Genomic DNA, 72089 nt, shown 5'->3' on the forward strand with positions numbered 1-72089 from the left:
AGGCAAATAGGACTTCATGCAGCTGATTAATAGCATTTCTATAATATACAAAGCCTTTTCAATCTGTTTTTTAAATATTGTATAAAATATTGGGTTATGTATATTAACACATTTGCTAATCTGGAATGAAGATCACCTATTCAGAAAAAAAATCTAACATGCTACGGATAATAATCTTGTATTACAAACTATCACTGGCAGAGTTAATGAGTTAGGGTTTAGTAATTTTTTTTTCTTGCATACTTCAAATTCAATAAAATTGTTTTCTTTTCTTCATAGGAGGACAGACAGCTTTGGCTAATAGCTTCACAGCTCATTATTGTTAAGGAAGATACTGATTGGTTAACTACCTGCCTATTGAACTAAACATGTTTTTTTTAACAATTACAAGTTGATAGGTTAATAATAACAAATCCAGACTTTTGAAACAAATAGAAGCTTGTTCTGTAAAAACAATTAGGCTTTCCAGAAACTGCATTCAAATGCTTTTAAGCATAAGGCTATATTATCAGATACAATGTCTTTCCTTTTAGGATCATAGTGACAATTAGACAGAAAAAAATGAAAGAAAAAGCTAATAGTCCAAGAAAATTTTAAGTCAAGATGTCATGACTGAAATGTTTTATGCCTACATTAGGCAATTAATTAATTAATTTGTTCATTCATTCAGCTTTCCTCTCTCCTTTCCCTTCCCTTGTTACGTATAGGCCATGCTTTGGATTTCAATTATAATGTCTCGTGAAATATGTGCATAAGAGGGGAGAGCCATAAGGGGAAAAGAACAAGCTTCTTACTAAGTTCCCACAAACCACTTGCAGAGTACCTAGTATTTATGATGACATCCTTGCTGGGGGAAAGCTGATGAAATGGCAATCTGGGGACTGTAATCCAAAATATTGCAGGACATCCAACTGAAGAAGGTTGCTAGAGTCAGTTTTCAGTAATATATCCATTTGGTTAATAATCAATGAGACAGTTGCCTCGGTCTACATTTTTGGGATTTGATTATATGCAGCAATGAATGCTGCAATCAGGATTCACTCCTCTATTAATATCTAGGATTCATGGAAAATGGAGGGTGGTGAAATTACTGTCCTGATGTGAGTAAGGCTAGGGACCTTAGGAAATTCTGCTCTTGAAAGTGGTTATATGCCATTTTATGCTTAGTATCCTAACAAATGCTTATGATGCAGCCAATAGAAATAACAAAACCAACATGTTTACATAAATGTGGCAAGCTAATTAAAACCAGGCTACCCCCACTGGGATGACTCAATCATCTCATTTCTATTGGTGCAATATTGCTTTTTGACTTTTTTTCAAAAAAGGAAAGATCAACTTGTGGGCTAGATTTGGAATCAGAGGAGGGGATCAATGATAAGCAGCCAAAGTCAGCTCCAGAAGTGTTGATACATGACAAGCAGTCACATCCGCCACCATTAGATGGACTGCTGTCCGAGCAGACAAAGGTGTTCAGGCAAGAGAGCAAACAGGAGACACAGCTGCCATCAGTCTCTGAAACTGAAGGTGCAGAATTACTGCCCCTTTCTGACTCAAGAGATTGGCAAACTGCAAAGAGAGTAGATCAAAGGATCTCTGTGAGACTCCTTGTGCAGAAAGAGTCTCGCTTGGTTAAATGAGCTACACCAGGGCTGTTTCTATTAAAATGGAACGGCAAGCAGAAATTCTCCATTGGGGACAATTGCCTGTTAACCTACTCTGTGTGCCTTGACTTGTGAACCAAGCAAACCTGACTTTGAACTTCCACCAACTGACAAATCTATTACATCCTCGCTCTCCAACTGACTACTCTCTGTGTACCACTTTGATTTGGAATATTTGTAAACCAAACTTGCTTGCAAGAGTCTCTCCCCCCCCCTCTCTCTCTCTCTGTGTGTGTGTGTTTGCAAACCTCATTTAATAAAGATAGCAAAAACAACCCTTCATGTATTTGTGTGTGCTTGGCCTGAGACAGGACAAATATATTTCAGTTAAATTCTCAATCAGTGGAATTATTTAATTCAGTGGTGGCCAATGGTGTTGTATGACTGTTTTATACTATACAAGATGTTGCTATACAATTGTCACTACAGCACTTTTCAGCCGTTCTAACTTCCCACTCTTCTGTGAAATACCAAGGGAAGACATGAGGTGGGAACCCCTCCCAGTAAACTTTACTAGGGAACCAATCCAGTGAAATCTTCTGCCATTGGACTTTAACAAAAGTAATAAACGGTTATCTTGTTTCTTCTTCTTCTTCTTCTTCTTCTTCTTCTTCTTCTTCTTCTTCTTCTTCTTCTTCTTCTTCTTCTTCTTCTTCTTCTTCTTCTTCTTCTTCTTCTTCTTCTTCTCCTCTTCCTCCTCCTCCTCCTCCTCCTCCTCCTCCTCCAACTCTTACAGAGAAGAAGCAAAGTTCAATGAAATTCTTGTGGGTGGAGCACAGCCTTCCTGAACGTATTTAATCCAGAGTGGATGAAAGATGTCTATGACTGTCTTATATTTCAAGCCTCCCTGACTCATCACTTTTCCACATAATCTCAAAGGGAAACGTCAGCCTTCTGAGGATTTTTTTTTTAGATTAGAAAATGTGGCAAGCCAGAGAAGTTAGCAAGTGATGTTGTGTGGCATGGAGATATCAATATTTCTTTAGGGTGCCTCAAAAGCACTTCTAAAAAGCATTCATATTGCCAAGCAAGCAGTGAGAAAGTATTACTTCATTAATATATTTTGAGAATGATATGGGAAACCGAAAATATATTTCAAATTAGAAAGAAAGAAAGTTTAGGAAACTGGAGAGCAAACCAGTAAAGTATTATGATGGTGAAGATACAGACATCCTCAACATAATTAATATTGACTTTCTCAAAAAAAACACAGTAAGCATTGTTGTGTCTTTAAGATGAAAGAAAATGAAATCCCAAGTTTATCTTGTTTTCTGCCAAAATTTACAGAAGGTTGATATGATGTGAGTCTTGGCAGCAGTCTGGAGAAATCTTGCTGTGAGCTTTCAACTATTTGCTGAATATTTCTTAGAGACATATGCAGAAAAGTCATTCAAGAAGTCACTGAAAAGAAACCAGGAATGTTAATCAGTCATTAGAAAGGGCAAATACAATGCTAACAACATAAACATAGAAACTCAAACCTTGGCAACAACACTGAAAATAAAGAGAACATCAGAAACCAAACCAGGAATTGTAATAAGCACCTAGCTATCAAAGGGAAAAAAAAATGAGACGAGAAGAATGTAGAATAATGTAGTTAATTGTGACAGAATGCTGAAAAAAAGCAAGCTAGAAAAACATTTAAGCATGTGTAAGAATTGAAAATAGGTTTAATCTGTCAAAACAAATAAAAAGCTTACATAAAATCCAAGTTGCTAAAGAAACATTTTATTATACAAGCTAACTTTCCATAAAATTATAAATTATAGGATGCAAAAGTGGAAACAATGTCCCAGTGTAATAAGGTCAGCAACTAACGTTCTATTTTGAAATTCAGAGGAATAATAATAACAGTATAATTTCAATATTTGTGATGAAATTAGCATATTCATTTCACTGCAGCAAAATGGACTTAAAAATAAAACACCCAAAATTCATTCATGTTGTTCAGTAATGATGTGATTTCAATAGTGTCTGATGAGCTTCAGATTCCTTTCTTAAAAACATCATTCAGAGAGGGAAATTATCTATTTATAGACTTTTCACAGAAATTCCAAATCATAGAAAAAATATGTAGAAAACTTCTTTAACTTAAATTCTATGTTATTTAAATTGTAGATTATTTCAAAATAATAATGGATTTAAATTAAGAAAGATTCATTATTGAGAAGAGTAAGGCTGCCTTTTGCAATTGACTAATGGCGAATTTTATTATTATTATTATTATTATTATCATCATCATCATTATTATATCCTACTTATAAAAAATCATCACCCACACATTTTTGTTAACTTATTAAACAATCCCTTCGATCAGCAGCTGATCATTCAAGTAACACAATTCATTGGATTGCTAATTGGAAATCAATATCCAATGGCCAGATAGTGTTGGGCTATATATGATATTACCTGTTCCTGCAATGAAAATATCCTATAAAGATGGCCACTTTCCCCTCTCCCCATGGTTCCAGTTTCTGATATTATTTTGAGAGGCAGTAAAATTATTTCCTGCAATATTTTTCATATTATCTTGAAATGTTGATGTCAGGGGAAGTGGAGTTGAAGAACACAAATTGTCTTTGTTCCCATTCCTTATTAAACTCTTTTCTGAGCCAGAACCCTTCCTTAACTTCCAGGCTGGAAGAGTGGAGCAAAGAAAACTTGTAACGTGCTTGTGAAATGCACACCCTCCTGATAAAATCTCAATGGAATATTCCATGTTTGCCACATTGCAAAGGGACAAGTAGACCTATTATGGTGTAATCTGGAAATTTAGGCCAATTAAGAATTTGATTTGCTAGCCAGAGCACTAAAATTTTCTAAATGAATTATAATCACCTAGTGAAGATGCAATCACAGTTAGCCTTATTGGTGCAGCTTTCTTAATTTCAATAGAATCTAGGTGATTTATCCTAGCTAAGCATCGACTGGCCCCGGAATAGTAGTAAAAGTCAAAGCCTGATTGTAGATTATATAGAGGAACATAAAAATGTTGAAACTGTTTGAGATAAAGCTTAACAGAACTTGATAATGATCATATGCAACACTTCTATGGTAACTTTATTTCTCCACATCATAGGGGGGAAATATTAACTAATTAACTAATAGTTACAACAACCCTGTAAGGCAAGTAATTAAGCATTATTACTCCCATTTTACAGATGGCAAATTGCATTCACCATCTACTTGCAGATCACTCCCAGAGGTTTCTTTATGTGATTGTTAAAAGATGAAATTTGCAAATCCGTTTGCGCTGACTGCTAGGATTTTAATTTTTAGCATAATTTTTAGCACCACAGTTTCTTCTTTATAGATTCTGAGTTCCAGATGACCATCTCATCATACTTTTGGATCATACCAACTGACAGTTCCATATTGACATCTGGGCTGCAAATAATGATTTTAACTGTGTGTGTCAAGTCCTGCCCTTTGACTGTCCTGAAAGAGAAAAAAAATCCCTATGGCATAATTTAGAAGAACTATTGCATTGAAGTTGTAACCAAGAGGGATCAAAAATGATGACCGGTATTGAGCAGGACTGCTCAAACTGTGAAATATTTCTATGTATGAACCATCTGTTTATCCTTGTCTTCCCTTTTATGGCCTGTGCTTGTAAGACTTGCAATAGTTCATACCTGAAAAGATTACCATTCATTTAGAATCAATATAACATTTTGTTCAGGAGGATCCTGCTAAAGAGTAAGTGCAGATAGAAGAGCTGTCTTCTCTTCAAACCAAACACATTCATATTGACCACTGTCAGACAAGAAATGCCAAATTATAGAACTGGAAACTTCTTAATAACTGTATTTTAGCATCAGCCCAAGCAAGCAGAATTGTCAGGGACAATCCCCAAATTTAAGCTTTAGGGCTAAAATGAATATCTAAATGAATCAGTCTGCCTTTCTAATGAATGTAGAACTACATCTAGAAGCAACCTAAAACTAAGGAGAAACTTCCTGACAGTTAGAACAATTAACCAATGGAACAACCTGCCTCCAGAAGCGGTAAATGCTCCAACTCTGGAAGTTTTTAAGAAGAAACTGGACAGCCATTTGTCCGAAATGGTACAGGGTTACCTGCCTGAGCAGGGGATTGGACTTGATGACCTCTAAGGTCCCTTTCAATATCATCATCATCATCATCATCATTATTATTATTAACATCTGGTATAAGAAATTTGTTCCTCTTTCCCCTTTCTTTTCCTCAAATCTATTGGCTAGAGAAGTCTGAGCTTGATCAAATTAAAACCCTGGTACAAATATTATCATTTTTTTCCAAAGCAATAAGAAGAGGAAACAGCAATTATCAGACATCCAATTTCCCTCACATTTAAAAGCAAATATAACATTTAGTTCTGATCAAAAGTGATCTAAATAAAAACTTCACCAGTTCTTCCAGACTGATATACTATTGTTTGTCCCACAAGAGAAAATTAGAAGTTAAAAACTATTGAAGTATGTATACCAATCATTCAATCAACCAATCAACCACAAAATCATTTTGTAATAACTGATTGACCCCCCCCCCACAAGTGTATATGTTCATCTTCTAATACTCAAGAGTAGATTTACCAAGTGATCGTCAAGCAATTAGTGTGGGTATATATGTATATTTGTACACACACATATATGACCCATATTTATTTGTGCTCCAAAGGTGGATTATTTTTGTTTGTATTTTCATTTTAAGAAGTATGTCTCCAAAAAACCATATCTGGGTCACTGAGAGATGTACAAAGTTTATCCAAGGACTTATTATTTCAAAGACTCTCGATAGCTTTCAAGATAATATATCTTTGTAGTTGATCTTGATAGTGCACTAGTATTAATCCCCACAACACCTTCACAAACTGTGAGGTTGTTTCTGCTTGTGCACATTTCCATTTTTAAAAGACAAAGAGAAAGAAACATAGTACAAACAAAAACCATATATAGAGAGTAAGGATTTTTAATAATGAATATTGATTTTAAAAAATGGTCCAGATGCTGAAATGTTTTTGTGGAAATTCACATGAACAGCAATTACTCTGGATTTCAACAATACCTGGGAAGGATAATTCTTCCAAATATGATCTCTTTGTCTGGCCAATTGAATGATATAGACATTCTCAGCTGAATGCTATATATCATTTCAAGGTGAACAATATTACTTTGCTGGGGGCTACATTCAATGACAAATTTCTCTCATGGGATCCAGGGTCTTTTAGTTGCAGTTTATTTTGCTTTACCTGAGCATAAACGTAACATACACCTGACCCTCAAATATTATTATGCCTTAAAATGTTGAATGGAAGTTACGGAGTTGTGGAAAAGTGCCTTACATCCATGATTCTCTATAAAAGAATCTCCAATGCAAAACTAAAAGATCTTCATTATCTTTTCTGACATAAATTGATGACTCGTTATTTCTACTGAATTAAACATACATAAAAGAAGAGATGTAGATAGATAGATAGATAGATAGATAGATAGATAGATAGATAGATAGATAGATAGATAGATGTAGGTCTTTGGTTGTTCGGGTTTTCTCCCGTGTAAAATTGGAAGTGTCTTGGCGACGTTTCGACGAAGTCCCATTCGTCATCTTCAGGCTGGTGTTTTCAGCTTCGTGCTTCGAGGAGCAATGTGTGGTCTTAGCTGTTTCTTCCTTTTAACTGCCAGTGGGGGTATGAACTGATTGGGTGGGAGCTTGGCTGTGTTCTGATTGGGTGGAGGTGTGTTCTGATTGGTTAGGGGCTTGGCTGTGCTCTGATTGGCTGGGGGGTTGGCTGTGCTCTGATTGGCTGGGGGGTTGGCTGTGCTCTGATTGGCTGGGGGAGTGTTCTGTTTGGGTGGGGGCTTTGTTGTGCTCAGGTTAGTCTGAGTTGCAGGGCAGTTTAAGATGGTGGGCTGCCTTGCTATTTTTTGGGTTTGTGTTCGTGGTCGTGCCTCATCTTCATGGAGGGTGTCAGTTTGCTTCATGTATGGATTGGAGGGGTTTAAAGTGGCTAATGATGCAGCTGTGGTCTGGCTTCTGGTTTGTGGTCGTGCCTCATCATCGGTGTGGCTTTGGGTTTGCTTTTTGTGTGGATGTGTGGTGGTGACTGCAAACGATCAAATTGGTCAGTCCTAGAGGAGATCAACCCTGACTGCTCTTTAGAAGGCCAGATCCTGAAGTTGAAACTCAAATACTTTGGCCACCTAATGAGAAGGAAGGACTCACTAGAGAAGAGCCTAATGCTGAGAAAGATTGAGGGTAATAGAAGAAGGGGACAACAGAGAATGAGATGGCTGGATGGACTCACTGAAGCAGCAGGTATAAGCTTAAATGGACTCCAGAAGATGGTAGAGGACAGGAAGGCCTGGAGGAACATTGTCCATGGGGTCGCGATGGGTCGGACATGACTTCACAACTAACGACAACAAAGATGATGTGATGGAGATTGTCTATAGGACCTTTTGTATGAGCTTGCTTCTAGGCCAACTACATCCTTTCATTAACAAGAAAACCAAGATACTTAAATGTGTGTCTGTGTAAATCTCTAGACTATTACCATGGATACTGTACAGGCCAGCCTTAAAGATTTTTAAAAACTTCAAAGTACCTTCAATATGCCAAGATGTTCAAGATATTAACACTTAAGAGTTTTGCAGTGATTTACAATTATTTCTCAGGATGATCTAGTGAATTTAGTTTATATATTAAATTAATTATTTAACCAATGAAATACTGCAATGATTTTTTAATTTTATGACAATTGTAAATTGTTTATTTACTGATATTTTATTTTTCATAAACTATATCTTTTCTCATTTTCTCCTTTTTATGCAGTCATATATTTTATTCTCTAAATTTTGTAAAACAAAATTATTTTTAAAAAGATGCTGAAAATGAAAGTATATTAGCTGGTATATAGCATATAAGGCTAGCATGCTTCCACTGTTATTAATTACTGAATTGTTTTGGCCCAAATCAAATTTTTGTTTTGTTTTCGGAAGCTGTTAAATAGAATGTAAATTCCAAAATATTGTTACCAAAACATCATTAGAGCCCCCTCATGTTGGAGAATTTTACAATGGGGACTGAAATTTTTGAAATTTGCATTGTTTTCCTGCACTGTTCAAATATTATCATTTAAACGCATTTTTTGAAGATAAAACTATGATGATTTAAAATTGTAAAGCTGAAGCCTGCAACAGGATGTCATTTTCTCCTTCCTGCTAGCTTATAAGAAATAAGGAAATCACAAGCAACTGGAAAGGTGCAGAAGTTGAAAGGTAAGCCAAGAAATGATTGATGAAGAATATAGCTCTGTTTAACATTCTTAAAAAATGTTTTATTGGCCTAAGGTAACCTACATGCTGACCATTCTTGAGGTGAGAGCTTCAAGATGGCTATTTTTAGGAGATAACAAGGCAAACAGCCAGCAGGTCAAGGAACCAATCAGAAAAGCCTAGGCAGAAACACTGAGAATGGCATTCTGGAGGGAAAAAAAGAGCCAAATATGGGACAAAAAGTCCAGAGGGTATTCCATTATCACAATTTTCCAGCTCCCTCATTGCACCTACTTGCATAAAGTATCTTTTTGAGGCCCCAGTTGGGATTGGCTTTCTAAATCAAAAATGCATTGGGTTAATCTGCTTGAGCTTCTATTAGAGGAAACCTGTATGTTAAATGTTTCTAACTGGTTTTCTGTACATCCTCTCTTTCCTCCTTCATTCTCCAATATTCCAGACCAAAACTCATATACAGAAGAGTGCCTTATCTCAAAGGATTTCTATCAGTCTTCCATGTCTGATGCACAACACTTAACACTGGGGCTTCATGCATGGAATGAGGTTTTGGTCCATTCTGTTCTTGCCTCACTAAAGCTAAGTCCAATTTTTTGTTTCCCAAAATTAGTGCCCTTCAGTGTCAATTTTTTGTCCTTCTTTACTGTATGGTGCATGCATTTTGTTTCAAATAAGCACTAATAGAAATAAAATCTTTATCTGTGGATGGTTTTTTGAAGCAATTTGAATGTTGAAAGTCCTGAACAGTAAACAATAGACAAATTAAAACACCTCTCTAAAAGCTGTATTGACTTTTCATCAAGATTAACAACTAATGTACATCTGTCTCTTGCTTAAGCAGAAATAGCTTTCCCACATAACAATTGGAGCTGCAAAATTGATTAAATCAGAGACGTTGGTATCCTGCTAAGTATATCTGTATTGCCAGTTTTATGCTTTTTCAAGCAAAGTGCAAACATGTGGGAGGTATTTCCTCAACACAGAAAGATACAAGGGGAGACAACAACATCTGGTATAGGAAAAGAGGAAACTTTCATCTTACAAATGTGTTCACTGGGAAATAATAGGAGCTTTCCTTTTAAAAAGAATATGACCAATTTCTAAGCAACTTGCCTTTTTCATTTTAAAAACAAAGAGTGAAACACTACCCATTGGAAAAATAAATAGTTTACAATGGGAACTACTTGGAGCTCAGATTGCTACCAATGAAATTTAATTTTGTCTGCCCATGGGATTTATTCAGCCTTTTAATGCAAGTGCCCCTTTTTGTTCATGGACTGAATACTAGATTCTTCCTTTTGGTTGGATACTGGCCAAGCTGAACCCATATTCTCTTTTCTGCAGTTGCTCTGCAACCACTTGGTGAAAAAACATCATTAGAGCAATCCATAATAGATGAGAGATGACAGGCACGTAGTATGATCAGACCCATCCTAGATATCTGTACTGGTTCCCCATTTTTTTAAAAAAGGCTGGATTAGTCCATCTGCCTAATACTTCTAAACATGGAGTCACATAGGTTGGGTAACTTCATTGCACATTGTGGGAAACCTCACACTTTGCTGAATAAAGTTTCCTGCATAGGAATACTTTGGCCAACACTATGGGAGATAGTTCTTTCACCTTCTGAAGATTTTTTGGCCCTTTTGTACCATCAGTCATGACCTGATTGTCCTTTCTTTCAAGTTCTGGTTGGTCAGTAGGTCTTTTTATGTATGTAATTTATGTATCTGACTCTTGAGAGGCTGCCCTATTTTCCCTTGTCCTCTTTTTTTTTAAGCAAACCTTTAAGCCTGCAACTAAGATTTGATTTTCTTTCACTTATACGTTTTTAGAACTTTAGAATTTGAATGATGATAAGCATTGTAAATATATCAGGTTATAGTCTTTGCTATATTAAACTTCTATTTATATATCTTCATAGAAACTGCCTTTGAACAATTATGTATGTATGCATGCATACATGTATGCATGTGTCTGCTGTCTGTCTGTCTTTCTATCTATCTATCTATCTATTATCTTTCTATCTATCTATCTATCAAATTTACATAGCAACTTATCTCATAAAAAGTAACTCTGGGAAGTATACAATACATTCACCAGATGCAGAGTGACTTTAAATCTCAGATAATCACAGTATGGAAGACACTGCAGCAATTTCCCCAAAACTGTGTATTTCACACCAAGAAGAATTGAAATCTAGAATATTTCTCTTTATGAATTAGCTATGATCAGCAATTCACGTCTGGTAGTTCATATAGTCAAGTAAGCCAGCTTGTTCTCAGAAGCAGCAGAAATGAGCCAAAATAGATAAATACAGTAGATTATTCCAGACCATTATGCTGAATTATGATGCAAAATAAACACTTATTTTTATTTCTAGTTAATGAAATTCATTTCCACAAACTAAGACAGCTGTGGCTTAACCTAGTGGGCCACTAGAGCTGGCTCATACCAGCTCATAATTTGCTGGATTTTGCAAGTTGGTTAAGAACAGAACTGAGCTCCAACCCCCACCTGATCAGTTGTTTGCTAGCCAGCAGCACTGTGCAGTGGTTTGAATGGAACTGGCAGCATTGGTTGTTAAACACTGACCAGCATTGGCTCAAATTCATCCTGGAACAAGTATCTGACTCTGATAAGGCTGGCCGAACAACATAGTCCTTTATAAAAGAGGTATATATCAACAGTGCACAGTTGTACAGAGAAAGGAGCAATGTCACAATTCCTTTGAATTTTCCACACACACATCCCACCATGCAATACTACTGTGCTAAAGCCTAAATACATTAAAGCTGTAAGCACTGAGATTCTTTCTGCCATCATTTTTGCAGGGGTATATTATTCTCTTAGATGTGCAGAGGCTCTGTTCAAAAGTTCAGATCAACATAAGGAAGTTAATGGGGCATTTGCTTAAAGCTCTCTTGTGACCCATAAAACCCAGAACAATCCCAGGAAGAAGGATAAAATCCCAGGAAGATAATAAAAAACAGCAGATTCACTGTGTTTTCAATGAGCTAATAGCCTGAACTGGTAGTTTGCACTTGGCTCAAGAAAACCCATTTTGCAGGTCTATATTTAATAGATATGCTGGGGCAAAGATGCATAGTCTATGTCTAGAAACACCCACACAAAATCTTTGACTTTTAGCTGCAGGGGTCCCCAACCCCCATGCTGTGGATCAGTACCGGTCCGTGGGCTGTTAGGACCCAGGTTGCACAGCGGCAGGTTAGCAAAGCTTCATCTGTGCATGTGCAGGATCTAGGTTGCATATAAAACTACAAAACCGGTCCCTGGTGCCGGAAAGGTTGGGGGCCACTGTTAGCTGTAGGATCTTTCTGAATTTTATGACCCAATAATATTTAATATTTAACTGTAAACATATGTAAGAAATTTTCCTTCATGTACTATTTTCAAAAATATATTGATAGAAATCCAATCAAGATTCCTTTGATTTGCCCAGCAAATTTTGCAAGATATGTTTATAGATGTACCATTTAAAGGCTTATAGTGTAGCAACTGGCTAGAAAGAAAATAGTGAACACCTGCAGGAAATTGTATCATTTTCAAGAAACCTTCTGAGCATAAATAGCCACTGTAGAAATAAAAAATAAAACCCTGACAAGGTGCAAGCTTTGCCCAAGTGAAACAAAAATATATTTTTATCTGATTCAAACTGAGCTAATGTGCCACCTGTTTAAGCAGGCACTTCTTGAATTGACTGCTTTTCCTCTCAGTGCAAGTCAACATATACAGATAAGATCACAGGCTGTCTATTGCACTTGGTTTTCATGCCATTTCAATAGCATATTAAGCTTCGAGCTGAGCAATTCAAATAGGGGCAGATAGAGGACATATTATACATATACACTTCTACCCCATTTTAAATGAGAAAAACATAAGAATATTGCCAATATGTTGAACTACTGAGGGTATTCAGGTGTCTGACAGTCCATCCCTGTTAGCTGTTTTTTTTTTTTATAGTTCAAATCCTTTGCAGTATCATACATGATTTGATAGCACCTTTCAATGTTTTTAAACCTTCCTTTGACTGCAGGATCAAAAAGGATGGAACTTCTATCATGTAACACAGCCAGCTTTGGCAATACAATGCTCAGCACACCTGGCAATCTCTTATAGATCTAACCTGGATGATGTTGGGTATTATCACTTCCAATTAACTTTAAAGATGTTGGATAGTAGCCTTCAGAGCAATCAGGTCTGGAAAGCCAGCAGGGAATCACTCTTTTGTATCAACTTAAGTCTCTTATCTCCATCAGCTCAGCTTAGGTTTTGAGCTCAGTTTAGCCACATAATTACAACTGACTAGTCAAACAAATACTGCTTCAGAGTTTTGTAGCAAAAAAATCCTCTTTTTTTTAAAAAAAAAAAATCTGATGAACTCCCACTATCAGACTGAAAAATAGAACTTCTCCCTTAGGGCCCATGGATTGAAGAGACCTAATAAGGCCTAGTAATCAGTTAATTAAACTCTATTTCTGAATATTCTGACTACAAAATGAAGATATTCTTTCAAAAAGGAAGCACTAGACACACAATCCATTGCTCAGTTATTAAGAGAATACATTTTACATCTTAGAGCTACTAACTAGAACTTCATTAATTTTAATGGTCTGGCTCCTTAAAGCAGCTGCATGTTTTGTTTTCTAGGTTCATGTAGAATCCCATAAAAAGATAAGCTCCTATAAAACATTTAAAAAGGCATTGTGTTTGTGCTTCCAGTTCATTTTTTAAATACACGCAGCTTTGTTTCCTGCTTTTTCTTCAATATATACACATCTGGCTAGTAAACATAAACAGCACATTCTAATTCCATATCAGGTATATTTTTTTTTACTATTTACAATACTAATCTATTGATGTATTTTTTTTTTCAGATTCTACCAAACTTCGCACTGATGAGGATGGAAGCAGTGATGGATTCCTATTGTCTGAAAATAGAAAATGCTTAACTCAACACTTCTTCAAACCTTTGGCAACAAAAAAAAAAGCACAGATTTCTTGACTGGAAAAAAAAATAAGAAGAAACAGGAGAGAAAAAGATTGTTTTGACAGTTTTAAAAATTATAACAAAAGGGCAAATGCAAATATATTGGAAGCTTTCTGTTAAAGAAAACTTCTTCATGGAATGGATAGAGTTGTAGTTCACCACTAATGAAGGCATCCCATTGAGGGTTATTTATTTGTTTGTTTCTTTACTTAGATATTTATTTATAGAATATATACGGCCATGAATTTCATATAAATGTCCTACGTGGCTCAGTCAATAAAAACAGAGATGAAAACGAAGCCAGTGTCCCTACCACTTGCCAGACTAAACAGAATCTCAGGTCAACCTCCATCCAAGCCCAATGCTTGGGGGAAGAGCCACCCAAAAGGGTAGGGATCCTTCAATCCTCAGGTGGATCTAGAGACACAATCAAAGGGGAGAATTCCTCTTCAGATGAGCATGGATTTCAGGCTGGAATCTATATTCTCCATATTCAGAGAATATCATTCTAATGTTGGGGATAATATTCCACTATCAATATTAAACAGCTCTCTTTGTGACACTACTGACAACCATTTTTATTTATAATCATTTATCTCGCTGGTACTGACCCTTCACAGAAACTAAGGCATACATTTGAACCTGCTTTTCTGATAAATAATGTACCAAAGGAGAGTTGTTATGATATTAAATTGCAGGCATCTTTTCACAGTGTGGGGAAAAGAGTAGGACTATGGAAGAAAATAAAGAAAATAAATATATATTTAATTTATGAAGATTGCTTCTCCCATCAGTTTCATAAAGTTTACCCCCTCCTCATCACTGTAGGAAAACATAACAAAGAAATTTTGGTCATGGAAATGATCGCTGTTTAACAAAGCAGGTATAGATCAACTAAGTTTATGTAAATGTATGGGGATTTTATACTATTTTCTTTCATTCACTCTTATTCAGAAGTAAGGACGTGCAACAGTCATTTAAAACAGTATCACTTATCATAGAAACACACTTAAACATACTTACATAACCAAAAATGAACGAACTTCTCTGAGATCACTGTAGAAAAAAACATGACAACTGACAGTAAAGTGTAGAAGTTGCTATGGAGTTGCAGCCAATGTGTTTTTACAGTGTAGAATAGCTAGAACATCAAGACTGATCACGTGTTGCTAATCAGGATCAAGGATTCTCAGTTTTACAACCTTACTATTTTTTTAATCTTTTATTTATTTAATACATAAAATATAAAATACAAAGAAAAAAGTAGAAATAAGAAGTTAAGAGAGGGAAAGGGATGGGGGAAAAGAAGGTGTGAGATACCAGGGAAAAGAAGAAAAAAAGGTGTTGGCTTCCAACTCTTTTTAACACAGTACAAAATAGAAGCACTCTAGCCTCAACTTTTTGTTTTTGCACATTATTACATAACTAGCCATTTCTATGACAACAAATCTATCTAATCAATCAGACCAAAGTCAAAATTACATTTTTTTTCATCGCAAGCACAAAATCCAGAATGATATCCAGATGGAAAACATACTCAAATATATTCTCCTCTTTAGATAGAATAATCAATTTACTCACTCCTGCTTTACCTCCTTACTATTGTTGAAGGAAAAATCTTCATCAGGGTCCAGTCCAAGCCGGGAATAAACTACTTTAGATGTGGTGACTACTTTAGAAAGAAGGTTGTAGTTAATTGAAGAAGAGAGCTAGAAAGAAAGATGGTTCTGGAAAAAGAGAGAGTGCACATATAGTAGGGAGTGGGTGTTTATACCTTCTTGGACTTTTGTTTGGAGTTGTTTCTGTGTCATGAACTTTGACCTGAGTCTAAATGTGCCTTTCTGGTATTCTGATGGTGGTTGGTTAATCCTATCATGTCCTTTCTTAGAGTTTGGGTGGGGTATGTAGATTTTAAGGGTCCTGATCTTTTCAGCTTCTAGCTGGAGGACTCCAACCTTCCTGAATGGATTATTACATCTGCATTTCTAAAAGCTGGTTTCTGCTGAGTTGTCTGGCTGGTTTCTGCCTTTGTAAAGATCTTCTTCATTATTCCTTTGGGGAAATATATATTGCCTTTTTGATATTCCCAAAAATATTTCTTTTCTCTGGATTGTTCCCACACTATTTTAGCCAAGAAGGAGCCATGTAAGACCAGTTTATCTCCAATCCTTCACTACCACTATAAATAAAAGTTCTCTTTGATTATTAAAGAAACCAGTCCAATAGTAAACATTAAATGTGTTTCAACTAGTAGCTGCCAATAATAATCCTGGTCTACAGTAGGCATTCGCTCTTGTGACACCTGGTTCCATTCTTAAGGCAATATTGGAAACATTTGTAGGAAACCATAGACTAAAATTTAGCAATTTAAATTACACTCTTGCTACTGAGACTATCTGCATGTATTTAGTTTCCTTAGCTATTACCTTTTCTCAGATGATTTTTTTTTAGCTCTCCAATCTGCCCAACAACCCCGACATATCCTTAATATTGTCCCTTAATATATACAGTATGTTCCAAAAAAGTTATTTTTAGAGCAACTTATTATGATACATTTAACGCAGCAATAGAAAGTAACAGTGTGCCAAAATGAACAATACAGCAGAACTATTAATAATATAATTCTTAAATGCAGCAAATTAATCAGACTGTCAGACAATGGTATAGAAGCTTCTGTGCTTCAAATACTCCTTTGGATGTTGGGAAACCATTTTTTTCCTTCCTTCCTTCTTTTAATAGATAAGACTAGAAGAAAATATGGCTAAGCAAAATGTTTACCATTTTTCTTTTTCTTCCTCTTATTTCCCCATCCCCCTAGAGAAAATGTCCAGGAGGCAACAGCTCCTTTTAGTTGCTAGAGCTGAGCTAAAGAGACACTGTGCAATTTCATTTTTAGTACACAGTTACCTTAATATCATTTGGATAACAAATTGACCTAACTCAATTACCCTTAATGTTCTCCTAGTGACTGAAAGTCAGAGTAACAAGGGAAAATATTAAGTGCTACTCAATCAGATTTAATTATTTCTTCCTTCCAGCTGGTCCATTATCATCTTTTCTCCAAACTTGTCACTCTGGTCCAAGGTTGCTATACTGCAGTGTAAGATGCATAGGAAAGGGATCACAGGGTATCAAAATGGAGAACTTCAGGAGGACTGCCAGTGTGGCCTTGAGGAAAGCCATTTATATTTTCCCTTGTTATTTTAATTTGTTTGCTCCAACATAAAGCTATTCATTCAGCAGAAATGCTGGCCATATTTTCAGGCCAAAGATGACTATTTTATCCCAGCCTTCTACAATTAAAATTTAAAATATCTCTCTCCCTTTCTCCCTTCCCACTATTTATTAATTCTATAGGAAAATATATTGGAACAGACATTTTTTGTCATCAGAAGAAAGCATAAAATCTACTTTATGATTTTGGTTATTGTTTTCCTTATGTGGTGAGTATACATGTAGTCTCTGTGTATATTTATTTATTTTAAACATTGAAATAGCCACCCATCTTATATCAAATACTGGGCAGCTCACAGCTACATGTTGTTGTTGTTGTTAATTGCGAAGTCGTGTCCGACCCATCGCGACCCCATGGACAACGTTCCTCCAGGTCTTCCTGTCCTCTACCATCTTCTGGAGTCCATTTAAGTTCACACCTACTGCTTCAGTGACTCCATCCAGCCATCTCATTCTCTGTCGTCCCCTTCTTCTATTGCCCTCAATCTTTCCCAGCATTAGGCCCTTCTCCAGTGAGTCCTTCCTTCTCATTAGGTGGCCAAAGTATTTGAGTTTCAACTTCAGGATCTGGCCTTCTAAAGAGCAGTCAGGGTTGATCTCTTCTAGGACTGACCGGTTTGAATGCCTTGCAGTCCAAGGGACTCGCAGGAGTCTTCTCCAGCACCATAGTTCAAAGGCCTCAATTCTTTGGCGCTCAGCCAGCTACATATGTGTGTATAAATATGTATTCAAATCACTATTGACTCCTGGTGACTATCTGAACAAGTCCCAAAGTTTTCTTGACAAAATTTTCAGATTTAATTAGCCATTGTTTTCTTCCTAAGCCTGACAGAGAGCGACAGAGTCACTCAGCTGGCTTTGTGCTAAAAGTGAGATTAAAATTCATGTTTTCCCAGTTTCTAACTCTGTGCTTTAAGCAAAGTGGCCCTCATATATGATCTACAAATCTTAAAGGGATGCTTCAGTTTGATAGTTCTTTTAAGAACCTGTTTAAAGATTCCCTCCCTCTTAATTTCTGAAACAATTGTATTCCGTAAACTTCCTATTGCTGGGATATTTGTTCTGGAAATACCATTAGCTGGAGGAAAAGGCTTCTTCACTTGCCTTGTGCATACACTGAAACCTCTTTCACTGAGGTACACACAGCACCTCTGAGAGGTTAATAGTGTCACTTCTGTGTCTTGACAAGACAAATAGGATTGTCTAGATGGTGCAAGGCACCTCATCAAGGCAGATGGCAGCCACTTCACACAGGCCTAATATACCTTCTCTTTTTCCTCAGGGGAGAGTTTAAATAGGATTTCCAGCAGTCCCTGTGCCATGCATTACTCAATCTGTACTGACTTAAGTTCAACAATTTTATAGATCAGATGTACAGCCTGAAACACCATTGCTACAGCCCAACCCCCTAGATGCCAGTAGAACAGAGTCTAATTCATTGTGTGCTCACCATAACAGTAGTGTAAAGTAGTGTAGTATAGTTTAACTATTAATGTATTCCTAATCAAAGTTGCTTTTTCTCTCTCTCTTCAGGTATCATGTTCTTCTTTCATGGGACTCTTGCTCTTAAAAATGTGGCTGCCAACTCAAAAAATGTTTTGTACCTCTACTAACATATTCCCTTGATCTATCCAACTAATAGTCTGGATGAGAAATCAACCCAATTCTAAAAGTGCCTGTGTATGCTCACAAATCTTTACCTGTGCATTTTGTGTTGCATCTCAAAGAATCGCATTTATCAGCACATTATGAAATTGTGTTCTCCTCACTCTCCAGGAGGGCAAACATTTTGCTAGTTTCTTAACACACCTATGAAAAGACTGTGTTCTTTCACAGAGTATTATATAACATGGAACAAGTTGTATGTCTGGTTAGAGACTAGAAATAATAGAGGAAAATAAATATGGAAAGGTCAAAAGTGAAAATATGTGTATAATAATGTATAATAATAATAATATGAATTATTCTTAGTAAGAAGTAGAACATGAAGGAAGAAAAATGTAAATAAGAAATAACGGGGCTATAAGGACAAATATTCTAAAAAAGAATAAGGGGGGAAATGTAAACAATAGATTACCGTTATGCAATTGCTGTAAAAAAAAAGGAGGAGTATATATTGTGTGTGTATGTGTGTTATGTTTTGCTTTGTTTTGTTTTGTCTTGTTGGTTAAAAATATAAATAAATAAAGAAAAGACTGCGTTCTTCAACTGACGTTAAATGTGAATGCTGTTCTCTACAGCATTGCCCATCTATATCTATTATAGTCTGTGTAGTTCTTTGATGGGGGAAAATCAGTGGTCTGTCATCTATAGACAGCTATTGATCTTTCTCAGAACGCAGAAGAAAATAGTAACCATCTTGGACAGTATTCCTTTCGATCAAGAAGAGCAAAGGAAAACATCTCTACCTAAATCTAACTATATATCAATAAAAGAGAATATTTGTAGCTCAGGGTTGAACCGTAGACTCCTTGGTGTTCTCTGAGCTTGGTTGTTTTCTTGCATATATTTCATGTCCTAGGTAACACCCAATAAACTACTGTATACATGTAGTCCTCAATTTAGGATTACAGTTAAGCCAACATTTATGTTGCTAAGTGAGTTTTTTTATAACTTTTTTCGCCACACTTGTTAAGTGAATCACTGAAGTTCTTAAATTAATAACACGGTTGTTAAGTGAATCTGTTTTCCCCATTGACTTTATTTATCAGAAGGTCACAAAAGAGGATCACATGATTCTGGGACACTGCAACCGTCATAAATATGAGTCAGTTCCCAAGCATCCAAATATTGGTCACATGACTATGGGGATACTGCAATGGTTGTTAAGTGTGAAAAACGGTCACAAATCACTTTTTTCCAATGTCTTTGTAACTTTGAACAGTCACTAAATAAATTGTTGTAAGTCAAGGACTATCTATATAAACAGAGAGCCGAACTCATTATCTTCTAGCACTGAAGATTTAGGAAATGTTACGCTTTTACTAGTGAAGTGAAGCACTGTCATCTTGATGTCTCCTGTGCTATAACAGTGCTGGCCTGAACAGGAAATATCAGAGCAATGATATAGCATATTCAAAGGGAAAAAAGTGTACTTCAGAGTGCACCGGGACAGTCAGGTGGCAGCTGTCTCCAATTCCTTCAAGCAGCTGTATCTTTTCCTGGAATCATACAGCTGCCCTGTGCAGCTGTCATATGATCCCACAAAGAGTATGGTTGAAAAAGTTGCAGACATGTGCCACTGCATGTCCATTCATGCTCTAAAGCATCTACTTGCCCTTGAATCCAAAGTGTTACATAGCTATGGAAGATATTCCAATGTTTGTATTTCTTCAGAGCAAACAGATATTTGATATTTAAGAATGCTCAACACTTAAAGGGTGTCTTTCTCTTGGACTCACAGGTGTATTTGCTAAGAGCTTTCACCTTCATTTGACTAAAACAAAAAGGATATTTCCATTTTTTTATGCCTCATTAAGAACAGGTTTTAATTATTCTGCCAAGCAGAGGAGCAATTTGAGACATACTCCATTCCCAGAAATTCACAGAAGCTTTTTTTTTGTCCAACTGCCTAGGAAACCTATGTCTGATTCTTCTAAAATTCAGTGTAGATCAGGAATTCATTATTCCCCCAAATCATCTAAACAAAGATAACTGGAAATTATTTGTACATAGGAAGAAGCGAATAAATTCAAATATGTGTTTTTGGAAATGGCGTGAGAACAGATGTGAGTAAACAAATCATTTTAGTAACTATTTTCTCTTTGTTCTATGTAAATTATTTAGATTTGCTCCGGAAAGCAACACACATTTTCATAACTGGGTGCTTCTTTTAAGTTGAAAGATAACATAGTCTAGACCAGGGGTTCTCAACCTTGGCAACTTTAAGACTTGTGGACTTCAACTCCCAGAATTCTTCAGCCAGCGCTGGCTGAGGAATTCTGGGAGTTGAAGTCCACAAGTCTTAAAGTTGCCAAGGTTGAGAACCCCTGGTCTAGACTAAAGCTTTCAGCCTTCTCATTATAGTAGACCATACAGGAAACATGGCCAGATAAGCTACTTCTATTTTATTGTAAAGCATCATTTAGCAGAATCCTGCAAGTCTGAAAGGACAATTGTCCCACCATTTCCTCAATTTCTTGGGGGAATCTCTTGCTTCACCCACTAAGCAGCTGAGGGTTATGTTTCCTCTTATCTGGCCATTCACTAGACAGAATCTCTTTACCACATCTTCCAAGGTCATTCGCATGTACTATTGTGAAAGCTTTGTTTTCTTGACACATTTTGTATAATTATATGAATCTTGCATTATTTTGCAGCATCATGCTCTGTAATGGACTGTGTGGATGACTTTGGAGAATGAGAGGAAAAGATGCTGTCCAGGAAAAGAGTGAAGAGAGGCAGCAGCTCCCAGTGGCTTAACACTCAGAGAAAGAAACATAAGAAAGGCCTGTCCTAATGATCAAGCAATTAAAAAAGGCAGCAAGAAATTTATATCTCCAGACTTTCAAGATTCTGTTAATGTGGCTTCACAATCAAGTAGAATTAGTTCATCTAGACATGTTTCCTGTTTGGTTTATCTTGAAGGGCTGATTTGCTCATATAAGTTACAAACACATAGTTATTTAGGTTTCTGTTTCCGTATCTTTGCAGAAGAAAGAACGGTAATAAAAGGGATTGCAATGCTTGTTTTACCATATATATATCTTACAGTGAAATGCATCAATACTGGTTTATGTTATATAAGCTTTTTAGGCCAGATTTTTTTTTTGGGGGGGGGGGGGGAAAGATCTAAGATTTAGTTTACTACCTAGTTTCTTTTTAATGAGCTTTCTTTCTGATCCTGACTAATTAATAAAGACGTTAGAGTGCTACCAGTGTCTAAAAGCACAGATTATGCTATGTATTTCTTGCATTGGGACAAAATATATCACAATATATAGAAGGTGTAATCTCGTGTTTTAGCTCATGGCATTTTGTTTTTCAAAGTGTGGTGTTATGGTTCCAGCTAATGAAACATTTCAAAGAACTTCTAGGCATTATTTTCCTAAAAGTCTTTTATTGTTACCAAATGTTGGCACAGGCACAACGGAGGGATGCTAGGATCTAAGTTCTCTTCCTCTGAGCAGTTAAATTATCAGCATGTTCCTTCTCTAAATTAGCCCATATCTCACATTATCCAATTAGTGTGAAGGTCAAATGTTTTCTTCCTCTTTCTTTCCCGGCTTTACCCCCAACCCCCCTTTTGCTCTGTATTAACCCCATAATTACCAGACAATTCTACATATTGTCAAAAGCAAGAATATACAATATTGGCAGCGTTGACATGTGGCTTGAATCCCAGTTTGAAACTGCAATGCTGGCAAAGGCAGATTTTCAAGGTGAAATGACTCCCAGCTTTAATATAAGCTGAAATAGATGTTCTCATCCCCCACTAATAATATCAGAAGTCAAATAATCTAGTTCAACGTGTGGGAAATACATGCAAGGTACCTACAGTTTTATTACATATTCATAGAATAGCTTGTCTTCAGATACTAGTATTTGCTACAAACAGTACCTTCCAGATGTTTTTGACTTCAGCTGGTATGCCTAAAACTGTTCAAAGTATCTGAAAACAAACCTGAGCCTTGAATGTTTCTGTGAGAATGGCAACAGGTAAAAAATACAATTTTCAAAAATTGGCTAGCTCTTCCAGTCACAAAGGTAGACCTTTTTCCAGTCCATGTTTTAGAACCTCACTACCTAATCTCTATGTTAGAGATTAAATTCATGCAACATCATCAAGAACTAGGGACTTTTAAGAAATTATGGAACATCTGCTTCAAGTACAATTTATACATGTACATAGGTGTACATGTGCTATACAAAATCAATACTGCATATGCAATATTAAAATGTAAAATATTGCTGTTCCTTCAACCTGAAGACAGTAAGCACATGTGACTTAGGTGGGACTTCTAATGACCATCACAAGTGATGTGGTTCAGATTTCTCTGGCATGAAAGTAGCATGTCAAATTGGCCTTTGAACTTAAGTTTACTTCTACAGAATATCTGCTAATGAATTTCTGTTTTATCATCTTATAAAGATGCTGAAGTATACTGTTTAGCATGCAACACAAAATCAAAAGCACATTTTGAGCCTGCATTTTTATAGCACTGAAGACCTAATCAAACTCCATTAAAACTTGCTGCCTAGCCACCAATGACACAAATTGATTTTGGATTAGTCCCATCTTGTTTTGGCTGGCATGGCTCTTGACTACTGTACTAAGAAATCTTCATTTCCTGTCTGTGTTTCTCTCCAGGTCTTTAAATAGCTTTCATATCCAGATCTAATTAGATCAGTGGCAACTAGGGAGGAGAAAAGTTCAAACTGAAGTTCAGCCAAACCGCAAAGCCAGCCAAATAGAAAACTCTGTTTAGACAATATCACTTAGATACCCTTCAGCCACTTCATTGATCTACATGATCAATGGAAACCTAGCAAGTCAAGAATAGGAGAATACTCATGAGATTTTTTTTCAGGGTAAAACATAGGCTGCCTTGACTATTGCACTATTCTATTGACCTCTAACTATTTTGGGTTCTTTCTTGGGGAGGTTGGTGGGGGATGGATTTGACAAATATTAAACTGCTAGTAAACTAGGAAAAAAGTTAGAATAGTGAAGAAAATCGGTCAACGTATGCACTGATTCTGTAAGTTTTTAATTTTACAAATTTGCTCAATTCACATATCCCAAACCTAAATACAAACTAGAATGTTGCTTAGCCCAAATGTTCACTTTTATAGAAATATGTGATGCAATTTGTACTTCAAAAGTATATACAGAGATACTATATGGAGAGAAATGTACTAAACCTATGCTAGAGAAAGTATATCCATATGAATCTGTAATTTTAATTTTTAAAAATGCTTAAAAAGAATGTATATGTTCCGAAAAGTATAGACAAAAATGCATATATTCAAAGAAAGACAACTAAAATGAAGATCAACTTTCATGCAGATTGTCCCTGAATTTACAGATCAAAACAAAATAAGAAATGACCAGGAATTGTATTAACAATCATGCCTATCCCTCAAAATAAATGTTGGGAAATGAAACACAAAAGCTATTCAAATGTCAGCTTACCTATGTATTAGGAGTATTGTACAAATATGACAAAATGTGTTCATACCTATTTTAGCTTTTCCAAAATAATACATAAACTGTAACATAATTATAATTTTCCTCTATCTCTCCCAATAATGCAATGAGAAGCTCAAATAACAATGTGTAGATATGTATGTTCTTTAGGGATTGCTTCCAAAGTATTATAGCAAGTTGAAAAAAAAGTCAGCAGATTTTTTATTATTTTAATTTTTAAAAAAAGGATGTATATTGGGTGAATTGTTTTGAAAATACTATATAAATTGCAAAAAAATGGAAGAAGGCAAGATTATTCTTCAAAAAAAATTGAACACAAGCTGGCAGATTTATCTGTCCCTGGTGTGCAGTGTTTAGTGTGTGCTGAAAAGCAGCTTAGTTTCATAGTGTAAGATATTGAAATCAGATTCTTTGTAGTTTAAGCTGAAAAATGGGATTGAGACTGGATTCTAATAACTACTTCCAGGATGCCTTTATAATCCACTGCTATCTGCTTTTCCTTGGTCCAGGTATCCTTTCTGAGCCTATGACAAAGTAGTCTGATGACTGTGTTGGTGTAAATTGGCCTGGCCAAAAAGAAAAAGGAAAAAAAACCTCTGCTGAATGGAAAATGAAGTCCAAAACGCTGCATTAACTGAAACATCATATTCAAAGCCCATGAAGTAATAGTTCTTCTCTGCTGGTCAGTTAACATCTAGAAAACCGTTAAATTTAGACCATCAGATTTCCAGATGGATTAATGCCAACTGGATTATGACCAGCATACACAGACAAATGAAGTGTCTGAAAGCCTATGAGGAATGGTTGAAATGAATGGCTATGTTCAGTCCTGAGGAGGGCAAATTAAGGAAAGAGATATCATAGCTATCATATTAACTGAATTACTGCAATGAAAAAAAGAGAGATACTTGATCTCTTATCATTTCTGAAAGCAGGATTAGATGAATAGAATAGAATAGAATAGAATAGAATAGAATAGAATAGAATAGAATAGAATAGAATAATAACTTTATTGTCACTTTGAATGTACACTAATTGGCATACATTAAAATGAAATTTTGTTGCATACAGCTCTCAAAGGGTCACCACCTCCAATATACGTTACATAAATATGACAAAAATAAATAAATACAGAATTATGCATATACCCACATATATTATATGACACAGAGAAACAACACAGTCTAGTTCAGATTATGTATACATATGCACAGCAAGAAAAATGAATCTTGCGAGTTTACCAGACAGATGGCATAGGAAACAAAGCTGTTATAGAATCTGATAGTCCTGCTAGAAATACTTAAAAACCTCCTCCCAGAGGGGAACAACAGAAACAGACCATAAAGAGGGTGTGTGGGGTCTCTAACAATGCTTTGAGTTCTAAGCACATAGCGCTTATAAGCAGCATCCTGAATACCAGGAAGCGAGCTTCCTATGAGCTTCACGGCTGTCCTTACCACTTTCTATATGGACTTTCTATCTGAAGCACTGCTGCCACCAAACCAGACAGTGATACAGTTTGTTAAAATGCACCCAATCGTGCTTCTGTAAAAAGTGGCCAAGAAGAAGAAAGTGAGATGAAGCAGATTTATTCTAAATATTAAGAATGGTGAAGTTATGGATTCCTCTGTCCAGATGATAGTGGATTAAATAATCACAAGATTCTTTCTAACTCTAAAATTCTGTTTGTTGTAATTCTGTCTATTGATTGTACATACACTGTTACTTTCAATGTTTCTACATGTTTAAAGTGAACTATTTTTCCCCAAACTTCTTAAAGTATCTCTCTGATGAAGTGAAAATCTACTGTAAAGGACAAGCAATATGGTGCAATTAATACCAGAGCTGTCAAAGAAACAATCCTGGTAATAATGTGAACAGACAGCCCTGTTTAAGGGCTAAATGTAAAGCACCAGCTGTAAGTGATGAAATGACATTTACACCAAGTATAATTTACATCTGACAATCTTCCTTTATGAAAAATGAATTTACTTGGTTATTTTTTTCAATAGGCAAGTTAGATTATGCTGCAGGAAAACCTGACTTCTAATTTTATAATATAGTAGTGAAAGAAACATTGGGGAAATTGAAAAGGTGATAGCAAACAAGAACCAGCTGTTTTTGACACTAGCATTAGTTTATTAATACCTGAAAACATGTTAACTTGCCTTATTAATTCATGTTCTGGTAATATCACACCAGAAAATGTAGCTACTCTAGGGATTCTTAATGGGATAAAAATGTCACTATTCATATTCAAAGTATGTGAAAGTGGCCACCAGATGTTTGGAACATTCTAGTAACTGATGGCTAAATACATTGTGGGGGTTCACATAGAAAAAACTATTTAAAAATACATTAGTTCATCATATTCTCAAATGTCTAATGATTTCATACTGCTGTAATCATTATTACAAGGGTCTCAAATCTTTATGGGCTTCCTTGGTGGGCATAGTCAGACATTAATTTACTAGAAGCAAACTCTTGAAGCATTCATGGCACCAGGCTGCCTCAAGAGGTTTTTTTTAATCCCAATACTTCCTTTTCTGGAAATATTTTTATTCTTGTAAGTGTGGTCCACTGAGTAAAGCTCAAATTCAATAGTGATAAGCAGAGAAATTCTCCTGCATGTTTTATTCTCTTTACATTGAAATAAAAAGAATTGGGATCCAGGAGTTCTTTCAAGGGGGAAGAGAATTACAGAGTATTCTTGCACATTTTTTAAGACAGTAAAGTGGGTATATCTGTGTGCGGATCTTGTCTTTCACTGAACAATTTTTTCTCTAGTATTGGGCAAGACAATATAATAATAGCACTTAGACTTATATACTGTTTTATAGTGCTTTACAGCACTCTATAAGCAGTTTACAGAGTCAATATATTGCCCCAACAATCTGGGTCCTCGTTTTACTAACCTCAAAAGGATGGAAGACTGAGTAAACCTTGAGTTGGTCAGGATCAAACTCCACACTGTGGGGCAGAGTTAGCCTGCAATACTGCATTCTAACCATTGCTCTACCACAGCTCCTATCAAAAACCAAATTACAAACACTGTCTCCTCATTTCTATAGGAATAATTTCCTTTTGAAATTTCTTTCAAGAAAGCAAATTTTAGTGAAATTCTCAAGGGTGAAGTACAGCTAGTCCTCAACTTACAACAGTTCATTTAGTGACTGTTCAAAGTTTTGATGGCACTGAAAAAACTAATTTATGACCTTTTTTCACAGTTACAACAGTTGCAGCATCCTCATAGTCATGTGATCAAAATTCAGACACTAGGCAACTGACTCATATTTATGACTGTTGCAGTGTCCTGGGGTCATGTGATCCCTTTTGCAAATTTCTGACAAGCAAAGTCAATGGGATAGTCAGAATCACCTAACAACTATGTTACTAACTTAACAATTGAAGAGATTCATTTAACAACTGTGGCAAAAAAGATCATAAAAAGGAGCAAAACTCACTCAGCAACAGTCGTATGTCAAGGGCTACCTATATTGTATGGGTGTCTTTGAACTTATTGTAGTTCAGGGGTAAGGAATGTCCTACAGTTAATTATCCCAGCCTCTTTCCAGGGGTCTGCAATGCCCCTGGCTTCCCTGCATATAACTCCTAGGTTAAGGTTAGGATTTTGGCATTTTGCTCCTTGTTAGGTGTCCTGTCATTGGGAAACTGTTAGAGATTCAACACTACTATCACCACCACCTCCTCTAAGAAACCTGGTGCAGGAACTCCTTCAATCCCTATTTTTGGGGTTCTGCTATTCTGATGGGAGGGGGTGGTTTTGTTCTTCTGGTAGGGGAGCTTATGAATGTATTTCCTTTACTTTGTTCTCTATAAACTTTAATGTCTCTCTTTGGCTGTGAAAGAGAGAAAGGAATGTGCCAGGGGCCATCTGCTTTATCTCCACTCTGCTGTGAGTTCCATTGAAATGCCTGGGAACCATCCCTTATCAGCTTCAGTTCCCATAAGAACTTCACACCTGTGGATTGTCTGCAAACAGACTAAACCGTTGGACTCTGAGGTGGGGTTTGGGCAGGGATGCTTTAATGTAATGATTTGCATGGGAATTATTTAGATTTTGCTTTGCTTTCTGTTGTCACTATCTCCCAATAAAAGTTCCTGTTTGAAGCAATGCCTGTTTCAAGAGTTCTGCTTTCTTGGGAGTACTACCTGAGGCAGGACCTTACACATGGAGAAAACACTCAGTTTTTCTCTTTCTACCTTTTAGTAGAGAATTTCCAAAGGCCATCTGCACCTGGATCTAATATTAAGCTGTCATTGGAATCACAAGTTTGTTAGCGTAGCACCCTAAATCAACAAGAAAAGAATGTGATTTATGTGTCTTTTTCCTTGCTGCCTGGGGTCACTCACAGGTCATCATGTTGATTCTATAAAACTGTGAATTTTACCACTTGAGTTTTATTAAGAAGTATGAAAACAAGTCAGTTTAAGCAAATTATAGAATTGCATTCTAGGATAACTGACTGTGTTAACAGACTCTCATTATCCCAATATAATTACATTTAATGCAACATTACAATGTTCACAGATTATCTGGATTTTTGATTGCCTGGTTTTTTAAAAAATTAATAAATAGCAGAAACTGAGAAAATAATTATTGCAGATTTATACACTTGTCATGTATCTAAAATATTCTGTGTTCCAGAATCTATTGATAGACAAGAGAGAGATATTTAAAAAAACTTTTGTGATCAGTCTCAGAAAACTAACAAATAAAACAGTATTTCTGCAGCACTTTGGACCTATGCAGTGATGCTGATATAAAGGACATACCAATTATTCCCGCTAAATTAATCTTGAAGTAGAAAAGTTAGATAATGCCAAGCATCATTCTTAAGAAATTAATTTATATGAAGTGAAATGCAGCTTAGCAAAGGCAATAAGACATGGATATATTCCTTAAAAGTCTCTCTGGGAGCTTTAGGAATTGTCTATTTTTTTCTAAAAGAAAACAGATAAGGAAATCTATCCTGCCAGTTTAATTCTCACCCTTCTGCTAACCTACCTTGCATACTCCCAAGCTCCCCTGCAGAATTTAGCAGAGATAGAAACAGAGTACACACAAAAAAATGACCCTTTATTCTGTATTTGTCTATCATACCGATGTGCTGAATAGCTGCATGCATGGAATAAAGTTAAGGGGGCCAAGAAAGATGTGATTTCTGAGATGGTGGACTGGGTTGAGCATACTTCATTGCACTTGCCATTTCTGGCTCCCCTAAACAGTGACAACAGTAAATATTTAACCTTTGGAATGATGGTCCCCCCACAAGACAGGAATAGCTCGCACTCTGTTTAGAAAAGCCATGAAGATCTGGCTTTTCATGTAGGCTTTCAAAGAGGAAGAGGGAGACATCTCTGCTTCATTGTGCTTGCCATCTTTATCTTGGTTTTTTATTGATTTTAGTGTAATTTCTTTGATTGTTATGAACTGGCCAGAGCCATTGAGAATTGGACAGCATATAAGTTTAATAAATTATTATTATCATTCAATTTAAATTATCCATCTACAGCTTCTTCCAGCTGGAAGTCACCATCAGATTTCCAGATACTGATTTGACTTCCACATTAATTTTCAGGAATAAAAAAAATTTTATCATCACAATTACCACAACCATCATTACCATATTCCTCTAAGTGAAGTCAACCCTGAATTTTAGATTAGCCATACCCGAAAGGAAGACATGGATAGGAAAAATAAAACATTCTTCAGATTCCACTACCAAATGCTCAAGCAAGATTGTCCGTTATACATTAATGTCCATTATACATTATGCTATACACTCTAACAACATTCCTATAGAAAATTAATGATGGAGAACAGTTATGCTTCCTTTCAATGACAAACATTGGTGTTGTTTATATATATTTATATAGATTTATATCCTGTCTTTTGTCTAGAAATTTAGTGCACATTTATTTAATTAATAAATTTCAAGGATCTGACTTTATGATGACTCTTGGAGGCTTACAAATAAACACAATATCTATAAGAAAGAATGGAAAACCAGCTATGAATCAACCATAAGGGAATGGGGATTCACCCTCAGTCTGTCCACAAAGAGCCAGCAATTTTAACAATTTTCTAAACAACATAGGGGTGGGAGGCACCTCAATTTCTGGGAGATATTGTTCTAGAAGACAGATAGCAGAGTAAGTGTGCTCCTTGGTTCCACATTGCTTATTTGATTAGACCTGGAGCACTCTCATCCTGCTGGACTGAATTGAATGGGCACAGACAATTGGAGATACAAAGTCTCATACAATGCTATTATTATTTGTGATCGCTTCAGTAGACCCAGTGGTTGCATTGCATTATTTCTACACCTTTCTAATAATAATTTTAGAATGCATGCATCTCTGTTAAATATTTTGAAATCTAATGCACTGTCTGGATATGTCCCTTCATTACTTCATGAGTTTTTGCACATTTTCCTTGGGAACATTGGCTTCAGCCTCATGCCTCTGATTCCCACCAACTTCTCTTTCACTTCCTATAAAGCATTGTTGAATTATTTAGACAATCCTAAGTGTTGGGGAGAGCTAAATGCAGCTGCTATCACCCACGGTCTTGTGTATTAAAAAGGCCACATTCCTTCTAAAAGCCAATTAAATATATCAGTGAAGCAGATGCGACTCCTAGCTGCCATTTCCTATCCAGGCGTGAAATCTTGCTTTGATAACCATTCTTTGATTTCACTGACTTAAATGAGAACTCCACACACTTTGTATCTCTCATCATTACGGGGAAAACAAGACAAAGCCAGCAATTTAAAGGAACATGGAAGTATATTAGGAAAGCCTTAAGTGTGAATGCAAGGAGATGGAAAGAAAAGAAGCACATTTTTGTTAACCTTACATTCTGGAGACTTGGGGGAAAAAACCAGCAATTTTTACTGTATTAAATTTTATTTGAAGATGAACTGTTTCTAACAACTATAATCAAACCGTAGTCTTAGCCTTAGGCTTGATCATATAGGCAAACTTTTGCATCCAAGCAAAATTCTGTATTTGCCATTGTACCTAATAAGTAACTAAAGCAGGTGTTTTTACAGCTCCATTCAAATGGATGAAACAATTGTGACATGACCAATGGATGATCAGACAAGATCAAGCCTGGGATGCAGACAAATGATAAATATGTAAAAGCTTATTAGATCAGCTAAGGTATTAATACCCAAACTATTCTTATAATGAAACTTATTGTGCAGTCTAGACTCACCACTACCTAAGGACCAGACTTTGAACTGGGAAGTGGAAGGTAACAATCAACTGGGTTTTGCATTTAGAAAGGGGACAGTATGAAAAAGGCTACACTGAACCAGAGGAGAAGACTTTCCTGGTTGATATGGGCAGCCATATAAATTGAATGAATAAACAAACAAGCAAACAAATTTTGTCAGCATGATCTGCTACAGAGCAAGTGGTATCAGGACAGTCCTAAAAGTTAGGAGCAAGGCAGCTTTCTGCACAGTTAGATGTGTGGCATCCTCAAACTTTCATATTGAACCATTACAAAACCTGGCTTGACTTGTTAGTTCTTTAGAAGAATTTTCTATACTCCCTTTTTAGTATCTCTACTTTATCCACCTCAAGAAGTATTCATGCACGCACACACCACACAGAGAGCATGCTGACCCACTTGCTTATAGATGGGACAACTGCCTAGTGTACCTAGTGTGCCAGAGTCACCATCTCACCACCTATTTATAGACCAAAGAACTTCCCCTAATGGTGGTTGCTATGGTGATAGAAGCCCAGATGGAGAACCATATTAATGGAGCTTAACAAAAGAAACTGGTTTCAGTCACCTGGCAACCAGAATACATAGCCTCCATTCTAAAATTATTTGGCTGGGTATAAAGCATAGAAATGGTACGCCCAATACTTTCAAGGAATGGAATTTCTCCAGACAAAACTGAAGCATATCACTGAATTTTGTTAATGTTTTCTGGCAGTTTGAAAAAATCCTTTTTTCTTTATAGCTATGTTCAGCTCCTGCACAATTGGTTTCATTCTATAACCTACAGTAAGAACTTCTAAAATTTTGAAGGATTTCACACAGACACACACACTTACGCATGCACATACACACAGGCCATTGAAGCAAATAGAAATTGCACTCACTGTTTAAAATATATCAGGTAATCAAGAAGTCTCTTCTAACTTTCTTTAACCTTTAAAAAGACTTTCCCACTTATAACAGCACCAAGATATCTGCTATCAATATAGATGGGTCCCATTTCTCCCTCACTTCCCCCCCCCTATTTTTCTGTATTTCTTAGAACAGAGTTTTCAAACTGTAGTTCGCAGATCCCTGAAGGGCTGCTAGGTAGTCACAGGGGGTCTGCGAAGGCTTGAAGAAATGTTATGATTTAAATCTTGAGTTAAGTCTTCGTGGTTGGTGGCCACAATAGGTATTTAAAGGGGGTCCAGGGTGAAGCAAAGGTTGAGAATCACTGTCCTAAAATAGTAGTAATAGTAGTAATAGTAGTAAAGTTGGAAGGGACTTGGAGGTCATCTAGTCCAACCCCCTGCTCGGGCAGGAAACCCTAAACCATTTCGGACAAGTGGCTGTCCAGTCTCTTCTTAAAAACTTCCAGTGTTGGAGCATTTACTGCTTCTGGAGGCAGGCTGTTCCACTGATTAATTGTTCTCACTGTCAGGAAGTTTCTCCTTAGTTCTAGGTTGCTTCTCTCCTTGATTAGTTTCCACCCGTTGCTTCTTGTCCTGCCTTCAGGTGCTTTGGAAAATAGCTTAATTCCCTCTTCTTTATGGCAGCCCCTGAGATATTGGAATACTGCTATCATGTCCCCCCTTGTCCTTCTCTTCGTTAAACTAGACATACCCAATTCTCGCAACCGTTCCTTATATGTTTTAGCCTCCAGTCCCCTAATCATCTTTGTTGCTCTTCTCTGAAAGAATAATGTGTTATTTGAGTTGCATGAAACCATTCCTAGAAGTACTTGAGAAACGAGAAAAAAAAAACGAAGGAATTAAGGGGAGAGGGAACAGTGCTCAGCCATGAATAGATGAGGAAACTTTAGGACTTTTAAAAGGCAAATATTTTAGAGAGACATTGGAATCTTCAAAAATCAATGTTCTTCTCAGAAACTAAAATTAAAAAAAATATTTCCTCCTTCAGTTTAAAACAGTTTCTGTTTTGCTCCAATGTGGGAATGGTTCCTTGTTGTTGTGCTCTGTGGTACTATATTTCCCCAGAGTTTCCTCACACCTGTATGGGTCTACAAAGCAAGTAACATTTTCTTATTATAGAAAAAAACTTTTTTGATCTCTATTGATTCTTATTAATGCTTTATTTTTGTTTAGTTCCCTTGCCCTACTTTTTTTTGTCCTCTTTATCTTTCTGATCCTATCCCACTTTAACTTCTCCTTCAACTAAGTTACATAAAATGCTTTTTGTGTGGCTGTTAAATATTATTATAAATGCAATAAACCTGCCTAACCAGAGAGTGACCAAACAGGTAACTCAAGAACGTCCTATCTTTTGCTTCCTATCATGCTGGGTCTGATTACTTCTTATTGTAATCATTCAATCCAACACTTCTTATTGGAATCATTTGCATGCAAAACACCCATGCCCACACATTCTTGCAAATACTTCTTTTGGGGCAGGAAAGTAATATTTATTTATTATTGATTTACTTATCTCCAGCCTTTATTGTTTTTTACAAATAACTCAAGGCAGCGAATGTATCCAACACACCTTCCTCCTCCTATTTTCTCCACAACAACAACCCTATGAGGTGGATTGAGCTGAGAGAAAGTGACTGACTGGCCCAAGATCACGCAGCTGGCTTTCAGAGCTAAGGCGGGACTTGAACTCACAGTCACCTGCTTTCTAGCCTGGTGCCTTTATCACTAGATCAGGGGTAGGCAACCTTGGCTCTTTTATGACTCATGGACTTTTATGATGCATGGCTGGTTCAGGAATTCTGGGAATTGAAGTCCACGAGTCATAAAAGAGCCAAGGTTGCCTACCCCTGCACTAGACCAAAACGGCATGGAAAAATATCTATTATTATTGTAGGTTCCACAGTCAACCTGATATTTAGATTGGATTTGGCATTTTTATCCACCTATCGAGTTCTTCCCAAAAACCTGGGAAAGGCAGATATTGTTCTCTGATTGCATTAAAGTTCTCGCCGCAGATTGTAAACTGCTCCAAGTAAATCTGCCTTTTCCAACTGATTGGTGGTGATTTTTGTCACTACCAATGGTGTCCAAATGGTATCCCAGATGCTTTGGCATTGCACCAGGTACCTATTACTATTAGCACTGCCCTTTCTTTTGAGACAATCATTCTACTTTATTTGCAGATCTTTGTATTCTGGGATTTTCTCTAGTTCTTTCTCTTTTATTTTGCTGTATCCAAGTACTGCAGTGTCCACTGTCAAGACTTTTTTTGTCTTTCTTATTGACAATTGTGGATTTTGGAGTATAATGTGGCAGGTGCTTGTGTCAGAGCATGGACAGTCTTATTGAGCTGAGGTAACCTAGGAGCAAATACAGTAAACAGTGGTCTATATTAAATGGTGGTTTAGTATACACTAGGAAGAATATACACTAGGAACAAGATATATACATGTGGTAATACAGCAAACTCCAACAGTCATCAATTACAGCAGGAAACGAATGAGAGAGAGAACACAACAGCAGAGCCTTCCCTTTTATACTCAGGCTCTTAAAGGGACACAGACTAATATCTTGACAGCTTGTCTGTCTGAATTCTGAAGTCCTGGGAACAATTTAGTTCTTCATTTTGTATTAATTGTATGTTTTGTGATCCCACCAGTTCTTGCTTGCAGATAAATGGTATTTCTTGTAGATATTCTAATGCACCATTATTGCTACTTTGTCATGCCATTTGTAGTCAGTCTGTACAATTTTCTTGCAGCACCTAAAGGTGGTCCATTTTTTCTTTAGATTGTTTGCAGAACAGTATCTGCTGCTGATACTATCTTCTCAATTGTTCTTGTGTACCTAGAATTAGCCCCTCTCTATTTCTTCAGATTTCTTGCTCTTTGTCATTGTCAGGCAATGTGCTGTTATCTGCTTTGGCTGCTACATTTTTTTTATTTACTGAACATGTAATACTTTGCCTTCCCATGCTTCTTTTGTATTCTTATTTTATCTTTCTTGTAGGCCAGTTTGATCTCTCCAGTCCTCAGTAAGCCTTCATGTTATTCTAGCTTCAGTGCATCTTCTTCATTGCTTTCAGCTATTCTTCCAATGGTTCTTCCTTTTGCTTCTTCAACTGTCTGGTGTATTTGCAAAATTCCATGCCCACCTATGCTATTTGGTAGGTAGAGTCTGACAAATGTGCTTCGTGGATGAAGAGTCTGAGTCATTGTCATTATTTTTCTGGTCTTTCTATGCAGAGCTTTTAGTTCTGCTTGAGTCCAGTCTGCTTTTTCATCTGTGTATCTCAGTGACTGGAACTGCCCATTTGTTAATGGCATTGATGGTATTTCCTTCATTGAACTTGGACTTTAAGATCTTCTTCATCTTGGGCTTCTGGTTTGACATCGTGGTGAAATGGGCGCAAGAAGATCGGGCTCCATCTTTCACGTTCAATTTCGCCTCGCTGAGGATCCTGGAAAGGGTCTAAAGTCGCCCTGTAGAGGTGACAAGCAAGGAGGGGACCCTCATTGATAGCGGGAAGGTGGCAGCCCTTATGTTTGATCCGAGAAAGCCCTCCAAACCAGCAGGGAAAAGACTAGCTACATTCGTATAGCCAGTCAGAACCTGCTGACAACAGAAAACAATAAGCACTAAGAAGCAATTGTTCAGCAACATGGATGAAACTGGGTGAGACTCTATCCTCTCTTTATGACTTTAAGACTTCTTCCTGAAAAAATTGTCCAATGCACCCTCCCCAATGAGAAAGGGAAGGGGAATTTCCACCCCATTCCCTCAGGAAAAGAAAAGCAGTGAACCAATTACTTGGGGAAAACAGAGAAAATACAAGATTAATTTGGAATTAATACACTTATATGGCTTTGAAATTTGGGGACTAAAAGTGCTTTTGAGACTTTTTTTAAAAAAGCAAGAGATTTGAAAAACTTGTAATATAAATTTGGATTTTAAAACCTGGAAAACAGTACTGATGACATCTAGTGGTGAATTCTGGCACTACACTTTGTTATGCCTAAAGGAAACCTGGCTTGAAGCCCAGATTTAGATAAGGCTCTTGCTGAACTTGGGAACTTTCACTTTTCAAGACTGCAGCTGGGAAAAGGGGAAAAAACTTTGGGGCTGCTGATCAGTATGGTAGAGACAATGAACTACTTTGAAACTGGCCTGCCTGAACTACAAATATAAATATTAACTGACTTTCAGAGCTGTGTTGTGGAACTATTTCCCTGCAGGAGAAACACACATTATTGCTTGAGATGATGGGATATTTTGGATTACAAATCTTTGATTGATGAGCAATTTTTATTATAAAGACCACCTACAAAAAATGAAATGGAAGTCCCTTACTCAGCTTTGAATGGTAAAAAAACCATCTCTAACACCTGTCCCCAAAGTCTTAAGTTTGATATTCCACCCAGAAAATATGGATGAAAATCAGAAAGAAATTCTCTCCGGGTTGTAATCAATACAAGAGACTATTGCTTTAGCTCATGATGAGATAAGAGAGATAAAGGAGATAAAAGAACAATTTTCTAATCTAAATCTACATACCCAGAACATGACTGATTGAAACTGATTGAATGGAAGATAGAGCTGTTAGGAGAACTGTGGGGAATTGGAGAAGGAGGGAGGCTGTTTAATGAATATCAATGGGTTTGTTCTTCCAAAAATACTTTAACCAAAGGGTCTTTTTTATTCTAAACAATATACACAAAAACAGAGGAAAAATTATTTGATGATTTAAATGCATTGACTTGGAAAGTTAGTTGGCAAAGAAGGAAAGCTAGAGTAAGACTGAAGAAAATAGAGATTTTGATCCATTACATGGGATATTATATTATTAACTAGATGTTTGAAGATGGTGGAGAATAGATAATTGCTAGGAATAGAAATATTATCGTAACTAGAAAGATAAGGTTTGTAATTAGAATATTAGGTTTTTGTATGAGAAGGAAAACAGGAAAATGTTAAGCTTTTGGTTACCCAAATATAACTTACTTTGAAATTATAAACAATAGAGACATTTTGAACATTGAGGGGAAATTATAACTAAAAAAAAAAGCAAAAACAGGATACTGGCTGAACATATGGATATTAAATATAAATATGTTTTGGTTAGAAAAGTTATCTAAAACTGACAAATATCCCCTTCTATTGTGATTTCATACTATTTAATGCCTTTTTATGAAATATAGTGCATATCTTAAAATGATCCAATCCATATAAATATTATATCATGCATTTAATTCTTTTTGTTTTTTTTTTTGTTTGTTTGTTAAAGGTAAATGTGACATGCTAAACACATCTGGGAACTATTGAAATAATAGCTGATCTATTCCTGGCAAACACTTTGAAGAAGTCAGTCTGCAAGAAAGAGATAAAAAATGACCCTCTCACAAGGAGCAAATTTATCAGGAAAATGGCATCTTGATCTTAATTCCTTGCTATTGTTTTGCTGCTTCATTTTACTGCAATTGTTTCTAAGGTGTTAAGGCAATCATTCAAGTAGATTATTGAAATATAAAATATAAAGCTAGAATTGTGCCTCTGTAATTGAAAATCACTTTGTAATCATTGATATTCAGTTTTTGATATAACAAGATCAGGATGGAGGAATCTTTGGTCAGTATAAGTTGTTCATGCCCTTTGTTTTGTCACACTTGAGACTGAACTATGGTGAAAAATAGAAATACATTTCTTCTCCAAACATTTTCACTTTCTACGCAGACCAATGGCTCTTCAGTCTTGTCAAAAACTAACCATTCTGCTTGCAAACTTTACATGTCTTTCTACCTTTGTGCTTTTTTCTTAAGATTTCCTATTTCCTCTCCTTTCTCTTAAGATTTCCTATTTTGTCTCCCTAGAATGGTGTTTTGTGATGGATGTCACTGACTATTGAAAAATCTTACAATATACTGAATAATAGGAAATGTGTTATCACCCCTCAAGATGCTTCAAACATCTGTTATGGTTTTCTGTGCTACAGTAAAATGATTAATCTTCTGGAAATTGTTAGATTGATCACTCTGGGTTATATTTGCAGAACCAAACTTCCTAAATTTTAGCTAGGTTCACTTTTGGATGTGATCAGTCCTTTCCTCTTAACAGCTTCATACATAATTATGTTAGCAATAGCAATAGCACTTAGACTTATATATCACTTCATAGTGCTTTACAGCCTTCTCTAGGCAGTTTACAAAGTCAGTATATTGCCCCCAACAATCTGGGTTTTCATTTTACCAACCTTAGAAGGATGGAAGGCTGAGTCAACCTTGAGCCAATGAGACTTGAACTGCGAACTGCTGGCAGTCGGCAGTCAGCAGAATTAGATTGGAATGCTGCATTCTAACTACTGCACCACCACCACTCAGTGTTGACCTTTCTGGTATCCGTGTATCTGGCAACCCATTTGTTGACGATGCAGTTCCAGAACAGTTGATTCTTTGCGTCTTTTACCTTATTAATCAGGACCATTAGATGGAGAGAGAAACAAGGAATTGCCCCTTTGTTCTTCAGACCATATCTGTTTATTTTCCCATGCTGTCAAGATTAATATTATTGGGCTGTCTACTTCAGCCTACTTTCTATAGAAAGATTACATATTTGCTTTCTTCTCCTTTCAAGCATCATGAGGACAAAAGATCAGAGATGCAGACTTTCTCTAAGAGAATATTACTTTATTACTTAATACAGTATACTTTTTCTGATTAGTAACCTTTGGGATATCAAATCTGAATTCATTCAAACATTTTCATTATAGAATTCAAATAGCTTAGCCAATCACTTATTTCTCTGGGAAAATTCAGTTGACATGTAATTATTTTTTAGCTAGTTTACTGATAGAGGCAAATTATTAGCCACTTAATAAGGGCTGGGGCAGATGAGATTTGCAAAAGAAAGGATAGATGATTTGTGCTAATGGTCATGTATGACCATCAGCTTATTTCCATGTCATCTTTGGCCTAACTTCAAAAGCAAGAATAATTATTTTCTCCTAAGATGAATTCCCAGGGAAGAAAGCGAGAGAAGAGTGTTAGTACATAATGTTCTAGAATAGGTTGCTGGAAATAATTTGGTTCTGACCCCATCCTTTACTTGCTTTGAGTTTCACCCACTGTGAGCTGCTGAGAGATTCTGCAGGACTCAACTGACAAAAAAGAGCTTTTTCAGATTCTGTCTGCATCTGATCAATTAACATTTTTAAAATGCCAAGAGTACTTCTTTGACTCAAGATCCAGGAAGAAGCAACAAAATTGGCTGGCATCACACACGGCTGAATAATTTTAAAGTAGCTAACAACACCAATTAAATATTCATGTTTATGAAAGGCATTCATTATGCTCTTCATCTCATAAGCTGCTCATACTTAACACTCATTGCAGAGTTTCGTCACTTACAGTACATTGGAAGGCTCATAAAATATTTAGATGCTGCCATTATAGGTTGGTCATCCCATTCTCTATTGACAGTTTGTGCTGTACATCATTAGTCAGAAGAACAACCTAGCTTTGCCCACATAGGTTATACTGTCAGCATAACTGTTATATTGCAAGTTATATTGTATTGCATCTTGTAAGATTGGTAAAGAACTTGATTTCAAAACAAACAGCTTGTGCTTGGATTCAAGGCAACCATTAAAAAAGTTATAACTTGGAGATAGGGTAAAGAGAAAGGTAAAGATATACAGTAGAACCACTTTTCTAAACTTCATAGAACATTACCATACAAGACCAGCATGACTACTGATGTTTCCTATATAGTCATTTGTTTATTTTGCTTACCTACATATTTGGTTCCTTGTTTTTTTTTAATTAGTTAATTTTCATCAGCCTTTCATTCTGAAATAATTATATACACCCAGGTGCTTCAAAGCTTGCTGTCTGAAAGCTTAAGTAAGCTCATGTCTGCTGCAGTTGCTACTGAAAACACCTTCAGGAAGGTAAAATTTGTTTAGTAGCATCAGTGGTGGGATTCAGCCAGTTCGCACCAGTTCAGCAGAACTGGCAGCTATTTTTTTGTTGCCCAGGCCCAGAATGGACTTCCGGAAGCAGCATCCGCACAGAGAACCGGTTGTTCACGTATTTGAATCCCACCACTAAGTTGCATGCTTCAAGAGGAACAGGTATCTCAACTGCTGTCATTTAGATGATTTGTTCCCCTTTCAGAAGAACATTATGGCACTATTAGAAGCACCTCCTTGCAGAATGAAGTTTGTGAAGAGGAAAATGCAAGAGCAATTCTGAGAGTAGGTCAGGACATTCTGACAGTGGAGTACTCCAATATATCCATACCTCCTTCCTGGTTTCAATCTGACATAATAGATATCAATTTATCTTTTTTGTCTTCTTTGTGGGCTTTTATAAATTCACAAAAGTATCCAATCTAAAGTGTTACTGTGCTCTATTTTACAAGTATGTCAGGACTTGTGCCCTAACCTAATATAATTGGTGCACTCAAAAAAATGGATTTATTAAAAATCTTCTGTTAGGCTATTTGTTGATGTGTAGTTGGTATTATTCAGATTATATCTCTTTTCTCTTGAAATGTCTGTGGAGATTCTCAGTCATCCAGGTCATACTTGTCTCAAAGGTGCTTTTTTCATCTGGACTGTTTTTCTTTCCTTAAGGAAAATGTTTCACTTCTCATCCAAGAAGCTTCATCAGTTCTGATGGTGAGAAGATAGAAAGATAGGTACTGACCGAGTGCAGAGGCAAAGGAATAAGACACCACCTATCTCCAGTCTACAACACAGCCCTTTCAGCAGTTCCAAGAAGATTCCATAACCAATTGTACCCTGATTTAGGTGACCCCGAGGATACAGATAAACCCCCAAGTGGCCTCAACAGTCTCAAAGAGATTGCTAATGACCAGATGACTGCAAAGAAATACAATCCTTCCATCCTCCACCACCATCCTAGTAGAACCTATCTTTCCATTCCCCCCACATATCCAGTTTCAAATATCAGTAACTTTTTCCTCAAAGAAAAAACAATCCAGTTGCCTTTTGAAAAAGCACCTTTGAGTTCTCCCTTGAAAGTTACAAGCAATAAGGATCGAAAGTTTCTCAGGAACCTGTCTACTGGTATAGCACTGTTATCAGTGATGCTATTAAACACACCAGATGTAGAGTCTGCATCTATTTAGAAGCATTAGAAATAAGTGATCAGGTTTGTTTTTTTGCCAAGTAATATTCAGCTATTGAATGTGCCTAACAAATTATAATTTAACAGCTGAAAATGACAGCAGAAGCAATGAGAAGCATCCTAATAATAAATAAAATCCAATAAAAATAGGATCACACCGACTTATTTTATGAATGAACTCCGGTGAAAGTGACAAAATTTGCAATAGATACATCAAACCACAAACTATAGCTACAAGGAAATCTGATCTACAAAACTCAAGCCTTATAAACTTCAGTTTGAGAAGTTGTTAAATCTCAAAGGAGCTGCATAAAAGGTCTGTGAAGCTCTGCTTCAATCTTCTATATATATTTTCCTAAAATCTATCTTCTCACTCCCAAAGCTAAATGCGCTTTGGATTTCTGTAAGTGTTTGCACAATGTAATAAAGAGCTCCTAGGTCTGGCTACAGAAAACAAGCTTTAAATGATATAGAATAATAGCCTAGTCTTCCCATCAATTCATATTAGCCCTGACAATAGGATGAAATGCTTAAATCACAGCCTATCAGACAGATGAAAGAACAATATATTTTTGTGTGGAATGATCAATGATTTCTATTTTCTGGGCAAGAATACACTCAATTGCATAGAATGTGAGAATTCCCTATAGTTGAATAACTTGCTGAAGTGGAAAGTTTTTATTTAGCTGCAGTTGTGTATATGTCTCTTGAGTTTCCTCAGAGCAATTAAAGTGATACTAAAAAACAAAAAAATCCTTCTTTAGCCAGGGGACAAATTTTCAGCTCCTACCTGTCCCTGGAGTATCCTTCAAGTAGTCACATGGGTACTTCCTTTTCTGTTTTACCTTCTTAGGTTTGAATAAGGCTTGAATATAGCGATTCAAATGTTATCTTCCTGATCAACAACTGATTTCTAACACTTGACAACCATCTACCAAATTTACACAATCAATGCCTATTTCAGAAGTATTTATTTCTCTAGTGGGAAAGTGAACAGATATACAAACACAAACCTCATTCATAAGCCCTTGATTTGCTGGAATCACGGGTTACATTGCAAACAGAAGCCATTTTTATCTATTTCTTCAAAAGAATTTAACCTTTTATCCAGTTAAGAAATTTTTATCTGCACACTATCAAAATTCTTATGTCACATACATACCAGAGATATTGCAATCAGTAGCATCTATAAGCCAAGATGGTGATCGTAACAGTACAATTAAAACCCTGCTCTTTCTAAACTTGAAAAGGATGGGACTTTGAACATATGGTCATGACTACCATCTTGATTTTATTGAACTTCCCCTAGGTGGATATTACAGTTTGCAATCATTTGCAACTTCTGAATGCTTAGGATTAGTTGAAAGTCTGTTGAAAGTAGGTAGGCCTTCCTCTTTAACCTATATGGCCACTTCACATTTACTAGCATTCTTTGCAATCTTTGGGTATTGGAATTGGGTATGTCTAGTTTAATGAAGAGAAGGACAAGGGGTGACATGATAGCAGTGTTCCAATATCTCAGAGGCTGCCACAAAGAAGAGGGAGTCAAGCTATTCTCCAAAGCACCTGAAGGCAGGACAAGAAGCAACGGATGGAAACTAATCAAAAAGAGAAGCAGCCTAGAACTAAGGAGAAACTTCCTGACAGTTAGAACAATTAATTAGTGGAACAACCTGCCTCCAGAAGCTGTGAATGCTCCAACACTGGAAGTTTTTAAGAAGAGACTGGACAGCCATTTGTCTGAAATGATATAGGGTAGGGGTCCCCAACCTGTGCGCCATGGCTCACTACAGGACCGTGGCCACTTGGCCAACGGGCTGCGTGAAGGGATGGCCAGTGCACGTGCAAATGCATGCACTCTCCCACCACATTCGCATTAGTTCCCACCTGCACTAGCACCACTCTGTCCCTGAGCATCCCACTGGCACTAGCGCTGCCCCGAGCATCCTGCCAGCGCTAGCGCCACCCCATCCCCAAGCATCCCACCAGCACTAGCACCACCCCGAGCATCCCACTGGCACTAGCGCCACCCCATTTGCAGCACTCACACCAACACAGCCCTGTTTGCATGTGTGCATGGGCTCACGTGTGGCCGTTTGTGTGTGCGCATGAGTTCACAGACGGCCCATTTGTATGCTCATGCATGGGTCATTTTTGCACCCGCACACATGCGGCCAATTTGCACGCTCACACATAGTGGTGTCTGCCTCCCTTTCCGGGCCGCCAAACCAAAAAAGTTGGAGACCTCTGTACAGGGTTTCTTGCTTGAGCAGGGGGTTGGACTAGAAGACCTCCAAGGTCTCTTCCAACTTTGTTATTCTATTAAACAAACTTGGCTTAACTCCTGTTAATATACTGTAGCATTTTATATTACACCTCAATTTTCTTATAGAATATTTTATTTTCCATTTAAGCTTGAATATATCTAAGAAACATGCCTACCTCATACTTATTGTCAATGCAATATAATCACCTTTATTTCTCCTTACTGAAACTGAAATGACATTTCAGTATGCGTCATCACATAAAATAAACTTTTGTTTTCATTTGGCACACTCTAAGTAAATCAGCATGGCTCTTGTTAGCTTAATGACTATTTTATCAAATTTCATTTTTTTCCATTATCTCTAAGATCTTTTTAAAAAATTATTTTATTTCCTAGGCTATGTCATAACTTTATGTCTTAGAAATGCCATATTTGCAATTTTGAACTCTTGCTGGCAGGTCTGCAGGAGAAGCCATGGTGAATGTAATATTAAATGATATGGAGCTAAGATCCTCAGATATGTCAGCACAAAAGAGCTAAAATTGCTTGTTATTAGAGGAAGATCAAAGTTTTTCCTATTAAGACATAAACACAGCAGGATTACAGCTGAATTAGAATTCCTTTGATTTTTTAAAAAAAATTCTGATAGTGTAAAAGTCACTTCATGAGCCAGAGAAGGCACATTAATATAACTGGGAGAAGAACTGGAGACAGAGGAGATACAGTTTCATTAATTAAAACTGTAAAGGTCTCTTTACAGTATATTATTAACATCCTCTCTTGAGCAGCTCAAGCAAAGTAAAGATATGAATTTCAAGATGAAGCCTGTGCTAACATTTATTATATCTAAATGGAGATCCTGTATCTGTCTGAGATATTTATATGGTTTCCATAGTGAAGTAAGTAATTATGTCACAATTGCCAATGAGTTATTCTTACAACAGCCCTATGGAGCAGAGAAATAGTATCCATGTTTTGACAGGTGGAAAAGTCCCTGGATAGTCAAAGGTCACACAACTGCCAGCATCCTTTGAAGCAAAGGTTCTCAGATCTTCCTGTAGCAAACTGACATGCCATGGACCATCCATCCTTATACTCAATAAAGAGCACCCACATTGTTACAAAAACTTGTGGGGAAATTTATGTGCAGCTGGAGCTTAGTTTTCTCTCTTCTGATTCTAGTTATGTTGGGAGAAGATTCAGACTGCTTAGTACTCTTCCTCTTTAGTTAGTTCCTGGTGAGAGGAATTACTATAATTTCTCAATATATTCATATGCAGGAAAGAAACTCATTACATTAGTTCATACTCATTGTGGGATGTTCTTCTAAACTTCAGATATTAATGATTAGTAACCATTTGGTCTTTAAGCCTCTAGACCAGTGGTTCCCAACCTTTCTAAAGCCGCGACTCCATAATACAGTTCCCCATGTTGTGGTGACCCCCAACCACTTATACATCAATGGGTGCCAGGGGCGTGGCCAAAGAAAAGGGGGAAAAAATGGCGGACAGCCTTGTTTGGCGACCCCCGTGAAATGGTCATTCGACCCCAAATGGGGTCCCGACCCACAGGTTGAGAACCACTGCTCTAGACCTTCAGAAAAATTAACCTCAAGATAAATAGCATCAGAAACCAAATGCTGCTGGTAAAAATGGAAATAAATCTCACAATCAGAAAATTCATATCCAGATAGTAAAAAAAACAATGATACTACTTTATTTTCTGCTGGTCAGACTTCAGTTTTGTCTAATTCTGAAGAGTGAATTTTGGGAAAGGACTGAGAAATTAGATAGGATTCCAAAAAAAGTTTCCTAGAATATAATAGAAGCCATTTCTAGAACAGTCAAAACGTTTAGCTGGGAGGGAGGAAAAGGTTAAAAAAGGTACAATTACCATTTCCAAATATCTCAAAAAAAAAATTAAAAAATAAAGTAGACCCTCTGGACACTGCTGGCATAGAAACAAACAAATATAAAACTGCATTTGGTTGCATAAAGTCCATGGTTCACTCTTTATGTCTTTCTAGGCAAGGATGAGATAGACTCTAGTCTGAAATTCTGCAAAGGAGAGTTTAATTCAGCTAATTTATTCAGCTAACCTTCAGTTCATTAGACCAGTGGTTCTCAACCTGTGGGTCGGGACCCCATTTGGGGTCGAACGACCATTTCACGGGGGTCGCCAAACAACATAGTCCGCCATTTTTCCCCCCTTTTCCTTAGCTGTGCTACTCCATTTTATTCTATTGGCTTTTGAAAGCCAATAGAATAGACTCTCTTGAAAAGAGTCTAATTCTATTGGCTTTCAAAAGCCAATAGGAATTGTCCAGGCTGTCTCTGCCCTGCTGAGCCCGCCAAAAGTCCCATTCTGCAAATGATGCTACACCAGTTGAGTACGACCGGTTGAGTAGTCCTCGACTTACAACCGGTTGGGGGTCGCGGCATTAAAAAGGTTGAGAACCACTGCATTAGACTAACAGAGAGGAAAGGTTCTCCTTTAGAGCAAAATGTTGATCAAAACCAAACAGGTTGTATGCATGTCTTTAAAAGGAATGGGGTTAGGTGTGTATATGTTACATATTTTGTGCAGGTTTAAAATAGCGTATGCATTCTGTAACCAAGAAATATATACCATATAGGCAGGTTTCATTCATGGCAGCCCAAGTTTGTTAGACTGTGGGGTTTATTCTGTATACAGAATAAACATTGTAATAAATAGTTTTATGTGATATAATCAGAAGCAATTTTTGCTATATTGTTTCCTCCTCTTCAAATGGCAAGGAAATTAAAATCAATGCACAGAAAGATCAGAAAAGTAAGTTCTGGCCAAATATTCAGCAAAACAAGATTTTAGAACTAAGATGAATATGCTGTTTAATTTTAGATAACAGCCCAAGACATATTTGTTTTCCTCAGAATTGACAAGGTGATGGTTCTTGCAGGACGAGATGACAATACAGGTTAGTATTTTGTTCTTTTAAGCTGATAACAAGTTTTTCATTGCAGTGACTTAAATGTGTTACACTTTTATTGGTTTATTTTATGTTGTGGTTGTTTCCATTGCTTTGTATATTTTTCTGGTCTTCTTTGGAAGAAAGTGGTAGATAAGCAATATGTTGTTGTTGTTGTTGTTACATGCAGCCTACCAGATAGTTCTGATTAGATTTGGTATGTTCAACTATCAGATCCTGACCAAGGATCTAGGACAGTAAAGATATCACCATATCATACCTCTGTACCAAGTAATTCAGCAATTTGTATCTGATTAGAATAGATAAGCTTTATTGTCATTTTTTCCTGTGGGTACAATGGCACACATTAAAAATGAAATTTAATTGCTTCCTCTCAAAGTGTACACATACATAATACACATTTAAAACATACTATATAGAACATTTTTGTCATAGAATGCCCAGAACAGAGTTCGGGCACCTTTTTTGGATGGAACCTTGTAGGGTAGGCAAGGCGGGTTGTATGACATGTGTGAGTTCCGGCAACTTTTTTTTTTTTTTTTTACAAAAAAGCATTGCATATAAGTAACATATAAATATTATTCACTGTCCATATTGAATACATAATGGAAGAAGGAAGTTTTAGATTTCACACGGTTAATACTGTATAGAACAAAGCTGTGACTGAATTTGGATGTTCTATTTCGGATACCCTGGAGTCTCCTCTCAGAAGGTAACAAGGAAAACAGGTTGTGAAGAGAATGGGTAATGTCCCAGACAATCTTATGGACCCTGCTCAAGCAACGCTTCTGTGCTATGTCCTGGATGGAAGGGAGGGATTAGTGGATCAGAGGAATGCTGTAGATATAATTTACTTGGACTTCAGTAAGGCATTTAATAAAGTAGATCACAACCTACTACTCAATAAGATAGAAAAATGTGGGTTAGGCAGCATCACCACCAGATGGATTTGTAAATGGCTGACCAGCCGTACTCAGCATGTGGTCCTCAATGAAATTGCATCTACATGGAGGGAAGTGTGTAGTGGGGAGCCCCAGGGTTCTGTTCTAGGCCCAGTGCTCTTCAACATCTTTATCAACGATTTGCACGAGGGGATAGAGGGGGAACTCATCAAATTTGCTGATGACACCAAGCTGGCAGGAATAGCCAACACTTCAGAAGACAGGCTTAAGATACAGGAGGACCTGGACAGACTTGAACACTGGGCGCTATCTAACAAAATGAAATTCAGTGGTGAAAAAAGTAAGGTTCTACATTTAGGCAAGAAAAACCAAATGTACAGGTATAGTATAGGGGGTACCTTGATCAATAGTAGTAACTGTGAGAAGGACAATCACCTAAATATGAGCCAGCAGTATGCTGCAGCTGCCAAAAAAGCCAACACAGTGCTGGGCTACATTAACAGAGGGATACCATCAAGATCACGTGAAGTATTAATTCCACTTTACAATGCCTTGGTAAGGCCACACTTGGAATATTGCATCCAGTTTTGGTCACCACGATGTGGTAAAAAAGAGGTTGAGACTCTAGAAAGAGTACAGAAAAGAGCAACAAAGATGATTAGGGGACTGGAGGCTAAAACATATAAGGAACAGTTGCTGGAATTGGGTATGTCTAGTTTAATGAAGAGAAGGATGAGGGGTGACATGATAGCAGTGTTCCAATATCTCAGGGATGCCACAAAGAAGAGGGAGTGAAGCTATTCTCCAAAGTTCCTGAAGGCAGGACAAGAAGCAAATTATTTAAAAATAATTATGAAAGTTTGTGGGTCAGGGTACAGAAGGACTTGAAGAATTGGGAGAAGTTGCAATTATCCCTCATGGGAAGAATTGCAGTGATAAAAATGAATATTCTACCCAAGTTTCTTTTTTTGTTTCAAATGTTACCGATTTTGAAAAATGAGATTAACCTAAGTGAGTGGCAGAAGGGTCTTAATAAATTTATTTGGGCAGGGAAAAAGCCAAGGGTTAAGTTTAAAATTATGCAAGACTTCCGTGAGAGGGGTGGACTCAAGGTACCAAATTTGAAATTATATTATGATGCGGTGGTTTTAACACTAATTAGTGATTGGGTAAATTTGACAAATCCTGAGATACTTCATTTAGAGGGATGGGATTTACTTTATGGGTGGCATGCCTATTTAATATTTAATAAAAAAATGGATTGGGTCTTTAAATCTCATATTTTAAGAATCTCTTTACTTAGGACTTGGAGAAAATATTATAAAAGTGATTTTAAAGTTCCATTATGGGCCATACCTTGGCATGCGATAGAAGGAATAAAAAGAGGTGTAAAAATGGATATGGTGTCTTATAGTCAGCTACTTAGATGGGATGGGCAAAACTGGCAGTTAAGATTACGGGAAGATTTAGTGCAAGAAAATATTATTTATTCTTGGTTCCAATATAGGCAACTAGTAGATAAATGGAAGGTGGATTGTAAATTGGGTTTTCTTAGAGAAGATGGAAATCTTATTAAGCAAGTCAAGGATCAAAGACAAACCCACATCAAGAGAATCTACGGGGTATTAGTTGAAATGGACTCAGAAACGGAATTAATTAAAGACTGCATGATTAGATGGGCGCAGAATTTTGGTGTCCCAGTCTCATTGGACATCTGGGAAACCATTTGGGTGAGAAATGTCAAATTTACACAAGCACAGAACCTTAGGGAGAATTTTTATAAAATGTTTTATAGATGGCACCTTGATCCACAAAAAATGTCTCTTATGTACCCTGACGTACAACCCAAATGTTGGAGATGTGGTTATACGGATGCTTCTTATTATCATATTTGGTGGTCATGCAGAGAGATAAAAGCATTTTGGATCAAAATATGGTGGAATATCCAGAGAATTTTTAGAAGGAGGGTAAAATTTACTCCGCAATTATTTTTGTTGGGCATTGTTACAGATTGTGATACAAAGGAGGTTGTATTGATGTTAAATTTGATTACAGCCGCCAGGCTGTTAGTAGGACAATACTGGAAGAAGGAATCTTTGCCTACATTGCAGGAATGGTTTCTTAAAGTAGCTTATCTGGCGGAAATGGCAAAGATTTCGGCTTTCTTAAAGCAACAAACGCAAGAGAAGTTTCTTGCCATTTGGGACAAATGGATAAAATTTATACAATTTAGATTGGGTATAAGAAAATATCACATAGCTTTTTCATAAGTTTTATTTTTATATATAGAGAATGTTATATATAGATATTTTTTTTATATATATAAATATAAATTTTTTAATTTAATTTCTTATCTTTATTTGTTAATTTTTAACTAAGCCTATATTCTGCTCTGGGAAGCTCAGGGGGGGGAAGGGAGGGTGTTTGTGAGGGGTGGGGGATGGGGGTTTTTTTTTATATGTGATGTTTAGTTTTTTTCTGTATATGTTGTTTTTTGTTTTGTATTGTTTTTGTCTTTTTGTAAAATTTATAAAACTTTCAATAAAAAAAAAAAAGAAGCAATGGATGGAAACTAATCAAGAAAAGAAGCAGCCTAGAACTAAGGAGAAATTTCCTGACAGTCAGAACAATTAACTAGTGGAACAACCTGCCTCCAGAAGCTGTAAATGCTCCAATACTGGAAGTTTTTAAGAAGAGACTGGACAGCCATTTGTCTGAAATGGTGTAAGGTTTCCTGCCTGAGCAGGGGGTTGGACTCGATGACCTCCAAGGTCCCTTCCATCATCATCATCATCATCATCATCATCATTATTATTATTATTATTATTATTAAACCAATGATCTTTTCGGTCATCCTCACCACTCTCTGTACCAAGCAGTGATGCTTCTAAACCAAACTGTGTTGCTATATGACAGGATGCTCTCGAGGATGTGCTTTTCTCATACAATGCAGAAAATGCAGGTGCTGCTGTGCCCACTTCACCAGTGTCTCGCTGTTGAGCGACCATGTGTTAAAGTTTTGTCTCTCCCTATTGTGTCCAGGTATCTTTAGGTATGGCATGAAACACATCCATCACTCTTGATACCATTATCTTTTTCCACATGACTTGATTTCTGTTTGATGATGGTGGTAGTCATGATGATGATGATGTTGAAGATGAAGATGGAGATTTTGTAAGACTTTGAAGATGTTTTAAATTCAAAATAAAGAACTGCAAATGATTTCTTGAGTCTTAAGTTTTAAAATTTAAGCCCCATGCCATTCTATCAGTGGCAAATCCATACTGCCTTGTAGATAAATTCTTCAGAAAGGCTGATTTTGTAACAGATTTGACAATTTTCTATTGGCTTCTTCCTAATACCAGTTTCTAGAGTGAGGTTTGCTGCCAAGTTGTATGCAGTGTTCTTGCCCCAAAAATTGCAAATATTCTTGCAAGTTATGTTGTAAAAAAATATTTTGAAACATTTTATTCTCCTCTTTTATCAGTTAATCCTTGACTTTTTACCAGCCATTCCAAGGAAATTCTAGGTCTAAAAAAAGTTTGCTACTGAAGGGATGGGAGGAAAGGAAAGCTTCAGGGGTATTTTCAAGTCATTCACCAAATCACTTTCATTTGCCAATATGTAAATATATGGGAATGTGCAGGGAAAACATATTTTGACACATTAGCACATTTTGAAAGCCAACGTACTACATATTTATCAACATGTTAATGTGAGGCCTCTAGGGAAGACTTGATTAAAAAAAATGGGAAAAAAGAAAAAGGAAATTATATATCAGCAACCCATTTCTTATATTTTTTTAAATTTATTACTTAAATTTTGAGTAGAGATTTTGGATGGCTTACATTAGATGAATATAAAATATATAAAGAGAAAAACAAGGCAGCTGATCAAAGAACAAAACACAAAAAGCCAAAGAATAAGTGACAAACCAATGGGACTCAACCCCATTCACAGTCCAGGCCTCTTCATTCTGGATCAGGTATAGTTTCTAATGATTTTCAAGGCCAGCCCTCATATATATTACATTAAAGTAGTGCTACTGAGAGCTAAACGAGGTGCAAGTGACTTTCTGAAGACCCTCCCGATCCAAGACTGGGCACAACTAACATATGAAGTGAACCTGTGCAAGACCTTTTTGACAATAGCAGTGAGCAATTGCATTTATATAGTTTTGTCATTTAATTGTGGTACTGAACTATGTTGCTGTTGTCATTTCATCTTTTCTATTATAGATTTCTGGTTTAACTATTCCTACTTCACTTTTATTATGAATTGTTTCATCTATAGTATTTGCCACTGTATTCCTTTTAAAATGTTGGTTTGCTTACTTATTTTTAGCAAATAGTTTGCTTTTCTTTGAGCAGCAAACCCTCTGAATGCATCCAATGTTCTTGGGTTTTCTTTAAAACTGTGTTGAGATGGTATTTATGAATCTTTGACACAATAATAGCCCAATTCAGTTTGACCTGTTATTCTCTGCTTATTTGTTGTCACATTTATTTATGTTTGCTTTTATTCTTAACTGAAGTACTATAGTATCTCTAGCAGCAGTTTCCATGGTACTAATGATTTCAAATCTGGCTCTTTTTTGATGCTTTATTTCAGAATTCCACCTCTCAGTGCAACATATAGTCTACCATTACATTTGCAGTGTTCAGCTATCTTTCTAAATTCAACTTCGTATGCTGTAATGGACCCTCCTTTTTCCTATTCATTTGTAGAGGATTTTTTTTCTATTGGTATTAAGATGCTCTACAATCAGTAATGGTTTTGACGCAGAATGTTCTTGCACATATATATTTTTACTAGCTCTTCAAAGCTGAATTTTGAGATCTTTTGTGAAGTGCTTCAGCTTTTTAATGAACTACTTGCTTTATCATGTATAATGCTCAATGAAATAGGCACATTTGGGCTTCTTTTTCTGTTTATTTTTATTTCTGCATTCAATTCAACATTATTTCTTCTTATCCTCACTAATCCTCATCTACATCCTTCCCTCTCTCTTTTTACAATACCCTCATCCCCTTCTGGAGATAAAGTAAGACATGAGAGGAGGAGGAGGAGGAGGAGGAGGAAGAGGACATAAAAGTTCATACAAATTTTTGAACCCACTTCATTAATAATGTTGCATCTTTTCTATAGATCACACAAGAACACAAAAGTCAAGAGTAAATTATTATGCTGCTTGTTTTAAGGAAATTTCTAGAAGCACATATACAGTGCAGGCAGGCCAAGATAATCAAGCAGCGGTATAAGATCCTAATTAATCAACCAATAAGGAAATAACCCAATGCAGCACAAGATGGTTTATCAGCAAAATCAAAACCTACTCAAACTTTAAGGGAATGAGTTTGAAGAACACCACAAATTCTCCAATGTCACTTCTAAAAGTGAATTATGTTTATAATAGTACAAAATAGTTTAGTGGTATTTCACTTAATGGCTTGATTGCAACAGCCACTTTTTTATCCTACAATATCACTGGCAACAATTTTATCACAAAAGTTGCATAAGTTCTTTATCTGTGGAGAATAGACATCTAATAAATGTGGGTAACAACCTGAAGGCAGTCACAGTATGTTAAATAAAACCTTCTGGAAATTTTGGAGTTCTCATGATCATATCTCTTCAGTAGGTTCATTTTGGCTTTATTAACACCGTTACAAATCAAGAGATCTGTGATTTTAAGATATAATTCCATTCTTAGAAAATTCCGGACAACTAGCCTTTCCATCTTTTAACCCTCTCGAATTTAGTTTAAAATGCATTCAAGACCGATTTTGATTATTTTCAGTTCAGTCTGAGTGGTGGGACTCTAGATGCATTCTCTACATGTCCACAACTAAACAGATGTCTATGGAGATTCTCAGTCATCCAAAGATGCTTTTTCACGAGGCAACTGGACTTTCTTGTTTTTTCTTTGAAGACATTTCACTTCTCATCCAAGAAGCTTCTTCAGCTCTGACTGGATGGTGGGGAATGAAAGAATTTAAATTCCTTGCAGAAAGCTGTTTATTTGTATTATTTTAGCCAGTCGCTAAAGCTACCTGGAGGCTTATCTGTGTCTTCAGGGTCACATGAGTAATGCAAATGGGTGTGGAGCCTTCTTGGAACTGTTGAAAGGACTGTGTTGTAGACTGGAGATAGATGATGTTGGATTCCTCTCCCTCTATTGAGAGAGGGATGTTCAATTTTGACATCTTCAAAGAAAAAACAAGAAAGTCCAGTTGCCTCGTGAAAAAGCATCTTTGAGACAACTAAGGAGACTTTGCAGAAAACCACCAAGCAAGCAATTTCTGCCCTGTTTGGCCAATAGAGAGAGAGAGAGACTTTCCAGCAAATTGATTTTTATTATTATTATTATTATTTTGTCTTGCTCTCCAGAAAGTAAGTATTTGAGCCAGGCCTCCTCAGGTCTGAGTTTGAAGCACATACTGTTTTCATAAAAATAAAAGAGAATAAATTGCTGTCATTTCTCCATATTTATGTGCTAATCATGGTGACAAAACTTCATGGCCTTCCACGGTTTTGGCAGGACAACCTTTGCCTAATCATGCCAGCATGATGCTGCAATGAAATTTCAGAAGCTTGGAGATGGCAGAAGCCAAAAAAAAAAAAAAAAATCATCCCCTCCAATGAGAGAAAAAGATTTTCTTGGTGATGGGTGACATTTCTGAAGAGGTATTTGCTTGAAATTAATTGGCCGTGTCCATAAAAACTATGGACGTGGCACAGAAATATTTCGAAATGGTTTGCACTTGCAAGAACCAGTTATGATTTCATGAGATCAGTGAAGGATAGCAGGAAGGTCATATTGTTCCACTTCCAGGACTGGAGTGGATTTAGTTTCTTGTCTTACATTATATCATCACCTCTGACTATATAGATTCTTAGCCTTAGCTAATATAAGCTGTTAGCTGTTGAAAGAGCTATCTGTTTAGAATTTGTTTAGAATTTACGACAATAAACCCTGTGCTACTTACATCCTTAATGAATTTTCTCATTTAAAATCTATACTTCAAAATATATTCATTTAATAAAAAAAATAAAAAAATCTAATATAATAATAATGAAGTATGTTATAATAAAGTAATAATAATAATGAAGTATGTTAAATAAGGTAAGTGAAAGGGATTTTTAGTTTTAAACTTTACTAGAAAAAAACCTTTAATAAACACACAGACACAGTTAAAAAGTAGCTCATTGGCAATAGTTTTCTTTACCTAACCTTTCTCCAAAATTGTTTCCCGAGTACTGTGAAAACATAAAAATATTGTGTATTGTTATTTACTCTCATGGCAAAGGGATTGATATAATTCCCAGGAAAGTAAACACTATGGAAGAAAAATCCAGTGATATTTGCATAAACTAGAATGTGTTTCAGTACAAAAGCGGTATATCAGCTCTTGCCTTTTAAACAGTTTCAACAAAATTCAGAAAATTATTTCATAGATTCAAAACATCACCAGAGTTGATATTTGGAATTTTCTGTCATCTAATGAAAATAAACATAAAAGTATTTTATAAACCAAGAAAAGGACACAATGAAAGGGATAAATAAATCTTGTAATGTGTGGATATTTGTTCAGAAACTGATTTTTCAAAAGCACTAGAGAAATCAGAGATACATTTGTTGTGTTAACATCTGGAACTGTTTGACACCCTTAATATGTCCAATATCCTGCCTATTTTACTTATTCTAAGGGTGATTCTTTTAATCACTTAAGTGGTGATATTCCACTTCATTCATATTTATATTCATATGATACAGCAACTAAAGAGGACAGGTACAGACTCCAACAGATAGTTAGAACTGCAGGGAAAAAAAAACATTGCTACAATAGAAGACCTATATATTGCATGGGTCAGAAGGAGGGCTGAGAAAATATCTGCAGACCCCTTACATCCTGGACATAAACTGTTTCAGTTTCTTGCCTCGGGGTGCTGCTACAAGGCATTGCATGCCTAAACAATTAGACACAGTTGTTTCCCTCATTCCCTCACTGCTGAACACCTAATTCTCAAAGTATTGTTTTATGTCTAAGTATATTTACCCATGTTGTAGGGCTATAGTATTATTTGTATTCTTCTTATCTTCTCTAATACCCCCATCTTATTGTGATCATATTGTGATTATTATTATTACTCTGTTGCTTTGCATGTATATTGAGAGCTCCTGCACCAGACACAAATTCCTGTCCCATCCCATTCTATTCTATTCTCAATATTACAGTAACCATAATGAATCAATTGCTACTGCTGGCATAAAGGAATAGGATGGGTAGCAGCATTGAAAATCACTCAATTTCAGCAACAATGCATTTTTTTAAAAAAAATCATCTATCTGTCTTTCTAAAGTTTTAACATGTTGCCCTATAATTGCCTGAGATATAAAATAGAATGGGATTTGATCTCTCCACAGGAGCTTTAACCAGCATGAAACAAGTTGTTTAATTACTTCTCTGAATTCTTATGGCTCCTGGAAGAGAAGTGGAGGAAGAATTTCCTCTATGTTAAATCATACAGATGGCTTTAATCTGCCAAGCTTAAAGGAAAGGAAAAAATACAGTCTTTCTCTTCGTGTTTAAAATTGCTAATATCTAAATAGTTTTTAAAGGACAACAGGAAAAAAAGTTTGTGCATGTGTCACATAAAATTCAGTCACCTATTTATTTCAGCTACCATGTTTTCATTTCTAATTTGGCTCAAATCATCAATGTGTAAATTTGCGCCAATGCACAATAATAGGATGTGCCTCACCATATTTGAGTTTAGAGTTGCAGGTTTCCTTTGAAAGCTAGAAATGATGGGAGCTTCAGTTGCAAACAAAACAGTGTACTATTTTGTTGACAAGACAGAAAGCTTGGGTTTTTCGCCCCCATTTATACTGGATTTGGTAGAATGCAGAACCTTCATGCTTCTTCCAAATAAAATGGACCAAAACTGTACAGCTCTGTCTCAAGTAAGCTCAAAGATTGGACCATGAACAAGATCCATGATACAATTTAGCTCAGTACATAGGCTCCAACTTGAGATGCCAAGCTAAAATCTGTCAAATTCTCTAATTATTGGAGTTTTTCAATATGTAGCAGAAGATTCTGATACTAAATGCAAATGGAAAAATCATTCTGTTCCACATTTGTGGTCTTCCCATCCAGAAAGCCCAACCTTATCTTCATTCTCTGATTCCAGAGCTGAACCTCTAACTTCCATCCCACCAATTTTACAAATCCCTGAGGCTGCAAAACAAGATGAAAGTTCTTTAACAGTCTAGAATGCTGCTCTTTCACAGAGGATGAAACTTATCTTTCTTCTCTAGTTTTAATTCTTTCTGTCCTCTTCAGAACAGAAAAAAAGAAAAAACAAAGTTTTTTTAAAAAATAGCTTTTGGTAAAAGAAAATATTTAATGAAACTTTATCAAATGGGTGGATCATTCACACACACACACACACACACACACACACATACGTGTATATATATATACACACACACAGCAAAAATGACAATGTTCTGAGACATCCATATTTTGTTTCCATTCGCAATGCATTGTAACTTTTGTTACAATGCATGTTTTTGAATACTTACTGTTTTTGAGTACTTACTGTTTTTGAACACTTACTGTTTTTGAATACTTACTGTTGTCTCGCGTACATATGTTTTTTCAAATATGTTTGGAAGAAAAGTTATTGTAAGCTATACAACCAGGTTTCTACAAAGAGTTCCGATTTTGCAAAATAAACCAACTAGACAAATTAATGTCTGTTGTGGCACGGTGAAGTCTTCCGGGCCCAATTTATTATGCTGGTTTTTGCCTAAAAAGCGCTCTGTGATGTGGGACTAGGATGCTCCATAAGCCATCATTACCAATAATGATTCTGTCCATCCAGCCCGAACATCAAAGATCTTACCTTCACAAGTGGTTCAATGGGGAGGATTGGATCAAAAGGTAGCTTTCAGTAGTAGCCTCTGCAATATGAAACACATTACCTCCAGAAATTTGATTAGTCTCTATCCTCATTAAATAGGCCCTTAAAACCACTTTTCCAATAGGTCTTCAGATCTCATACTGTGCTAATTAATTAACATCCATCAATTACTAGTATTGCTTTGTTCTTTTTAGACTATTTGGGATGCTCTGGGGTTTTATGGGTTTGCTGTATTGTATAGTACCCATCATTATTATGATGAGGTGACATACAAATATTTATTTATATATTTATTTTCTATATATTGTGAATTATAATAATCTTACCATGACCAGTGTGTAGACTGAAACTTGTATAATAAAGTTATGATTTAATTCCATATACCTTCTATAGAACTGAAAACTTCAAGGGAACACCCAATTTTTGGGTCTAGTTCTTCAGTTCTGATTTTGTTTGACTGGTTTAAAGATAAATGAGAAAAGGTTATAAAAAAGTGTAGTGTACGTTGCAATGCAATATAATGACAAAACATATATTTGTGTTGTGTTCATGCATGACCGAATGGATTCTTTGAGATTTAATGTACTTCTATTATGATGCAATTCAAACAAGTAAATTAAATCAAAAAAATTATTTCAATCACAGATTGAAAATAAATGAAGCAATAGAATCGTCCAGAGTTATTACCCTCATGGCATATAATAACTCATATAATGCATGCGGACACATGGAAACATATATACAATCAGCATTTTTTGTCATTTTTCTAGAAGTTCATTTGAATGTAAAGATGGATTGCTTTTGAAATGTCTTGCAGAAAAAAAATCACATTTTGGTGATATTCTCATGGATGATTTCCATTTTAGAAAAAAATAAGCCAGAAGCGATGTGTGAATGTGCTGCTTTTCACTGAACAACAATCTTTCCTGCAACTGCCTTGACTTCCCATTCTTTAATTAAATTCTAAAAGACTTTATGAAGGAACTTCTCTCATTATTTTTTTTTCATATTGGAAATATGAAAGGTTTCAGAATGATGAAAAAATGGATAACAGAACATCATAAGTTATCTTTTTATATAATAGTTTTATTATATTTCATAGTGAAATAAAAATACAGAAGAAAAAAAAGTTAGAAAAATGGGAAAAGCAAAAAGTGCAAAAACATTTTAAAAAGTAATGACTTCTGACTTTCTTCAGTGCAGTAGTTTACAAAAATAGCACAACATCAACTTTTTGTTTGAGATTTCACAACATTCAGGCTATTTCTATGTAATTACAAAATCATTCTAATCATCAAAACCTAAAATCAAAGTTTCATTTTTTTTCTGTTTTGAGTAAAAAGTCCAGAAGTGATTTCAAAGTAGAAACAAAACTAGATAAATTATTTCTTTAATTAAAATAGTTAATTTTTCCATCTCCACTAACTCCATCATCTTCACCACCTAGTTTTCCATTGTGGAAACAAGATACCTTTACCACATCCAAAAATAAACTAAACTGAATTCTCCCCACAAAAATTTCAAAGAACAACAAAGTTCATAGGGTGATTTTAAAAAAAACCCACAGAAGTCTCCTTCCAAAACGATCAAAAACCTCTAAGATACAGCAAATATATTTTAGCATAATAATTCATAATAAGTTTTTCTTAATGATCTGTGGAGTCACTTATATTTAAAAAAACCTCTTCTGAAGGGGTGTCATCAAATCTGGATATGACTTCTTGCTATCTTTCCCTCAAATTCTCTTATTCAGATTATTATTGTATTGTTGATTCATTATTGATTGCACTCATTCTTTGCTAAATACACAAACATGTATCATAAAAGATTTCATAAAACATAGGACCAAAAATCATGAATTCAGGATTCGAAGTGAATGACAAAATATGATACAAAACAATTCTTCCTGCTCATTAAAAGTAGGTCAAGAAAAAGGTCAACCAAGAGTGTTATTAATGCCTTTTGATGGTTTTATCTTTGACTCAATGAATGGCAGATTGATTTTTGCACAGAGTCCCATTGTTTTACCACCCCTCTATTAATGATTGCTCATTTAGTGGTTTTCTGTAAACATTTGTGAGCTCACAGTGTACTTATTAGAACACACATATCTTTATCTTTTAGAATATGCATAATATAAGATACCTTATTTTAAATTGTCAATAAAAATTAAAAGACCCTTCTGTCTATTTAGGGCCCTTCTATCTATTTAGGGAGTCATAAAATTATAGAGTTGGATGGTTTACTGAGTTCATTGTATCTCACCCCTTGCTCAATACAATAAAGCTCCCCAGACAGATAGCTATCAAGCTTTCTCTTGCTCTTATCTAGTGAAAAGAATTCCACCATATTTCTCTAACTGTATTCATGTATAAAATGCTCTTACTGTTAGGAATTATTTTCTAATATTCAATCAAAAATTGTCATCCTATAAGCTAAATACTTTATTTAGCCATGGTGACACAGTAGTTAGTATGCAGTATTGCAGGCTAATTTTGCCAACTGCCAGGAGTTCGATTCTGACCAGCTCAAGGTTGACTCAGCCTTCCATCCTTCCGTGGTCAGTAAAATGAGGACCCAGATTGTTGGGGGCAATATGCTGACTTTGTAAACCAGATAGAGAGAGCTGTAAAGCACTGTGAAGCAGTATATAAGTCTAAGTGCTATTGCTATTGCTATTTCAGGTCCAGTGTTATAGAAATAAGGAGAACCAGTCCTGACTTTCTTCTGTGTGACATTATTTCATGTATTTCCCATTCTCTCTTAGTCAGCCTTAGTGACAGCTTAACATGTCCACTGACTTCAATTTCTTTTCATAGCATTTTGGTCCTAATTCCCTGATTATCTACATTGTCCTTCTCTGAAGCTGTTCCAGATTTGTAAACTTAAACTCACAGTGTGATCTGACCAACAAAGAACCTGATAAATATTTTACTTTTCTTGGTTTGAAACTATCATGCTTTTTTGGAATACATTTTTATTCCAAAATATTTTTTGACAACTACTAAGTCAGATGCCATCTATCTTAAACCTGTATATTTGATTTCTGTTTCCTAAAATAAGAACTTTTAATTTGTCTCTGTACTATTTACTTGAGAACTTAATCATTTTTTAGTCTTCATTTTTATTCTGTATATGAAAGTTCAAGTCACAAGATCTTATTAATTTTTCATATTTACAAAAAAGCAGAAAATGGGGAAGATCCAGGGAGCAATAAGTCATAAATTTATAAAATCTAGTATTTACATGTTGGATGCATATTGATGCAAATATGTTACATGTGCAAGCTATATATCGCCTTTGTTTTCTTCTTAAAATCAAAGAGCAATAGAGTTGTAAGGGTCTGTTTGGGACCTCAAGTACATCTAGTCTGCCAAAATTTAAATGAAATCATCTGTGACAGATGGCTGTCTACCCTTGATAGAAAATTGGTTATACAGTCAAACTGGTCTAACTATCAAGAAATGTTTAACTTGAATCCAATTTCTTATCATTGCAATCCAATATATCCTTTCAGTCATCTACCAACTAAGATGTGTAGATACATGTACATATTTTTTTACTATGTCATCTGAAGCAGAAATTCAGATTTATGTTCCTCTGCCCAAGCAGCCATTTCTTCACAAACCAAGTATTTTCTTGGTTTGCAAATTTAGTTTGTTGAACAACAGACTAACCATGACAGCTGGCAATTCTAAGTGCTATCAGCCTACATGTGAGGGAGGTCCAGGAAATCAAAATCTATTTTCTTACACTTCAAGTTCAGAGGATAGCAAAATAATAAATATAAATTTTAAATACAACTTGTCCAATAGAAATGGATGTTGGTAATAAAAAAAATGCCCTGATTTAGATGTTGACATCTAAACATTTTCATTCAGCGAGATTTGGAAATTGTTGCATAAATGATTACAAAGCTTTGGAGAAAATATATATGTTCTCCAAAGATTTATACCTCATTTATGCTAAGAAATCAGATTCAAGTTAAATTCTTTATGTGTGTGTGTGTGTCCGTGTGTTGAATTACATTGCTGCTCTGTTATTTAGTGTTATCCTTTCCCAAGAAATCCTCTGCTGTTTGCATAACTCCTTAAACTCCTTAAAAATCTCTGTTTCCTCAAGCCTATATGCATGAAGAAGGGCTTTGCTCAAATCTGGTCTGACTTTGAAATCCCTTTTATACACCAAGACTTTTAAGTTTTTCAACCAGTCCCTGCAAAACAGCCAGGAAGCTGCAAAGAGGTTTATGGGCTTTGGACTGGACGCTTGGCCTCATGCACTGTGGGGAACTGTGACTGGGCAGCTTATCTGCCCCTTCAGAGTTCTAATTTGGCACTACCTCTAAAGACATGATCAATAGGCATCCTCTTATCTATTCTCCAAGCATAACAAAATGCTTAAGTTTATTAGTGAAACCAGGTTTCTTGCAGTCACATAGATTGAAGATGTAATTTCTGCTCCCTTGGATACTCTTTATAAAATTTATAAGCCATCCCACTGTTTCTGGTAACTGAACTGGCTATGTGAGAGAAAAACATTTTTTTTTTCTTTTATTTCCTTTTGGTTTAGATAGCCAAAGGTACAAAACACAAAGTCTTCTTTTAAAGAGATGTGATGCTTGGACCCTCTGAAGATTGTGAAAAGGTTTATCAGGCAACATTACTGTGTTAATAATACGACAAAATCACTTGACTGAAATAGATTGCCATTTTTTAAGCAAATTATTTTGGAGGAAGTGAAATAATGGAAGTGCATCCGATTCATTTTACTAAATCACCAGCTCTCTAAATAATAAGTACATTGAGCTTGACATAATATGATATGATATGCTTCTAGACAAATATTTCACAGTGACGAAAAAGGTGTAACCTGGAACTCATGTACAGTAAGGTTGGAATGAAGCTTGGAGAGATTTAGGTTTGTTTTTGAGGTTTTTTTATTATTATTATTAAGCTTGGAACCACAATATGTAAACAATTCAGCATACATAGGATAAAATTCATTGGTCTCAATTAAACCCAACCAAATGCATGCCAAAGTTATTTTAAATACGTATGTCATATTTTGAACTTTATTATGATTGCCCAATTTTTCTGTGTAATAATAATAATAATAAAGTTGGAAGGGACCTTGGAGGTCATCTAGTCCAACCCCCTGCTCAGGCAGGAAACCCTATACCATTTCAGACAAATGGCTGTCCAATCTCTTCTTAAAAACTTCCAGTGTTGGAGCATTCACCACTTTTGGAGGGAGGTTGTTCCACTGGTTAATTGTTTGAGGTGTAGATAATTCAGATGCATACATCAGGATAATTGCAGCAACATGAAACGGCAATTACTATAGCAATTAAAACTATAACATTGATGCAAATATGGATTTCCCATCTCCTTATAATTTAGTTAGATGCTTCCGTCAATACAATTTTTTTTCTTCTTATCTCCCTTTATAAGCTTAGAGCATGGGTAACAGCATAGGGGGAAACAAGGAAAATACAATTTTATAGATCGGTAACAGAAATCCTATACTATAGTCAGACCGATATTCATTCGTTTGTTTACTTTAATTTCAACATTAAAAATGAAAAACACAATCCATGCAACGTACAATTGGACAGTGATTGTATTGCTGAGGAAGTGTTAACAAACTGAACACTAGGCCTCACACTCCATTTCTAAATCTGCTTTTTTTTTTGTTTTATATATAAAAATTCTGAAATTTCAATTGCCTCAAGAAATTCCCAATTTTCCATCCCCACAGAGTCCCTAAAGTCTTATCAAAATGCTATGTTTTAGAAATGTCTTCAGGCAACGTGTTTTATATGTACATGTGTAGGCAGCTTGAGGGGGTTGTGAAAATGCAAGGGAGGGAAGGAAGTCTGAGGGGTATCCATTGTTAGGAACAATGGATAGTTAACATGCTTAAAACTTTGGAAGAAAACTATTCCCCTAAAAAACAGAAAAGAAAAAAGAACGTTCTCAACTAATGAAAAATGTGATAGTTTCATTAGCACAATGGGGTGTCTGATTACATTTGTTGATACAAGATTAGTTTTTGTTGGCCTACAGTCAACAACCATCTCTGCTGAGCAGTCCACAAACTCTCAGCTCCTGGGCAGAAGGAATGATTACAGCCACTGACCTTGATGGAAATGTTTAGCTTACTGTTTTCTCCTGAATGCTCCCAGACATTTTGGTGCCTATGTAAGCACCAGATTGGCCAAAGTCACTCAGTATAAGTCATAAAACACTGTAACTGAAGGAGGTATTAAGTCTTTCACAGCTTCAGGGTAGTTGAGTTGGAAGTAGAGTTCTTAATATTCTTAGTAGTGTTTATGATTCAGAGGTTGCTTCAACATTTCAGTTTTGATCCCCTTCATATTTTTGATCTATTTTAATTTTAATTAAACCTGTCGCAAATTCTTCACTCAAATAATTTTCCCCATTCTCTCCCATTCTCCTAGATACCAAATATTCATGCAAATATGAGGACGATTAAACAAAGAAAGTTTCTAGGGATTAAAAGCAATCTATTTGCAACCACCAAAACTCTAGTGTCATCATACACAGTCTTCTTGTGAACAGGTCATTTCATATACAGTCATTTCTTTTTCTCTTCAATTGTTTCATTTTGGCATCTAAACAGAGTAGATGTCAGATGAATTTGTTTTAATTTTGATTTGCGATAAACCTTGTGGAGTCATGTACACTGCTAAGGCTTGGTTTATTAATAAGAAAGTCTAGAAGAGCAGGGGTTTTTTAATCAGAATATATCCATAGCACATCAATTAGGAAGCATTCATGAGTACAGAAAAGGATATATTTAAATATCTATATAAGTATATTTTAAAAAGCAGGAGTGGGTAGCACTTTTTGTGCAGAAGTTTTCATTTGATCTGACAAATGGTTGGGAACCATGAGGACGAAAGTAATCTGAAGATAAAGTATGCAAATTTGCAAATGCACATATACTAGTCTGTGCTGGGTTTTGGATCTGGTTCTGGAAAGTTGCTTCAGAAAGCACAGGAATGTGAACATTATAAGTAGCCGCATTTCTAGAATCTTGGTTGCTACTCTATAGTAAAAGGAAAATGAGCATTGTCAATGATCAGATGTGAAAAGTATGTTTTGTACAACTCCTTTTTGTAAACAACTATATAACTTTTCTTTATTTATTGTTGATTTCAGTTCTATAAGTTCATGGCGAAACTGATGGAAGCATTGAATAGTAACAGTGATTGTATTACAAAATGTAATACTTAAAATGTTCTCCAAAGTTTTCTGTTCATTCCTTTTTTTATCCATTTTCTTTAAATCATAATAGCTTTCCTTAATCTACTAGAAGATGTATTGACACAGTACAATAATACTATTCTGCATCAGCATTGTTTTGCATTGAATATGTCAGTGAATGAACAGATGTACTAAAGATTAATGTTATATAAGAAAGTAAGCCTGTTTTTTATTTATTAAGTTCTGATGCATAATAGGTCCTTTCTTTTGGCACACATTGGATTAATTTGACTTCTGTCACATTGTACTTTGAAATGACTTAAGGTAATGTACTGGAAACAGACCCTCTCAAATTGCAGCCTAAATAGGTCTGTCAAATTTTTCTTGAAGAAGGAAGTGCAAATTGTGGCTTGTTTTAAAACATGCTTTTAGAAGAAATGTGAAGTTCAAGGGAAAGTCACTAAAAACCGCATCCATACTGCACAGAAAAAAAAATGTTAGCATGATATCTATAACTCTAATTGCACATTATTTGCAAAGTGGTCTTAAAGTTCTAGTTCTCGGTTTTCAGAAACATGTGACAGCACGGCAACGGCTGAATATTTTTTCACTTTTTTAAAAAAAAAAATCCCTATAATATAATTGGATTGTTTTGGATGTGCCATCAAACTTTCTTACAAAGAAGAAAACCCTCTTTAAACACAAAAGGAATGTAAACGTGCCAAGAATCACATAAAATTTTCAGACTCAATGAAATATACTATAAAAGCATATTTCTAATATATTTCGAATATATACTAATCTTGGGATTTGTAGAGAAGGAAATCTAGTGACTCCTAAAAGAACAAGTGTTTCAATAAAGAAAAAAAAACCCAGATTATATAGTTAAAATATTCTGTTATACCAAGTTTCTCACTGAGACAATATGTTCTGGTAGGAAGATAGGATCTTAAGAAGGAAATTTTCTATTAACTTTCTTCTTTTTTAAGGCTCATCAAATTACAATCAGCTGGCCCTGATCCAACAGTGTAGGATGAACTATATTTAAGCCAACTGAGTGATGAATGGATTTACTGCAGGGGTCTTCAAACTTGGCCCTTTTATGACTTATGGACTTCAACTCCCAGAATTTCTCAGCCAGCGTGCCTGGCTGAGGAATTCTGAGAATTGAACTCCACGAGAAGTTCTGAGAATTGAAGTCCTGATTACATGTCAAGTCAGTATTGATTCTTAGCGATCATATACATAAAATTTCTCCTTTATGATCTGTCCCTAACCTGGCTTTTCAGCTCTCCCAATTGTGTACATATGTTATTGTCAATAAGTCCATCCACCTTAGTGATGGTTGTTATCTTCTCTTTCCTTCCACTTTTCCCAGCATTACAGCGTCTCCAGAGAACTAGATATATACATAATATGCCCAAAGTAAAGATCAATGAAGTATTAGAAAAATATAAAAATGTGTTGCAAAGCAGAAGAGTCATGGAGACACCGGAGAAGGTTACATTTGGAGCTTCAGCTGAACAGATGAAAATCTGAATATTCTGAAATGTCTTAATATAAGCAGATTCAAAATAGAGTCAAGAGAGGACATTTGGAACAATCCTAAGTACTAATAACAGGTTACTATTAAATGTTTTATATGATATAAATACATCATGGGTAGAATTTTTTCAATTGGCATTTATGTATCCAGTTACAGAGGAAGGAAGGAAGGAAGGAAGGAAGGAAGGAAGGAAGGAAGGAAGGAAGGAAGGAGGGAGGGAGGGAGGGAGGGAGGGAGGGAGGGAGGGAGGGAGGGAGGGAAGAATCCGTTTTTATGTTTGTTATAGGAAAGATAGATACACTGTATGTAAAAGTTATTTGCAAGCAGGGGACAAATGAATAAAAAGCAGCTTTGAAAAATAAGTACTGACAAGAAGACCGATGTGAGAAGGAATATGAGGAACAATAAAGGTTGCAAGATGTCAGTTGAGTATTTAAAGCATATTAATTTAAGGTTTTGGTTCTAAGTGTCGTTTTTGAAAAGTAAGTTTTAATTAATTCAATAAAATAGTTAATTAGTTACAACTAGGACAGGTTGTAACCAGGGAAATGTAAACAGTGAAATACGTGTCAAGAATTAGGACTGAAATAAAAAGAATTTTTGGTGATGCTTATTGCCATGGTTTATTCATTTCTTAACATGAATTCTATATTCAAATGCTATTTTCCTTAGTTAGATACTGAATAAAGATTCTGCTTCATGTCTAATCATAGCAGATGATAGCACAATATATTAACATTCACAATCAATCCTAATAGGATTTAGGACCTTTTTTTTCTGAGATAAGCATACTACTCAGTGAGAAATTAAAAATAGCTTTTCATCTCCTTAATTATATCTGGTTGATGTACCTCAAAGGATTTCAAAAACAAAGACACATCTTGTCCCTCTGTAAAAAAAAAAAAATCTTAGTATTTAGAGAATCAAGCCTATGCTTTGGGCTAGCTCTGTCTCATCCACTGTTAAGTAAAAGAACAACTCATATTGGTCAGGTTCCAGATGTGGCTTTGTGAAGAGCATATCAGTTCTGGAATGAGAATTGGTTTAGAAAAGAAATAAAATGTTGACCTTGATATGACCAAGCATTACTGAAAAAAAAAATGCAAATGTAACATTGATATTAATTGAAAATCATTTGCCCTGAACATGTCTGAATGTTAGAAAATCGAACATAAGAGAACTGTCATGTTTTTATAGCATCAAATATCAACAACTGAAAGTTGCAAAAGAATTTCCTGCCACCAAAGGCTAAAATACCTGAAAACAAGTGGAAGGAGTCACCAAGGTATTTTACAATATCTGGAGACCTACCAGTGTTTCAATATGAACTATTGTATTTCATGAAGCTACTTATGATATGTTCATGTGTAGTAATCATTCCTTTCCTTTGCAAAGCCATGCTATTTCATCAGGCCTTCTTGAGTAGAGCTGAAATGCAGCAACAGAAACTTTTTTGACAGCTGTAGGATTATTTCTGCTAAAATTTCTTCTGCTTTAGCCATCTTCAGACATACTAACTAAAGTCTATCATTAGACGGGAAAGAAAAGAACACAATGAAACACTTATAAGAGCTATGGTGGTGCAGTGATTAGAATGCAGTATTGCAGGCTAACTCTGCCCACTGCTAGCAGTTTGATTCTTACCAGCTCAAGATTGACTCAGTCTTCCATTCTTCCAAGGTTGATAAAATGAGGAGCCAGATTGTTGGGGGCAATAGTCTGACTCTGTAAATTGCTTTAGAGAGGGCTATAAAACACTGTGAAGTGGTATATAAGTCTAAGTGCTAGTGCTATTGTTATAAATATAACCAGCATAGCTTTTTATGAAACAATCAATGTCCAAAGAGTAATGCATCTGAATAGTAAGGGAACTTGGGATCTTCGCAACACTAGCTGTAAAGAAGGATTTGGCAACTAGAAACAGGAATCTGAGTCTCAAGTTAGGGCCTCAGCAATTCTCTCAAAACATTGTAAAATCTGTTTTTCCTTCCCAAGTTTTTTATTGTATCTTTGGAATGGTGCATTTATTCTTAATGTGGCTATTGATGGCTAATTTCTCTGAATGCCAAGTTTCCTGGAATTCCCTAACATGTTTAGGTTTGCCTCAATCTAAGATGCTAATTTCCCAGTTGAAATTGTGGTTAACCTTGCCCATATTGAGAAATTAAGGATTTTATTGAGAGATTAGGATTTTTTCATCATGTTCTTTTGACTTTGTTGATATTTATGGATGCGCTCTGCTAGTCTTCTGCCAAAATGCATAGTAGGTGTATGAATAGATACATTGTATACTGTAGATGACTCCTATTTTTTCTTCTTGGTCTCCTAGGTCTTTTGATTTACTTAAGATATTTTAGAGCAGTGTTTCTCAACCTTGACAATTTTAAGGCATGTGGACTTCAACTCCCAGAATTCCACAGCCAGCAATGCTGGCTGTGGAATTCTGGGAGTTGAAGTCCACATGCCTTAAAATTGTCAAGGTTGAGAAACACTGTTTTAGAGGGATTGACTTGGTTTGTGTTCTATGGTAATGCTGTGTGGTTTTAATAGTCTGTTGGGGTTTTTTTCAGAGATGTTTTTGATGTTGGGAGTGTTATCCTTTTCATAACATGTACTGGTTGCGCTATAGCAGGTAGTGTGATCAGGCACTTAATGTTAAAGTTATCTGTATATCCATTTTGGAATGTTGGAAGAAGTTGTATAGATGAACCTTTTCCTCCTTCTGACATTCCAGGTTACAACAATCTGTTTCTGCTCATCTGAATAATGTTCTTACACAGCTTCTCTTGAATGAGGTTGTTTTGTTACTTTGATAGTAGACCAGTTAGTTAGTGTGGGTTGTTTTCACATAGACTTAGTTTTCTAATTTGCCATTGTTTATTGACGAGGATATTCAGGGAGGGTAGTGTGTTATTGTTTTCTTCTTCCCTTCTGAATTTTATTCCCTTGAAGATGTTTTTTATCTGTCTTTTCTAGTTGCTCCTTTTTTAATATCACTAAGATGTCAACTACATAATGGATCCACTCTTTTGGTTGTATATCTGGAAGTCGTATCACTTCTAGACATTGTACCATGGCCCCTGTTGTGAATCTTGAGAGTCATGATCCCATGGATATTATTCTGATTTTGGAGATGGGTTGTATTTGTCCATCAAACTGAAAATAGGCAGTGAGGCAAAGGCCTGAGTCCATGATTCTGAGTATTTCAGTCTTAGTGTTTTTGGTTACTTTGGGAGTGTTGTGTGTTGTGTAGTAGTGGTGCAACTGATTATTTTGCTAGTTCTGGATCTATGAATGTGAAGAGTACTGTGACATCAAATGAAACCATAATTCCATTACACTCTCCTTTGTCCCCTCATTTGAATCACCCTAATGCCTTTGGAAAAAGGGCAATTTTTGTATAATTCCTATTCACAGACAGTTATCAAAGCTCTTAGCAAAAGAACTCTTTGATGCCACAAAAGCTCTTGTTATTTAGTTTTAAACTGCAGGGGTCTGATAATTTAATGTTCCTACTTGCCAAAGATGTTTTCATTGAATTGAATTTCATTTTAATTTGACTGCATATGTGGGGTGTTTTTATAATGGGTTCTAGGGAAAAAATAAGAAATTAAAATAAATAAGTATCTTGGTTCTCACTCTAAAGATTTCACTTCTGCCTTCTGAAATACATTCATGTTTATATATATATATATGTGTGTGTGTGTGTGTGTGTGTGTGTGTGTGTGCACAATTTTACGTGGGAGAAAACCCGAACAACCAAAGACCTACATACAAATACCCGCGAAAACCTCAGAAAACATATATATATATATATATATATATATATATATATATATATATATATATATATATATATATATATATATCTTCTGGACAGGTGATTCTGGAGACAGTATATCCAAAGGTCACTATCTAAATTACTTCCAAGTATCCAAATAGTGCCACCACTTCATGGCACTTAATCTGGGGAAAAGAAATTATGATGGGATCAAACAATAAATTGAAGAAGGAAAGTGAATTGCTAAGAAAATCTATTCCAATCGTGAATTTCAAGTAACTGAGTTTTACCATACATATTTATTTCTAATAATTGTTCTATTTTTTTATGCTCAGTATCTTCTTCCACACCCATCTGTTTTGGGTTGTGACGTATGCAAAATCCTCTTCTTTCCTAAACAATTTAGAAAATGAATTGATTAAAAACATGAAGTTGTATTTCATAGACAATTTGATTCCCAGCTAATCCTTTTAAATATAGCAAAACTGACTGGTTACTACATTTTTATATATCCACAGAATTATTACAAAAAAAAGAGATTCACCCTTTGCCTCAAAAGAAGTAGTATTTTTACAGGTCTATTTCCCTATAATGAAAAACCTGGCCTTTGCAATATTGCAAGTTATTTGAAAATAGATAAAAAAGCACACAAGGAAGCAAACAGACTTTTAAAGCAGATAGTGCCATCACTAATCCTGTATCACATTTCTTAGAAAGCCACTTCTATAGTTTCACAAGCGTATGTTCCATTTATCTCATTCCATTTAAACTCACAGTTCTCAGTCAGAATATTTATCCCTGAATATGCGGGCATGTATTTTGCTTTACAGTAGACAGTATTTTATTTGGTAGTATCTCCAATTTAAAGGCCTCGCCATGCCAAAAAATCATAAAAGGTAAAACTGTGGTTTTGAAGTTGCACATTAAGGCTTGGGCAGCAGATAAAGCAGACGCATAGGTCACCTGTTGGTCTTATGATAATATGTTGTATTTTTATGAAATTATAGTAAATATTTATGAATTTACCATCCCTCCTCCTCATCATCATCATCATACTTGGTAAGACCACACTTGGAATACTACATCCAGTTTTGGTCGCCACAATGAAAAAAAGATGTTGAGACTTAGAAAGGCTGCAGAGAAGAACAACAAAGACAATTAGGGGACTGGAGGCTAAAACATATAAAAAAGGTTGCTGGAATTGAGTATGTCTATTTAATGAAGAGAAGGACGAGGGTTGACAGGATAGCAGTGTTCCAATATCTCAGGGGTTGCCACAAGGAAGAAGAAGTCAAGCTATTCTCCAAAGCACCTGAAGGCAGAACAAGAAGCAGTGGATGGAAACAAATCAAGGAGAGAACCAACCTAGAACTAAGGAGAAACTTCCTGACAGAACAATTAATCAGTGGAATGACTTGCCTTCACAAGTTGTAAGTGCTCCAACACAGGAAATTTTTAAGAAGGGATTGGACAGCCATTTGTTTGAAATGGTATAGGGCAGGGGTGTCAAACTTGCAATGTCACGTGATGTGTCCCAATGTATTGCAACTTTTTTGCCATTACCAGCAATGGGGTGGGCGTGGTTTCGCTATGATGCATCCGGCCCACAGGCCGGCAGTTTGACATCCCTGGTATAGGGCTTCCTGTCTGAGCAGTGGGTTGAACTAGAAGACCTCCAAAGTTCCTTCCAACTTTGTTATTCTGTTGTTATCATTATAATTAATATTGAAATGGTGAGTGTTCTATTCTCCACTTTTGTTTTCTTTAGGCAAGGCCTCTCCTCTTTTTATGGTAGTGTTTAAGA

The sequence above is a fragment of the Crotalus tigris genome, unplaced genomic scaffold, assembly GCF_016545835.1.
Source record: "Crotalus tigris isolate CLP2741 ecotype Arizona unplaced genomic scaffold, ASM1654583v1 scf7180000024151.2778019, whole genome shotgun sequence".
NCBI classification, from domain to species: domain Eukaryota; kingdom Metazoa; phylum Chordata; class Lepidosauria; order Squamata; family Viperidae; genus Crotalus; species Crotalus tigris.